Below are 61,848 nucleotides of genomic sequence, written 5' to 3' on the forward strand. Positions count from 1 at the left end.
AACATTCTTCTCATGTCTATAGCCTTGTCTAGTCCCATCAGAATTTTATATGTTCCTATGATATGCCATTCATTCTTCTAAACTCCAGCAAGTACAAGCCCAGTTGATCCTGTCTTTCCTCATATGTCAGTCCCGCTATCCTGGGAATTAGTCCGGTAAACCTTCGCTGGACTCCCCCAATAGCAAGAATGTCCTTCCTCAGACTAGGAGACCAAAACTGCACACAGTACTCAAAGTGTGGCCTCACCAAGGCCCTGTATGACTGCACCAAGACATTCTTACTCCAATAGACAACTCCTCTTATTCGAATCCCAGCTCTTCTAGTTCATATGCAAGTGTTTATGAAACTGTGCTGCTCCAGCAATGATAATATGGTAGATGTCTCCTCCTTTGAAGAAGATGTTAATGGTTTCAAAGTATAATTGGCAGTGGGCTGTCTGAAGTAAAAACAGAAAGTGCTGGAAAAACTCAGCAGGTCTGGCAGCATTTGTGGAGAGAAAAACAGATAATGTTTTGGGTACAATAATCCTTTGTTAGAACTCAGTTTTCAGCAAAACTCAGCAAAGCCCAAACTGAGATGAGCAACCTAATAGCAAGGTTGTATTGTATTGCATCACCTACTTTAACCACTTTAGGTGAGGAAATGGCTCTTGCATTTCTTTTCGAAGTTGATTCACGGAATGTGAGCATCTCTGCTGCACAATTCAAAATGCCTTGAACTGAATGGCCTGCAAGGACTTTTCAGAGGGCAGTTAAGAGTCAATCATATTGTCATCGGTCTCAAGTCACATGTAGGCCAGACCAGATAAGATTGGCAGATTTCCATCCTTAAAAGGACATTAATAAAACAGATAGGCATTGACAACAATGTTACCTTGTCACCATTAGGCTAGATTTTAATTCCATTCTTTTAAACATTGACATATGTCATAGTGGGGTTTGTACTTTAGTTTTAACTCATTGTTGTGGCATGTTCTGACATTCCATGAAGATCGCTTCAGACAATGGCTTGTAGACTTGTTCTTTGCATTTTACTGCTCATGTGCAGATCAATTTGTTGCAGTCAGTCAATCAGCAGGTAGAGGGAGAGTGGACAGTGTTTAGGCTTCCTGTCTTTCTTCTTCTCTGGTTGTAGGGAGCGGAGCTGTGCCTGAAAAGGTCTGCTCTGTAACCTCGGGAGAATATAAGTCTGTCCCTATCTGCGGAGAACAGCAGACATCCTCAGAATGCCTATTTAGAGCATTATGGCTGAAGACTGACAGCAGCATTACCTAGTGTCCCAATTGTCACTTGCTCATCATCACAGGGCTTGGTATATATGGTGTTTGCTTGATGTCTAGCTGAAAATCTGCATGCTGAGTATATTTAAATGGATGGAGTTTGTGGATAGCCTATGGGTTCACGAACGAGATCTAATCTGGTTCACTGTGGAAGAAAATAACAGATGCCAGTGGATTGAATGGTAATGTCAAGGAGAAATCTTATTAGAGTAAGAATAAAAAGATCCTGGATTTAACATTCTGACTTGACTGTAGGATCTGTGAATGAAAAACATTTTACATTTGGAGCTGCACCCAACCAGGCAAGTGGGGAGTATCCCATCATGTTCCTGATGTCTGCCTTATAAATGACAGACAGGATTTGGGGAGTCAGATGATGAGTTACTGCAGAACACTGCAGTATTCCTAGCCCTGACCTGTTCTTGTAACCAATGTGTTTATATGGCTAGTCCAGTACAGTTTCAGGACAATAGAAATCCCCAGGAGATGATGGTGAAGGATTCTGTAATGGTAATGCCATTGAATGCGAAAGGGTAGTAGTAGGTTGTCCCTTTTTTGAGATGGTCATTGCCTGGCATTTGTGAGGCACAAATATTACTTGCCACATTTCAGCAAAGTCAGAACAATGCCAGAATCTAGTTGCATTTGAACACGGACCGCTCAGTATCTGAGGAGTCACAAATTGTATTAACATTGTGCAATCATCAGCAAACATCCCCACTTATGACCTAATGATGAAGAGAAGGTATTGATGAAGCAGCTGAATATGGTTGGACTGAGGACACTACCCTGAGGAACTCCAGTGGAGATGTCCTGGAGCTGAGATGACTGACTTCCATTGTCAGCCCTAATGTTGTGATATGTTCCTTCTTTAAATTTCAGTTTAACTTTAATCCATGTTTCTCCAGTAATTCTATTTTCTGATGTGTTTCTTATTCAAATTACATTAATGTGCTGTTTGCACTTTATCCATCTCATGTTTGAACATTTCTCTTGACAGTCTATTAAATTACCTTTTAGTTGTGTTGCTATACAATTTGGGACAATCTCTTCTCCACCCATTGCAGGTGTCTTTTCCAATTTAGTACGCTCTTTGTCACTTCATGGTCATTTTCTATTTTTACAGTGAACTTGTTTTCACTATATTGCAATTCTCACAGCCGTTACTTACAGAACATGAATCTAGCAAAGCTTCTTTTAGTTTTGAATCAGAAGCTTGATGATTTTGGGTCAGTCCTGCATCCATTTAAAAACAAAGTCTTTTAACCACATACATTACTTGTATTTCCGTTTATCAAAAAATCAAATAACACCAAATAATTTAGGCTCAAGGGTCTTACATATCTCCCGGCAGTGTCTGCAGACCATCCCTTGTATCTCACCCACTCAGTTTAAAGGTCTGTGATGTATTATTTGATGGCTGTGGTGTAGGGAGTAGTACTACTGTTTCTCATTCGGAAGTTCAAATCCCACCCAGGACCACTGGCCAAGGAATTTGCAATCATGATATAATCATACAGGCTGATTCTTTATTTTATATATGCAGAAGTGCTCTTAAGCTGAAGTGAACATTTTCTTCCCTATCACCTCATCACCCATAGTATTTTCTTCTATCTAGTAACCAACATCAATTAGATTAGATTCCCTACAGTATGGAAACAAACCCTTTGGCCCAACAAGTCCACACCGACCCTCCGAAGAGTAACCCACCCAGACCCATTCTCCTACCCTGTATTTACCCCTGACTAATGCACCTATCACTATAGGCAATTTAGCATGGCCAATTCACCTGACCTGCACATCTTTGGACTGTGGGAGGAAACTGGAGCACACCCACACAGACATGGGGAGAATGTGCAAACTCCACACCTACAGTCAGCCAAGGCTGGAATCGAACTTAGGCTCCTGGTACTGCGAAGCAACAGTGCTAATCACTAAGCCACTGTGCTGCCTATACCAGTTAATTGTCATGTTTCCAATGGAATAATTTACATATAAAGCCCTTCAAGCACAGCGAGCTAACTTACATACTTATCATCAACCTGAGCTACAAATCTTCTCAAACATTGCTGACATATAAAGCCCATTAAAGGCAATGCAAACTATCAAAGGTGAGGGAGAGGTAGGGTGAAGGGCAGGAGGCTAAATCAAAATTGAGTTGAAAGAGGAAATAAAGCCCTGTACTCCGTGCGGTGTCCTCTCTCTAAAGCCATCAAGAGTATTAGTGGGCACTGCGTGCTCCCTCTCCACGGACACCTGGGCACGAATGTAGCCAAACAAGTTGATTAATAATCTGCTAATCCTGCCAAAACATGCTGATGGCAGGGCATGGGGAGAAAAACATGTGCTTGGAAAGAAATTCTAAATGAAAGGCTTCCTTTGGGACACCACAAGCAACCCTGACAAGGTTCACTTTTCAGGCCCGTCCACATACCAAACCAGCCTGTCTCCTGGTAGGTAAAGATACTTTCTAACTAACCTGTTCAGAGATGTTTTTACACACTTCTGGAGCAATTAGGACTTAAACCTGGGCCTCCTGATTCAGTGATAGGGACACCACAAGAGCCCCTACTACTGGTGAAGAAAAGATGAAGTCCTTAAGTGATAGTAAATTGTCCACATATTAATCAGCAGCAGGGTGAAAAGGCTGTTACAAGCCTTCCCATCACTGACACAACTGGGGCAGTGATAGGGTCCCTACTCATCACCATCTGACCTGATCAAATATCCCCTGCTGACAAAACAATTACTGTTTGTATCTCCTGAAATTATTGCATGCCTAAAGCATCTTTATATCATAATATGGTTTATGGATTCAAGTTAAAATCCAAACTTGTATGAAATGAATCTCTTTAGAAACATATCAGGTTGCCCACAAGTTACATTAAAATTAAATGTTAGGAAGGGTACATTTTAACTAGTAATGGAACTGCATTTTCATATTGTGAAGCTTTTACTTTAATTGTAAATACTGAAAGAGATATACTGATAGATTGCATATTGAAATGAACAATCAGCTAGTTTGTATGCAAATTCAGAAAAGAATACAATATAATTAAAACCCCTGTTAGTCTTCACAGGCGCACCCATCTATTCTGGATATCTTTATAATGATTTCAGCAAAATAAATGGCACAATTAATTTTTAAACTCCCAGTTACGCCATGGCAAAGAACACAGACAAGAGAATAGAGAAGCAAGGACTGCGCCAGGAAACTAATCTCCTAAGTTTTATCATCTCTACCAGGTTAATCTTTAGAAGTACGTTTATTAATGTTACCTAAACTTAGGGTGGCAGAATTTTCTGCATTTTGGACAACATTTTGTGTCAAAGGCTCTTTTTTTTAAACACTTCATAAACTTCTATAGCAATGTTTGGTTTTGTGTTCATTTTTACTGTGGCCCACAGCGATATGAAGAATACAATATTAAATATAGAAAGTATGAAATAAATTCTCATTTCACAGATATAGAATATTTTTTAATTTTCAAATTATATACCCCACAGAACCTATCTTAACCTTAAGCTTTTACTACATATTTTAAAACAGCCATGAAAACAGAAGAGTGCATTTACGCTACTGAGTTTAGCAAATATATCTTTTCCAAATTCTCAATGGAACTAAGGATAATTAATTACTCACTTAATTTCTTTCTAAAATTGAACTTAGGACGAATCAAGTGCAAACTGGAAAGCTGAACAGAATTTCAATTCCACATGCTAAAGAAAGAAATCTTCCTCCAAAGTGAAATATGGACTGTAAAGAAAACACATGTAAATACTATTCCTTCCAAATAATTCAAATCATTTGCACCAAATGCAGTAATGTCCAACATTCATTTCAACAGACATCATCCACGATTTAATCAAAGGTGAAATTAACAGACACGTTTAACAGTTGGCGCTCTCAAGAGATGACTGGGTCTCTTTTCTAGTATGTAGATTTGAATTACTTAAAAAAGGTCTGAAGGGAGGCTTATCCTTACAAGAGGGTCAGAGGGAAGAGACCATAAAGTTGTAGAGTTATACAGTACAGAAGTAGGACCTTCAGTCCAACTCATCCGCACTGACTAGACATCCACTCTGACCGAGCCCCATTTGCCAGCATTTGGCCCATATCCCTCTGAATCCTTTCTATTCATATACCCATCCAGATGCATTTTAAATGTTGTAACTATACCCATCCCCACCACTTCCTCTGGCAGCTTGATCCATACATGCACCACCCTCTGTGTGAAAAAGTTACCTCTCAGGTCCTTTCCCCTCTCTCCTGAAACCTATGCCCTCTAGTTTTGGACTCCCCCCACCCTAGGCTAGGTCTTCTTGCTTGGCGACACTCCCCAGGACCCTATCATTAAGTGTAGAAGTTGTGCCCTAATGTGCCTTAGCAAAATGCAGCACCTCACATTTATCTAAATTAAACTCCATCGGCCACTCCTTGGTTCATTGGCCCATCCTGATCAAGGTTCCATTGTAATCTGAGATAATCTTCTTCACTGTCCACTGCACCAACTATTTTGGTGTCACCTGCAAACTTATTAACAATACCATCCATATTTACATCCAAATCATTTACATAGATGACAAAAGCAGTCTTAAACCTTGCTCAGAAAAATAACCACCATCAGTAAAAAGTCGAAGATAACTTGTATTAAAGATGTATAGACTTCTTTAGATTCAAAGTGTCGTTTTAAAACTCTTTTCATGGGTTGTAGTGTGTTGTCCATAATTAGCCTTGAGAACGAAGGTTTTATCAGAACCTGAGCTTGTTTGTGAATTGTGGCTCGTTGTAAAACAGCATATTGTCAAATTTGAGCAAAAGTATTTTTTATGGCTGTAATTGTTATTAATTTAATTGAAATTATTAAATTATAATAGAATCTACTTAATCCTATCAGTTGTTAGTTGGGTGGAATCACTTTTATATCTAAATGTTTTTATAAAGGTTAATTTAGATGTGATAATCCTTAATGATAATTAGAAACTATTTAGCTAGCCAATTAGATTCCTCAGTTTCATTCAACCATAGACTAATGAGCAATGGAAATTTTATAGGATGGCTGATCTCTTGGAAGGTTAATAGTTTTAAATTTAGCTGAGAATGTGCAAGAATCTAGTATAAGTACACACATTGGTCATTTATCAAGATAGGATTTATGTCCAACTGAAAATTCATTATCCACTGCTAAGAAAACAAAACAACATCTCCAGTAATGTGCATCCTAACAAAAGGAAACCTGAGAGAAATGGATTAGTCAGTAAACATTAAATGACTCAGCCAAATTGAAAAGAAATATGGGATATTCCAAATGATTAAAGTCATATTTCTTAAACCCATCAGCTATTATGTTTGACATTCTGTTCAAAGCTTGGCTTGATTAAAATTATTACGCACTACAATTTTTTTTTATTGTCTTGCTCAGTATCTGGTACTTAGTGAGGAGTTTGGGAAGGAAATTATTTGCTTCCTACAGAGATATGAGGCAATTTTCCTCACTCCAGGAAATCCTGAATCAGTTGTTACACATTTTCTCACATAGGAGCTAAACATTTTGTTTGACAAATAAAGTGATCATCCTCAATTGCTTTGATGTCTTGCATGCACATTATAATTAAGGTTACTTAATATATAAAACTGCAGGAGAGCAACTGATTTGAACTTATTGAAAAATTACTTACATTCCTATTGGCATTATCTAGAGTATATTTAATAGTCTGATCTATGCTTCCATTTTGATTGTGTTTTATTGGTATGAATTCAGCCAATTGAAAACCAGTGTGGCAGATAAAGGTCAAATTTTCATTGTGGTCATAATATCCTTGAGGGTGGCCAGGCTATTTTCCAACAATTATTTAATCATTGTAATTCTCATTCTGGAATTTGTGCAGTTTAATTTAAATAGGCAAAGGAAACTTTGTGAATGCTAAAGTCAGGCTGAGTAGAGTTTGGTATGGATGAAAGCATTTTTTATTCAGAAATTATAACACAGTAATCTCTTATAGAATCTCAACAGTGTGTAAGGAGGCCATTCGCCCAACTAGTTCACACCAACTCTCCAATGCGTATCCCACCTAAACCCAACTCCCCACTCTATCCCCTTACTTACAATGGCTAATCCACCTAACCTGCACATCCCTGAACAATATGGGCCAATTTGCTCTGGCTAATTCACCTAGCCTGCACATCCCTAGACACTATAGGACAATTTAGCATTACCAATCTACCTGGCTTACACATCTTTGGACTATGGGAAGAAACACTGGATGAAAACCCATGCAGACATGGGCAAAAACATGTAAATTCCACAGAGACAGACATTCAGTCATAGATGTATAGAGTTCTTTGGTCCAAACCATGCACACCAACTACATTTTTCAAACTAAACCATTTCCATTTGCCCACCCTTGGCCCAGGTCCCTTTAAACCCTTCCTATTCATGTAATTCTCCAAATGTCTTTTAAACGTTGTAACTGTACCTGCATCTACCACTTCCTCTGGCAGTTCATTCCACGTACGGTCCACCCTTTGTGTGAAAAAGTTGTCCCTCGGGTGTCTTTTAAATCTTTCTCTTGTCAACTTAAAATTATGCCCCTCAGTTTTGAACTCCTCTACCCTCGGGAAAAAGACCTTTTCTGTTCACCTCATCTATGCCCCTCATGATTCAATAAACCTCTATGAAGATCACCTCACAAGCTTCTCAAGTTCCAGGGGAAAAACATCCCAGAGTATCCAACCTCTCCCTGCAACTCAAACCCTCGAGTCACTGTAACATCCTTGTAAATCTTTTCTGCACCCTTTCCAATTTAATAATATCCTACCTATAGCAAAGCAGCTAGAATGGCACACACTATTCCAAAAGTAGCCTCATGAACATCCTATACAACTGCAACATGACATCCCAACTCCTGTACTCAGCGCTCTGACTGATTAAGGCAAATGTGCCAAACTCCTTCTTCACCGCGCTGTCTACCTGTGATGTCACTTTCAAGAAACTATGTACCTGCACCCCAGGTCTCTCTGTTTGACAACATTCCCCAGGGCCCTAACATTAGCTGAGTAAGTCATGCCCTTATTTGTCACCCAAGATTGGAATCAAGCACAGATCCCTGGTGTTGTGAGGCACCAGTCCTCACCATTGAGCCACCATGCCACCCCAAAGTGTATAATCAGTGGTTCAGTTATATCAGTCTTGTCTCAGAGTCAGAATATTATGAGTTCAAGCAGCATTCCAGAACCCATTCACAAAAATCAAAATTGATATTCCAGTACAGCACTGAGCAAAATGTGTTATGAGCTCATGGTATAAACACTTGGCTTCTACTGTGTCTTTACTGAACTGGCTATAAAGTGTTTGCCTTATGGAAGAGGTCACCTGACTACAGCAAGCCAAGAAGCACATTTATATAGTATTGCATTCCTTTCTGGATAATGTGCCTTCGTCAGGTAGTGACACTGTTGTCACTGTCCCTGTTTATCCATCGTATTTATGTCTATAATTGCTGCTCCCTATCAGCCTGTAATGTCTGTCAGCATAATGCAAAGCCTAGTCTGTTCTGCAAGGATACTGCTTTCATTGGTCATTTACAGCCTGTGCACATGACGATTGCTTTCCTGGGAGTAAATTTGTTTTCTCTTTCTTCCTGTGGGATTTTAAACTGTTGAGATCCCGGCAACGATACAATGCCCCACCAGTTGTTATATCTTGCCAACCTGAAAAGGATTCATTTATGCCAACTTTTTTCTTCCTATTATCCAGCCATTTTTTTCTCGATGTAAATATTCTGACCCTCATACCGTGAGCTTTTGTTTTCCACAATAATCTTTGATGTGGAACTGATCAAATACCTACTGAAAATCAAAGTACAGTATGTCTCTCAGTTCCCCTTAATCCTTACTTCCTCAAATAATGTTTAAACATTTATTGAAATTAGTTGCCCTTCACAAAGCATTTGACTCTGCCTTGAACTTATTTAAGTGGCCTGCTGGGACTTCTTTCAGAACAGCTTGTAATTTTTCCCTATCCCAGATGTTGAGCTAACTGTCCCTCAGTTTCCTGCTTTGGCTTTTGTTTTGGTTGTTGTTTCAATAAAGTAGTCAAAATTCCTATCTTTTAATCTAATGTGACTTTCCCCAAATCAAGTGGGTTTTGGAAAATTAAAATCAATGCATCGACTACTTCATTAGCCTCTTCTTTTATGAAGAGTGTGCATGGAAATGTAGCCAGTTCTGTTTCATATCACCATAAGACCATAAGGCATAGGAGCAGAATTAGTCATTCAGCCTACTGAGTCTTCTCCACCGTTGGATCATGGCCATATGTTTCTTGATCCCATTGTCCAGTCTTTTCCCCAAAACCTTTAATCAAGAACCAATCACTGTCTTAAATACACTCAATGACTTGGCCTCCACAACATTCTGTGGAAGTGAGTTCCACAAATTACCATTGTCTGGCTGAAATAGCTCCTCCTCATCACAGTTCTAAAAGGCTGGCCCTTTACTTGCACATTGTGCACTCGGATCTAAATCTCTCCTACCAATGGAAATATTTTCCCAACATCTACTCTGTCCAGGCCATTCAGTATGTTTCAATTAGATCTTCCCTCATCTCTGGATCTATACTCCATAGAGTATAGATCCAGAGTCCTCAAACATTCCTTAAATGTTAAGCCTTTCATTCCTGGGACCACTCTTGTGAATCGCCTCTGAACACATGCCAGGACCAGTACATCCTTCCTGAGATATGGGGCCCATACTGTGCATAATACTTCAAATGTGGTCTCACCAGAGCCTTATAGAGCCTCACAAGTACATCCTGCTTTTACATTCAAGTCTTCTCAAAATAAATTCCATCATTGCATTTGCCTTCCTAGCTACTGTCTCAACCTGCAAGTTTACCTTGAGAGAATCCTGGACTAGAACTCTCAAGTCTCTTTGTATGTCAGACTTCTGAATTTTCTCCCTATTTAGCAAATACTCCATGCCTCTATTCTTCCTACCAAAGTGGATGACCTCATACCTTCCCACATTGAACTCCATCTGCCACTTCTTTGCCCACTCTCCTAACTTGTCCAAAACCTTCTGCAGCTTCCCTGCCTCTTCAATGCTACCTGTCTCTCTAGCTATCTTTGTATCATCTGCAAACGTAGCTAGAATGCCTTCAGATCCTTCTTCTGAATTGTTAATGTATAAAGTGAAAAGTTGTGGCCCCAACACGAAGTCTTGTGGCACACCACTTGTCACTAGGTGCCATCCTGAGAAGGACCCTTTCATCCTCACTCTCTGCCTTCTGTCAGACAGCCAAGCTCCTATTCATGCTAGCAGATTGCCTCTGACACCATGGGCCCTTATCTTACTCAGTAACCTCCTGTGCGGCACCTTGTCAAAGGCCTTCCTGAAGTCTAGGTAGATAACATTGATTGGCTGTCCTTGGTCTAACCTGCTTGTTACTTCCTCTACGAATTCTAGCAGATTTGTCAGGCATAACCGCCCCTTGATGAAACCATGCTGATTTTGCCCTATTTTACCATAGTCTTCCAAGTATTCAGAAATCTCATCCTTCACAATGGATTTCAGGATCTTACCCATGACCGAGGTTAGGCTAATCAGTCTGTAATTTTCCGTCTTTTGCCTTACTCCCTTTTTAAACCGAGGTGTCACAATAGGGATTATTCAGTCCTCTGGGACTCTCCCTAATTCTATCCACCTTCAGGCCATTCAGTTTTTCTAGCACTTTCCCCTTGGTAATGGCCACCGTACTCAGCTCTGCCCCCCAATTCCTTGAATTTTTAGGATATTACTCATGTATTCCATTATGAAGACTGACACAAAGTAATTATTCAGTTCAACAGCCATTTCCTTGCTCCCCACTATCTCCCCAGTGTTATTTTCCAGCAGCCTATTGTCCACTTTTGCCTCTCTTTTGCCCTTTTATATACTTTAAGAAGCTCTCAGTCTTCCTTTATATTACTCCCTAGCTTACCCTCATATTTAATCTTCTCCCTCCTTATTTCTCTTTTGTTGCCCTCTATTGGTCTTTTTAAGCTTCCCAATCCTCTGGTTTCCCACTGCCCTTCACCACATTATATGATTTCTCTTTTGTTTTTATGCGATCCCTGACTTTCCTAGTCAACCATGGTTGCCTCACCTTCCCCGTGCCTTGTTTCTTTTTCCTCAGGATGAATCTCCACAGTGTTTCCTGAATTACTCCCAGAAGCTCCTGCCATTGCTGTTCCAGTGTCTTTCCTGCTAAGCTCCTCTCCCAATCAATTCTACCCATCTCTTCCCTCATGCCTCTGTATTTGCCTTTATTCATCTGTAATACCATTACCTTTTAATTCTATCTTCTGCCTCTCAAATTGCAAAATAAATCCAATCATATTATGACCACTGCCTCCTAAGGGTTCCTTCACCTTCAATACCCTTTTCCAGTCTAACTCATCTCCACCTTTCTTTGTTTCATCTGCCAACTTAGCAACAATGCCCTCAGTTCCTTCATCCAGATTGTTACTGCATAATGTGAATAGTTGCAGTCCTAGCAGTGACCCCTGCAGAACACCATTAGTCACAGGCTACCTTCCTGAGAAAGACCCCTTTATTTCCACTTTCTACCTTCTGCTAGTCAGCTAATCCTTTAACTATGCCATTACCTTATCCCTAACACCATGGGCTCTTATCTATCACCTTTCATTTTAACTAGTTTTAAGAAGGGTAAAGTTGTGACTTATCCAGTATGTCACAAAGACAGCAATTTTTGCAAATTGCATTACCAACACAAAATCAAAAACGTAAAACACAAAATATTGAAAAGTGAAACTACTACCCATTCAAATGGAAATCTCCCTGGGCACTGATCATCCACAAAAATTGTCAACAACTTGTTTGGCTCCATATGTTTTCCCTTTTAAACCTGTTAATCTTTCTCAAAAAAATAAAAGCGTCTTGTAATGGATTGGTTTGAAAAATATTAGCTAGACATGCTTTCATTTTCCACTCACTCTGCTTCTGTCCCTCTTTTTCTCAGCTGCACCAAATATTAGTTACTGTATTTAAGTCAATAAATGAAATAACTGTGGAATATTGATTCTACCTCAAGTGGTTGTAAGTGTAAATGGTGCAAAAATTGGAAATTTATCAACACAAAGTCTTACACTGGCATTCCTTTCAGAAATATTCAATTACAATACAGTCCAGTGTCAAATATTTCCAATCAAACTTGAACACTGTTATATAACCTTATGACTTTGAGAGAGTACAGCCCAGAAAACTGAGGGAATTGATGTACTGAAGTGAATTGCAATAGAGTCAATATGAACAAATGTAAGGTGCTGAGGCTGGCATGCAACTTTCAAGACATTAAATAAAAATGAACAGCATTCTGCAAAGGAGGGAGGAAAGAAATAAGAGGGGAGGGCTCTCAGTGGACGCCAGACCCACCCAAGATATTCAGCAAGCAATTCCTTTACCTCAGCATATTTCAGCTAAATTGCATTTCCCCTGTATGTGGTACAGGCTTGATTTAAGTAGCAGAATGCAGCTGGAGTTCATGCTAGCCTCTCAGCACTGAGGGGTCCCTTTTCAGGCATGCAGCTATTCTCTAGCATGCATAGTGAAGGCTGCATGTTGCAATCAGGTTTTTTGGATCAGAACGAATGGCCATGTATTAACTATTCACATTTTTAGGTCTTATTCAACATCCCCTTAATTTATGCTTTGCTCTGTCCTATTTTGAAGTATGATGTCTTAAATACATATTCTCAAACATTTCTCAAAGATCCAAAACTCTTGTTCCTTATATATTGAGTTGTATTGGATCCACAGTACAGAACTTGTCCATGCAACTATTTATCCTCGACGTGAGCCTACCTTCACCAGCTCTTTCGGGTGACATGGTGGTTCAGTGGTTTGCACTGCTACCTCACAACAACAGGGACCTGGGTTTGATTCCACCCTCAGGTGACAGTCTGTGTGGAATTTACATATTCTCCCTGTGTCTGTGTGGGTTTCCTCTGGGTGCTCCGGTTTCCTCCCAAAGTTCAAAAATGTGCAGGTTAAGTGGATTGATCACGCTAAATTGCCCAGTGCGTCAAGAATGTGCAGACTAGGTGGATTAGCCATGAGGAATGCAGAGTTGCAGGAATGGGGTGGAATGTTCTTTGGAGGGTCAATTTGGACTTGATGGCCTGAACGGCCTGCATCCACACTGTAGGAATTCTATGATTCATCTAACTCTTTCAGTGTATCCTCCTGTTATGTCATCCCTCATGTGTTTATCTTACTTCTTTTTAAAAACATTATCATTGCACGGATTGGTATTTTACCAGCAGCAGGTAGACATGCCATGTGGCAAGTCTATGTCTGCGTTCAGTTTAGGCAACCTGTGCCCAGGAAAGCTTTGCTCCCACCAAGGTAATCTCCTGTAGCATCTTAGACATGCCTACCCAGACATGCCTGTAGCCTCCCTATTGTCAAGACAATTCCCTAGACTTACCACCATGTGTAGCAACATGAGTGCTCTTCAGGGAGGATTCCCTGCAATCCCAACAGTGGGCATTGCTCCCAGTGACATTGCTGGAAAGAAGCTATTTGCTTGGTTGGCAATTCTCAAAAGTGGGATTTCCTCCCAGATGAGGGCAGAAGTCCTGTCATGAGCCAATTAGCAAACCAATGGTCATTAATTTGCTGTCAGGGAAGTCAGTTAAGCAAAGGCAAACACACCGGCCAACTTTTCTGCCTAAAATTACCACCAGTATCTCAGATGCTCACCAATCTCCAGGCTACCAACCTGCTTGGAGTGTTTTACTGAACAGCAAATCCCTGCTTTGTTGGTTTGCCTCATACAGCATCAGGAGGTGCTGTCTGGCTTGCTGTGCTCTTCCAGCTTCCTGATTGTCTACCCAGGATTCCAGCACCTGCAGTATATTTGTCCCATACATTGCATAAGAAACCAACCTTTGTCTCACTGGATTTGTTGGGGTTTATCCCTGACATTCCAGTTAGCCTTATTGATCCAATTGGAGAAAGTTAAATCTCAAATAAAGAATGACACTTCCCACACTTAAAATGCTGACACAAAGGAGACTGATCACAGTGTATCAGATAAACTATAGCAGCCTTTTATTGACAGTGTGGAGAAAGTGAGGACTGCAGATGCTGGAGATCAAAGCTGAAAATGTGTTGCTGGAAAAGCGCAGCAGGTCAGGCAGCATCCAAGGAGCAGGAGAATCGACGTTTCAGGCATGAGGCCTTCTTCAGGAAGAAGCCCTCCTGAAGAGGGGCTCATGCCCAAAACGTCGATTCTCCTGCTCCTTGGATGCTGCCTGACCTGCTGCGCTTTTCCAGCAACACATTTTCAGCTTTTATTGACAATGTGACTTGCAAACATTGCACAGTTCCATTGCAACTCAAAATACATTCATTTTGAAATTTCAGTGAATGTGTTATTGCAGTTACTCGATATTACACACTTAATAGGAAGTCCTGAATGGAATGATAAAAGTAAATGTTTTTCAGCTTTAAGTTAAATACTCAATAATGAGGTGTTGCATCAAGTTGAATCATTGCAATCATGCTGGATCAATGTGACTGTGAATGTATTTTTTAATCTTTGAACTTCTACCACTTTATCTGATTAACCTGAATTCAACTGAAACAAATTTAATTCACCAAAAATGAAACAAACCCTCTGAAGTGTGACTGGTTTATTTGTTTTGATCTATTTTATGCTTAAACATCACATACTTCTCATTAATTTATCAGAGGAGCTGTTGTCACTTTTCCGTCAGTTTGGTTATATTTCATTTTAAATTCCTACCACTGGGAAGAGATAGCTTGGCTTTATGGGTGAAATTAGTCTTGTCAAGCAGCAGAAAATAGGAGGCAATGAATCAGCATCCTATTTTCATTGAAGTCAATGGAATAGAACACAAAGCAATGCAGTATAATTAGCTCCTAATTTCCTATTGCTCATTCCCTATTTTAACGCAGGAAGAAAGTTACTTCACTAGGTGATACGTTTCAACTCTCATATTGCCAGCATTCCAGGGGAGGACAAACAAAACCTTCCAAGGCACTCTGAATCTCTCCTTGAGCACCACAGCACTGGCAGTAATGGCTAGGGGGAGCCAATCATTTGGCATGGCAGCAACTTGTCCATTAGACTGCATCATAATTGAAATCCAAATGCCTTAATGGTGAGGTAGAGAAGGAAAGAAAAAGAGGCAAATTCTGCTCTCTGGATCCTATTGCCTAGTGGATATCCTGCCCAGTGTGTTCAAAGACCTGTTGGTTGAAATTCAGCATGTTCAGACACGTAAAGCTCCATAGCAGAAACCCAAACATTGAAAAGATATTCTTGCATCAAAGAACTCCCAATAAAAGTTAGTATCCAAGAACAATTTTACATCCAATATCCATCACATCACACCTTACAGAAGGAATCTCAGAATGAATGTCCTATGCATTAAAGGAGCTGCCCAAATCCTCTCAAATTCCAGCTTCTTCCCTATAAATGCAAATTCTTTTTTTTTTCCAAATTCATGTGCATTTATTAATTGGTACCTACTGAGGCAGTTTACTTTCATCAGCTTTTCAGGTAGTGCTTTCCAACTCTTTGCTCAATAATTCTGTACAGAAAACAAAAATCTCCTCAATTCCCATCCACTTTTAGCAATTATTCTAAAGCTATTGGTTTTTAGTTATCAATCCACTCCCAAAGGAAATGGTTTCTCCATATCTACTCTATCAAATCCCCTCCTAATTTGAAATAGTTATATTAGGTCACCCCTTGATTTTCTTTATTCCAAGGAAAGCAATATCAGCTTTTCCAATCTCTCTACATTATCAAAAGTTCTTCATTTCTGATAACATCCTGGTAAACTCTCCATGGTCAAACTGTATTTTGTAAAAAGTTTACTACAACGTACTTTTTTCTATCCTGGACCCTTTTGTGTATACACTCATGGGATGTGGCTCGACCAGCATTTATTGTCCATCCCTAATTGCTGAGTGGGCAGTTAAGAGTCAACCACATTGCTGTGGATCAGAAGTCAGATTTAGGCCAGACCAGGTAAGGATGGTAGTTTCCTTCCCTAAAGTACATTGGTGAATCAGATGGGTTTTTCCCAACAAGCAATAATGATTTCATAGTCATCATTAAACTCTTAATTCCACATTCATTATTGAATTCAAATTCCAACGTTGGCCATGGGTGGATTTGAATCAAGGTCTCCAGAACATTAACTGAATTTCTGGGTTAATAACCTAGCAATACCACCTTGCTTTCCCAACTTGCCCTTCATACATTTTGCTGGCTTTGCTTTTGCATTCACTCACTACCAACCTTGTCTTATGTTATTCCTCCTAAAGTGTATCATTTTATCCTTATAGTATTAGATTGTACCTATCATCTGCCTGCCCATTTCACTAGTTTGTCTATGTTCTGCTGAAATCTGCAACTATCTTCATCTCCAGTTGCTATAGTGCTAAGTTTTGGATTAAACATAATTGCCTATCTTTTCTATCCTGTAATTGCAAATTAGTCAAAGAATGAATCTGAAATGTACAGTGACATCAATAGTTCTGTATATACTTAAAATGAGGCAAATTCAACTGGAAGTCAAAGGTGAATTATTAATTATACATAAAGCACTTAACACATCATAACTTTAGCAACAGAAAACCAGTGTTGCAGAATAATTTTCAGTTGACTTCTTCCTCAATCAGTTCCTAAGCAATAGTTTTACAGTAACTATTCATCACTCAGGATCCTTTTATTACTAAACAATTACTTAATTGTCTTCTTCTTTCCAAGCTGACAGTTTCTCCTGTTGTCAAGTTCTCAGCAATATTACTTTTCCTATTTTCAAAATTATTTTGCGCTGTTTCCTCATCCAATAACTGGGAGGATATGAAGTGGAAGGACAGTAAAGCCCCTGAGAGTTTTATTTCAGTCTTTCTGAATTACCTAAAAAAATCACCTTTAGTTTTTAAAATCTGACCTGACCCAACGTGCCTACTGTGGGACAAGACCTAACATATCTGTCCCTTCTCCCTAAACATGAGATCAGACCTGACACCCAATCCACCCCCACTGTGAGAGTGGATAGACTGGGAGTACTCTTTTCAAGATACAGTGGAACTGATCATCCACAGAGAGAGGCTGATGGGCTGGCCCTCATTTTGTATAAACCCAAATGCTCAAAGCAAGTGCTGCATGCAATGGCTGTCGGCTTGGTGTTCACCACAGATAAACTGACACCAGCACTCTGTTGCTGTTTTCTTCTTTTGCTGGGAAAAGTGATTAGATGGCCAGTTCATTTACTGGGTTACATTAATGCTGTAGTTGTTGTGAATATCTAGTTCCCGGTAAATGTGTTTTAATAGATAATTTTAAGAAATAAAGTTTAACTGTGGAAAATTGGATACAAGAAATTGAAGCACATGAAAATCTATTAAACTTAAAAAAGATCATATTGCTTTAGGAGGTTTAAATGCCAGAAAGGTCGACTCAGAATAGAAAAGACAGTTTTGGAAAGTTAGAGTTAAGTTAACTTAAAAGCATTCAATGAACTCTGAAGGTGGTAAAACTAATTTACTTAAGCAGATTAAAGTTTAAATACAAATGATTGATAGTTAACTTGGAAACATAGAAAAAAGGAGCAGGAGTAAATCATTCATCCCTTCGAGTTTGTTCTGTTATTCAAAATGATCATGGCTGATTATGCAATTCAATAGCCTGTTCCTGTTTCTTCCCCTCCAATCCTTTGATCCCTTTAGTCCCAAGTGCTATACCTAACTCCTTCTTGAATGAAACACCTACGTTCCATCTGCAAAATGACCCAGAGCTTCAACACACCAATGCATTCCTGGCCAACATTTCTGTCTTGGGTTTGCTCCTGTGCTCCAGTAAAACTCAGCATATGCTGGAAGAACGACATCTCGTGTTTCACTGCAGCCTTCAGGACTCAGTATTGAGTTCAGTAATTTTTAGGGCCTGAGCACTTTCTCCCATATCCTTACCCCAACTTCCACATGCCAGGCCTTGTTAAGTCAATGGGCAGCTTCCACAACCAACCCATTGTCAGCTGCTAATTGTCCATGTCAGCAGCTATTCATTCCCCAAGCTGACCTTAATCTATTCCTTTGCCTGTCCAACTGCTATTTTCGCTCACTGTGGTCTATCTTCCCCTATTGTTCACTCCCCCCTCCCCTCCCCTTTACCTCTGATTCCTTTCATAGGTTCCCATTCCGCTGCCATGTCAGTTTAAAGTGTCACCAACCACTGTGGCAAATAGTCTCCCGAAGATATCAGTCCCAGTCCTTATACAGTTTGTACTGGCCTCACCTCCCCAGACCAGTCTCAAAGCTCCAAGAATCTGAAACCCTTCCCCTCACACCATCTCTTCAGCCATATATTCATCTGATAGATTCTACTATTTCTACACTGACTAGCACATGCCACTGGTAGAAATCCTGAAATCACTACCTTTGAGGTCCTACATTTCAATTTACTTCTTAACTCTCTAGTCTGTACCTGAGGACCTCATTTCCTATTTTTAAAACCGCTGCAATTTGTGCAGATGTGTACCATGAACATTGGCTGCTCATCCTTCCCCTTCTAGATGTCATGTAGTCATGTTGAAACATCCTTTACCCTAGCACCAGCGAGGCAACAATTCAACCCAGAATCTTGTTTGCAGCCACAGAAACCCCTAACTATTCTCCTTATTCCTCAATAACTATTCCATTCCCATACTTTGTACTCCTCCCCTGCACAGCAGAGCCAACCATCATGCAATGAATTTGGCTGTTGCTGTTTTCTCCGAAGAAGCCATTCCCCTCAACAGTATCCAAAGTGGTATATTTGTCTTTCAGGAGAATAGCCCTAGGAGATGCCTGTTCTGCTTGATCTGACTGGTAGTTACCCATTCCCTTCCTGTCTGTGGAGTCTTTGCCTGCAGCATGACCACTTCTCAATAAGTGTTATCCATGACACGGTCCACCTAGTGGATGCTTCCTCGCCCTCGCTCCTGCAGCAAAACCTAGGCGTTCAGGAGCAGCAGCTGGAAACACATGCTGTGCACACACTGGTGCCGAGCTGTGGAAATGTCTCTGATGTCCCATGTGGAGCAGGATGTACACACCATAGTTTTGTACTCTCCTGAAATGACTTACCTGTTTCCAATTAAAACTTTTGTGAGATGCTTAATATCAAATAACATCAATTACTACAGGGCCATTATTTCCTGGTCCTCGTTTTTGTAGAATATAATCCTTATAAACTAGAATCCACAAAAAATAGCAAAGAGCTCCTCTTCCTCTTTGCACCAAATTCCCATTGTGCTCCAAATTTCCAGAAAGACACTTTCACTCTTGTTGTGTCTCATTGAGGAGTTGCCCTCCCCAACTGCTCATATGAAGCTTACTAATTGTGCACTATCAACACTCCCAGTCTTAGATAGAGCTGACTTAAAATTGAAAGGTCAAGTTAAGGCACTCAGAGCAGCCCTGGATATAGTGGAGATAGGTGGAGCTTAAGAAAATTGGTTAGTTTCAATTTATCTGTGGGTTTGCTGGGAGCAATTAGTTGTCATTTGAAGCTGGGCGATTGCAGAACAAAGTGGCTTCAAGCCAAATGAATGCTGATGTTCGGACACTAGTTAGTTAGACAGGAGAATACACTTAAAGCCATTGACAGATCAATACAGCTGAGAATGCAGTTGAAGGAAATCCACAAGTGTACTAGATTAGATTAGGTTACTTACAGTGTGGAAACAGGCCCTTCGGCCCAACAAGTCCACACCGACCAGCCAAAGCGCACCCACCACTTCCTTGGTGCAGTTGAAAATTACTGAGCGTGGAGAAAGCCCAGGGGGAGTCTTGTTGGCTGTCCACAAAATAACTGAAATTGAGCCAGTATATTGATATTGCAAGGCAGTCTTGAGAATCCAGTGGAACACAATCTCCTCAGGAAGAGATTGAACTACTCGGATGTAAGCAGTTATTCAGGCAGTCTGTGACAAAGCAGCTTTTCAGAGAGTTTCAAGACTCAATCATTAACGTGATTAATTGGAATCTGTTGTAAAAGAGTCAAAAATTTAACAAGATTTGGGTGACTCAGTGCCATTAACATCTAGAGGTTGCTGAGAAGTCTGTGCATTGACTATTTAATGTGTTCCATGGGGTGTTTGACTATTAATTCTGGATATTGAGTAGTTGCATTTGTGCATATGACAGATTATTTTATTCTTTTAACTTTGAATAGTAAAGTTTATTTTGTTTGTTCAAAAGCATTAAATGCTGAGTGTTTATTTTCTTGCTAACCAGCTGGAATCTTAAACTTTTCACTACTTTAAACAAAACAAAAAAGGTACCAGTCACTAGCCAGACCTCAACATAAATTTGGTTATCTCTTCAGGGATCATAATCCATTTACTTTTGATTTAAATACCACTTTTGGGCACTTGTGAGCAAATTTAAGCTATCGTATTTGAGGGAGTGAAGGAAAGATTAGATTAGATTACTTACAGTGTGGAAACAGGCCATTTGGCCCAACAAGTCCACACCAATCCGCCAAAGCGCTATCCACCCAAACCTATTCCCCTACATTTACCCCTTCACCTAACACTACGGGCAACTTAGCGTGGCCAATTCACTTAACCTGCACGTTTTTTTTAGACTGTGGGAGGAAACAGGAGCACCCGGAGGAAACCCACGCAGACACAGGGAGAATGTGCAAACTCCATACAGTCAGTCGCCTGAGGCGGGAATTGAACCCGGGTCTCTGCCGCTGTGAGGTAGCTGTGCTAACCACTGTGCCACCCGCTGTCTGCAACTGCAAGGTAAATGAGTGCAGCTTTTCGGAACAGCTATATTTAACAGACGTGTTCCATTCTCCACCTTCAGCAACTGGCTCGAACTAGCATCTCGAAATTGCACAGTCACAGGATTTGTGGCTATCAAGAGCAGTGACGAATGAACAGTTCAGTAACCTGGGTCAGCAGTGAGATGGGGAAAAAAACACACCAGAATTTTGCCAGAACAGAGGTCTTGCCAGCCTTACATTAGAGGAATTGAAACTTATCTTTAATCAGCAACATTCTGAGTACATGACTCACAGGCTAGAAAAATGCTCGCTTCCAAAATTAAAATCCATTGAGGTGCTCAAAGGTCCATTGTTCCAATTTTTAAGTGTTGATTTTGCACAAAACAAAATGATACAGACATCACAGATAAAATGTGGAACATGACCTCAGTGAAACAAAGATGCAGTTAACCTAAAGGACAGCTAACCTCAGTGGTTCCTGATCGTGTGAACCTCATTGGCTCACTTTTATTACAGTGTCCATCCTAACCCAACAGCCCAGTTTGGCTCTGTTGTGTGCTGATTGACTTGTATTCACTGGAACTGAAAGCTGATAGTGGGAATATTACTTTGTGAAAGGCACTCAGCATGGTCAGTTCGTTTGAATTAGGCCTGAGAAAAGCTCTCCATGAGTCCAACAACTAACTATCTACAGTGTTCTGGAAGTATGTAATCACTGGACAGTCATAGAATCCTAACAGTGTGGAAGCAGGCCAATCCCAACCTTCTGAAAAGCATCCCACCCAGACCCACCCCATCCCTACAACCCTAAATATTCCAAAAATGCCTGCACATTCCTGTGCACTATGGGAAATCCAGCATGGCCAATCCACCTAATCTGCCCATTTTAGGGCTGTGGGAGAAAACTGGAGCACCTGGAGGAAACCCACGCAGCTACAGGAACAATGTGTAACCTACACACAGTGAGAGTGTGTGTGTTACTCCACACAGGCAGGCTCAAGGATAGAATCGAACCCAGGTCTGTGAGGCAGCAATGCTAGGTCAGTTCGTTTGAATTAGGCCTGAGAAAAGCTCTCCATGAGTCCAACAACTAACTATCTACAGTGTTCTGGAAGTATGTAATCACTGGACAGTCATAGAATCCTAACAGTGTGGAAGCAGGCCAATCCCAACCTTCTGAAAAGCATCTCACCCAGACCCACCCCAACCCTACAACCAAAAATTATTCCAAAAATGCCTGCACATTCCTGTGCACTATGGGAAATCCAGCATGGCCAATCCATCTAATCTGCCCATTTTAGGGCTGTGGGAGAAAACTGGAGCACCTGGAGGAAACCCATGCAGCTACAGGAACAATGTGCAACCTACACACAGTGAGAGTGTGTTACTCCACACAGGCAGGCTCAAGGATAGAATCGAACCCAGGTCCGTGAGGCAGCAATGCTAACCACTAAGTCTTGGTAAGATTTGAACCCTTGACTGCAGAGTGTTAATCCTGTATTAAATTGATTAATTATTCCAATAATATTACCATTATTTTTCACCAAGTCCTCCACCTGAATACAATGAAAAGCTAAGGCCCCAGTTGAACTCCACTGATTTACCAGGATGTTGCTGGGAATGGAATGTTTCAGTCTTAAGGAGAGGCTGGATAGACTGGGATCTTTTTTCACTGCAGCTTAGGAGATTGAGGGGTGACCTTCGAGGTTTATAAAATCATGAGAGGATCGTTAAGGTGAATGGCAGATATTTTCTCCCTCGGGTGGAGGATTTTAGGACGAGGGGACATGTTTTTAAAGTGAGAGGAGAAAAACTTTATTAAACAGGTACAATTTTTTTGAAAAATCACGAAGTGATTTGTGTGTAGAATGAACTTTGACGAAGTGGTGAATGGAGGTACAGTTACAATGTTTAAAAGATATTTAGATAAGTCCATGAATAATAGATGTTTGGATGGATTTAGGTGGGACTAGTTTAGTTTGGAAATGGACGAGTTGGACCGAAGAGTCTATTTCCATGCTGTTTGACTCTATGATCCTACTCAATTCCATATCCATACACAATTCGGCATGCAGTCATTTTTGTTAGCAGTCTCTGAGGAAATTTGCTGAGTGCCTTCGCTAAGTCCATAAAAGTCACAAAGATTTTACTCCTTATAATCCACCATGGTGGTTACCTGCTCCAAAACAAAAACAGGTAGAGAGACATAATCTACCTTTGGCAAAGGTATGCTGACTGCCTTTAATCATTTTAATGTTTGTCCCAAGTCCTCAGTGAAGTGATATGTATTTACCACTGGATAACAAGGAAATGGTATGTGATGATGCACTATTCAAAACTTTTGTGGAAATAAAGCATTAACATAACTACAAAAGTTCTTTTAGGAATATGACAAGCACAAGTCGTGTTTTTACCATAAATTAAGATATGTTTGACATATTTGTGGTTGGGCACCAAAAAAACAAACTCAATTTGTTTGATGATGTTGTTTTAGCTGTTCTTTAGATTTATGATGAAAGGTCAGAAGCATTTGATCAGTTTTCTTTTTCCCAACTGATTGATTACTTATGCAAACATGTCTAAAAAAATTGTCATTCTTTTCTGTCCAACACGAAAATTGAGCAATTAATTATTCTCATGTTAATTAATCATTAAAAAAATTAGGTGGCATCAATAGATTAAGCAGCTGTTGTGAATAAATGTCAAGAGTTGAACTTTATTTAAATTGAAATTGGTCAGCCATTGACAGGACTTAATTTCACTAATTAACTAATATTTATGGCACCGTCACTGGGTTTAGCATCAAAAATGATTAACATTTTAATGAGTGTTCAAAAGTTATTGCACTCTCTTAGAATGTTAAAATACCACCACTGCAGACTCTATTGAATTAAAACAAATATTCTTTTAAAATAATTAGCTAGTGAGTGAGTGTAAATATAAGGGGTTAGCCCAGTTGAATACACGTCTGGAGAGATGGTGCAGGAGGGATGGCTTTAGATTTCTAGGATATTGGGACAGGTTCTGGTGTAGGTGGGATATGTCAAAGGTGGATGGGTTGCACCTGGACCAGAATAGGGCAACATCCTTGTGGGGAGGTTTCCTATTGCAGAGGGTTTGAACTAACTTAGCAGAGGGTAGGATCCAGAGGAAAGATACAGAAGGGGAAATGCACAACCAAGCATGGAAGAGAAGGCAAGGAAGTCAAGGAGGCACAAAAGTTATAGGCCAGTTAAGGCACAAGGGAGTTTAGGAAGATTGAATGGTATTTCTTTTAATGCAAGAAATCTGACAAACAAGACAGAGGAGTTGAGGGTACAAATTAAAATCATAGGATATGATGTAATTATTATCACTGAGACACAGTTGAGAGAAATTAGATTAGATTCCCTTCAGTATGGAAACAGGACTTTCAGCCCAACAAGTCCACACCGACCCACCGCAGAGTAACCCAAAAAGACCTAAACCCCATATTTACACCTGACTAATGCACCTTTCACTATGGACAATTTAGCATAGCCAATGCATCTAACCCGCACATCTTTGGATTGAGAGAGGAAACCAGAGCAAGCGGAGAAAACCCACGCAGACATGGGGAGAATGTGCAAACTCCACACAGACAGTCACCCGAGGCAGGAATCCAACCTGTGTCCCTGGCGCTATGAGGCAGTAGTGCTAACCACTGAGCCATCGTGCTGCCCACAGCAAGAGGGGCAAGACGGGGAAGATGGAGGAGTGTCACAATATTGATCAGGAAATCAATTACAGCAGTAAGGAGGGATGATTTCTTAGAAGGGTCCTCAAATTAAGACATATGTGTGGTACTTAAAAACCAAAAGGAGGACCAATCACATTGCTGGGAGTGCATTCTAGGCCCCCTAATAGTCTGACAGAAAAGGTATAGCAGATGTGTACGCCAATCCCAGTGAAAAGATATTACAGGGGCAGAATTCTTAAATTGTATCACGGAGAGCTTTTTCAGCCATGTAGAAGGTTCCAGAAGAGAGATGGGTGGTCTTGAACTTAATTTTAGGTAATAAAGCTGGGCAAGTGGTTGAAATATCAGCATGGGAGCATTTGGCAGACAGTGATCATAAGATTCACAATTGTTATGGAAAAGGACAAAGGATGGTTTCTATACTGAGGGGAGGGCTGATTTTAACAAGAGCAGGTATGATTTGGCCAGAATGGAACTAGTTAGTTACTTTTAAGTAAATCTGTGTCAGAACAGTGGGGCACATTGAAGAAGGAAACTGGAAGAATACAGGGTCAACATGTTTCAATAAAGAACAAGGATATATAGAGATAGCAAGGGACATAGAGGATTGGATAAAGAGAAAATGGGAAGCTTATGGCAGATGCTGAAAACACGAAACAGAAGTCAGAGAGGGAATATAGAACATGCAAGGGGGAAATTTTCAAAAGAAATTAGGAGAGCAAAAAGAGGGCAAGAAAGAGCAATGGCAGGTAAAATAAATGAAAATCCTATGTTATTTTACAAGTACATTAATGATAAAAGGAAAACTAGGGGAAAGGTCAGTTCCAAATACATACCACAGTGGTTCTTGTGAGAGGAGCTGGAGGACATGGATAAGGTTCTAAATGAATACTTTGAGTGTTGACCAGCGAGAAGGATGATGTAGGTATAGAAATTGGTAGGGAGGGTTGGAAGAACTGTGATATAATTAAAGCAATTAGCACAGACAGAGGAGGAGATTCTGCATAGACCGACAGGCTTAAAAGTAGATAAATCTCCAGGACCAGATGAAATGTGTTGCAGACTGTTATGTGAGACAAGGGAGGAAATTACAGGGCTGCTTGCAATAATTCTGGCTATAAGAAAGGTACCAGAACACTGAAGGCTGACCATATGGCACCCTATTCAAGTAAAGGAGTAAGAGATAAATCAGAAAACTATATGCCAGTCAGTCTAATGCCAGTGGCAGGGAAAATATTCTCAGAGACACTTGGCAAGACACGGAATAATCAAGAACAATCAGCATGGTTTTGTTAAGGTCATGTCTGACCAACTTTATTAAATATTTTGAAGAGGTAACTGTGCATACAGAGGAGGGCAATGCATTCGATATAGTCTACTTGGACTTCAGCACGGCTTTTGATGTTCCCACATGGGAAACTGATAGCAAAAGGTAAAAACCCATGGAATCCAAGGAAAATAGGTCAGTTGGAAGCAGAGGGTGATAGTCAAGGGTTGTTTGTGTGACTGGAAGCCTGTGTCCAGTAGGATTTCACAGGAATCAGTGTTGAGGCACTTGCTGTCTGTGTTATGTGTAGAAATGATTTAGAATATAGGAGGATTGATCAATTGGTTTGTGGATAATATGAAAATTAGTGGGGTGGCAAACAGTGGGGAGGTTAGTCTTAGATTATGGAAGGATTTGGTCAGGCTAATCTGTTGGACTGATTGATGGCAAATGAAATTCAGTCCAGGTATGTGTGAGATGATGCACTTGGGCAGAGTGACGATACTATGGTTAAGAGGTTTATTTTGTCCTGTTTTTTAAAAAAAATGAAGAAGGAAGATTGAAATAGAGGTGCCAAACAGCCTGCTCCAAAGCCAAAAAACAAACAGCTTATGAGGCCTTGGGATTTTTTTTTAAATCGGAACAATAGAAGTAGCCTGCATGACTGGGGTCAAGCTCCCACAGAACCAAGATTTTTAGTTTTACCTTTCAGCAGTTGCTGGAGTCTTGAAGCTGGATGTGGAATTCCTATTCCTCTGTTACACCTAAAAGCTGGGATTCTTATCCTGTTGCTAGAATTACATGTGAGACAATCTATTTTGCTTTGCCAAGGATATGTTTATGGAATGTTGCCATACTAGAACAGTTAATTCGTAGTAGTTAATATCTATTTTGTTAAGAATTTTGAGAGTTACACAGTTAAGCCAAATTTTCTATTTTGTCTGTATGTTAACTGTAGTGTAAAAATAAAAAGTGTTTTGACTGAAGTCAATAGTTTGACCATTCAAAATGCATCTGAACCACAATGCCTTACACTTACCTTTAAAATAAGAAAAAGTTAGGGTGCAAACTATCTTCTTAAGATATTTTCAGGGCATTTGGTCTGGTCCATAATGCAAGACAAACAAGGTAAGGGAATAGATGATGAATGATAGGACCCCGGGAAGCAACGAGGATCTGAGGAACCTTTGTGTTCTTGTCCACCATTCCCTTAAAAGTAGCAGGACAGGTGAAGTGGCTAAGAAGGTACATGGAATATTTGCCTTTATTAGACGAGATATTGACTTTGACAGCCGGGAGGTTATGCTGGAACTGTATTAAAATTGGTTAGGCCACAGCTAGAATAGTATGTGCACCTCTGGAATACACATTATAGAAGGGATTTAATTGCACTGAAGGGGATGCAGAGGAGATTTACCAGTATGTTGCCTGAGCTGAAGAGTTTTAGGGTGATATTTTCTTGGAACAGTGGAAACTCAGGGGAGACATGGTGGAAATCTATAAAATTATGAAGGTCACAGATAGCGGAGACATGAAGAAATGTTTCCTCTACATGGAAGAATCAGTGATCGAGGGCATAGATTTAAATGTAAGGGGCAGGAGGTTTAGAGGGGATCTGAGGAAAGACCTTTTTATCTCTGAGGGTTATGGGAATCTGGAACTCACTGCCTGCAAGAGTTGTAGAGGCAGTAACCCTTAAAACATGTGAACTTGTGATATCAAGACATACCAGGGTATGGGCCTAGTGCTGGAAAATGGAATTAGAATAGTTAGCTGATTGTTTTTGACTGGCCAAGACTTGATGGACCAAAATAATCTTTTTCTTTGCTGTATACCTCAATGAATCTAACTTGGATTGCTTAATCCTTATAAGAAAAAGTGAGAGTCAAGAGTGTAGTGCTGGAAAAGCACAGCAGGTCAGGCAACAGCTGAGGAGCAGGAGAATCGAAGTTTCGGGCATGAGCCCTTCATCAGGAATGAGGCTTGTGGGCTAGGGCTGAGACATAAAGACAGGTGTGGAGGGTGGTGCCGAGTTGGAGGCTTGGGACTGGAATAATGTGGGGGGTGGGGGGGAGGAAAAATGAGGAAGCTGTTGAAATCCACATTTATCTCATGTAGTTGCAGTGTCCCAGGGCAGGATATGAGCTGTTTTTCCTCCAGGTGTCAGGTAGTAATGGTTTGGCAGTGGAGGAGGCCCAGGAGCTGCATGTCCTTGATGGAGTGGGAGGGGGAGTTGAAGTGTACAGGTGGGGGTGGAGGGGTGGGGGGGGTGTTGTTAGGTGCGGGTGTCCCAGAGATGGTCTCTGAAATGATCCGCAAGAAGGCATCCTGTCTCCCCAATGTAGAAAAGACCACACCGGGTGCAACAGATGCAATACGTGACATTGATAGAGGTACATGTAAATTTCTGACATATATGGAAGGATCCCTTGGGACCTTGGCAGGAGGTGAGGGGAGTGGTGTGGGCGCAGGTTTTGTGCAGGGAAAGGTGCCAGGAGAGGGGTATGGTTTGGTGGGGGGGAGGGGCAGTGTGGATTTGATGAGGGAGTTGCAGAGGGAATGGTGTTTTCGGAACGCTGATTGGGGTGGGAAGGGAGATATCTCTCTGGTGGTGAGGTCCATTTAGAGGTGGCAGAACATGATGCAATGTATGCGGAGGTTATTGGCGTGGAAGTTGAGGACCACAGGGCTATTGTCCTTGTTGCGTCAAGAGGTGGGGTTCAAGGGCGATGGTGCATGAAGTGGAGGTTATGTGCTGGAGGGCATAGTCAACCACGTGGGAAGGGAAGTTGAGATCGTGGAAGGAGGAGGCCTTCTGGTACTCTGAGGTGGAATTGGTCATCCTGGGAACAAATGAGGCAGAGGAATTGTGAATAAGGGATGGGGTTTTTACAGGAGGTAGGGTGGGAGGAGTTGTAGTCCAGGTAGCTGTGGGAGTTGGTGGGCTTCTGGTCTGTGGTAAGTCGGTCGCCAGAGATGGTGATGGAGAGGATCAGGAAGGGGAGGGAGGTTGCCAAAATGGTCCAGGTAAATTTGTGGTCGGGGTGGAAGGTGTTGGTAAAGTTGATGAACTGTTCAACCTCCTCGTGAGAGCACGAGGCGGCGCCGATACAGTCATCGATGCAATGGAGGAACAGGTGGGGGATGGTGTCAATGTAACTGCAGAAGATGGACTATTCCACATAGCCAACAAACAGGCAGGCATAGCTGGGTTCCATCCGGGTGCCCATGGCTACCCCTTTGATTTAGAGGAAGTGGGAGGATTGGAAGGAGAAATTGTTGAGGGTGAGAACCATTTCAGCCAGGCGGATGAGGGTGTCAGTGGAAGGGTACTAGTTGGGACGGCGTGAGAGGAAGAAACAGACCTTTGTCATGGCAGATCGGTGTGTACAGGGACTGGATATCCATGGTGAAAATGAGGTGTTGGGAGCCAGGGAAATGAAAATCTTGGAGGAGGTGAAGGGCGTGGGTGGTGTCTCGAACATAGGTGGGGAGTTTCCACATTAACAGGGACAGGATGGTGTCAAGGTGGGAAGATAGGAGTTCAGATGGGACAGGTGCAGGCTGAGACAATGCCACAGTCGACCCAGTCAGGTTTGTGAATCTTAGGAAGGAGGTAGAATCAGGCAGTGCAGGGTTCAGGGACAATAAGGTTGGAGGCTGTGGTGGGAGATCCTCAGAGGTGATGAGGTTATGGCTGGTCTGGGAGATGATGAATGGGTGATGGGATGTGAGGTCATGATCACAAGGGTAGTAGGAGGAGGGGTGTGTGAGTTGGCACATAGCTTCACCAGTGTCAAGGTCGGTGCGCCACACTACTACTGCACTCCCCAGCTCTTGTCTGCAGGTTTGATGGTGAGGTTGGGGTTGGAACAGAGGTCTGTGCGTTGAGAGGGAGAGAGTGGGAGTGGGTGATGCGGTTGGACTGGTTGAGGCAGTTGATGTCATGGCAACAGTTTAAAATGAAGAGGCCAAGGGCAGGTAACAGACCAGCACAGGGTGTCCAGGTGGATGGGGTGTGTTGGAGGCAGGAGAAGGGGTCCTAAGTGGGTGGGGGGGGGGTTGAGTTCAAGGTCTACCTCAACTACGAAATTAGATGCCAGCTTCTGTTTAAGGTAAAATTAATTCCAGTTTACTCTAAGATGGAGCTCTGCTGGTTTCTCAGTGGTAAAAGTTCTCTCAAAACTATGATTTGGAGATGCCTGTATTGGATTGGGGTGTACAAAATTAAAAGTCACATAACACCAGGTTATAGTCCAACAGGTTTAATTGGAAACTCTAGCTTTCAGAGCACTGCTCTGGAGTGGTTGTGGAGAATAAGATCATAAGACAGACTTTTTAGCAGAAGATTACAGCAACTTGATTTAAACTTCTCGAACATTTTTAAGTGATGACATAATTATTTTCTTACTATTTTCCTTTTAACTTGTAATATAGCTAGTATTGTGAATGTCTTTCTTTTTACTTCTTATAAACCTTTAATGACGTTACGTAATAATTCTGTCCATTTTTTTCTCTTTGATTCTGAGTAAATGAGTGTCACTGAGGTAGATAAGCAGCTGGGTAGATGGTGAGGGGAGTAGGATTGTAGGCTTGCAGGTGGATAAGGTGGTAGCTAAGTAGGATAGCAGGTAGATAGGGTGGTAGATGTGTAGAATGGTAGATTGATTAGGGTACAAGACTGGAAGGGTGGTAGTTGCATAGGTTGAGATTAGCATATGTTTAGGGTGGACAAGAGGCAAAGGTGGAATGTTAGTGGGTGAGGATGGTAGTGTGGCAGGTGGGTGAGGGGTTGAGGTTGGTCATTCAGAGTCAGGTGGTGAGGTTTGGTTCTGGAGATGGACATAACCTGAAAATTTAAAATGGGGGAGCCAACTGAGAGGAGGCAGGATCATTGCAAAAATCTATACTGAAGTGTGGGAAGCCACGATCAGCACATTATCCACCCAAAGTATCCGCACAACTTGTTTGCATGTGCATATTTGTTCATAGCAGAGATTCAGCTTTCAGATCATCTTTTATTAATGACCCTGATTCTATTTTTGCTGGCAATAATTTTTGCAATAAGAAAGACGTTAACAATAATAACAATAATATTACAAGTTAAGGATAATGGAAAAAGAAAAAACAACTGTAATCACTTAAATATCCTTGAAGTTTAAATCAATTTGCTTTGCAGTTTAAACCCCGATAGTGTCCGCTGCACCACTTAGGAGACATTCCCAGTTCTACTGGCATCATGCAGTGTATGGCATTGCTTTACCTGCACTGAGTGGAGGGCCACCAACTTACTGCAATAGATAATCCAGCAGGTAGGTGGGTACAAGAAGATTGCGCATATTGACGCAGACATCAGGTTTATCTAGAATAATTTATCCCTCTATGACACTGTAATCTTCTGCTATAAATTCTGTGTCTTATGATCTTATACTCCACAACCACCTGATGAAGGAGCAGTGCTCCGAAAGCTAGTGCTTCCAAATAGACCTATTGGACTATAACCTGGTGTTGTGTGAATTTTAACTCTCAAAAATAATTTGTCTAGAGAACAGTATGCAGTTGATCTCCTTGGCAAAGTTAGGATATATTTGCCTTGAGAGAATGTAGCAAGGGTTCCCTTGATTTGCTGAGTAGACTGGTTCTTGGGATGAGTAAGTCATCCTATGTGGAGACATTGAGATTGGAGCTGTGTTCCCTGGAGTTTAAAAGAATGAGAGATGAACTAATTGAAACATAACATTAAGAGGCCTGTGATATAGATGTTGAGCAAAAACTTCCCTTGGGGATGGAGAACCTAGACCACAAAGTGAGAGTTGCAGAATATGGGGGAAGTTATTTGGACTGAAATAAAAGGAAAATTTCTTCATTAAGAGGATTAACTCATTGAAATTCACTGCTACAGTGAATTGTCAGAATGGTCATTGAATATATTCAAGATGGAGGATAATTGGTTTTGAGTTTGAGAAAGGTATAGCAAAACTACAATAAGACAGAGTTTAAGTAGAAGATCAGCCACAATCCTGTTAAATGATGGGGCATTTATGTTTTTATATTCCTAAAAACATTTAGTAAGACCAAACTGTTTCACTGATGTTATTTAATGTTATTTCCCATTTTGGAGCAATGGTTACAAATGTCTTAAATGTTTTAGCAGCAAGACTGAAATAAAACAAATCAGTGTGTTTGCACTTTAGTCCCAGCTGAGTCACCACCAAAATAAAATGCTGACTGGCATTGTTCAAATTTCTAAAAGAGCCATATAACTGTAATTTCTGACAATGGTGCCATTGTTCACATAGCTCTGAGTCACAACTAATTATAACAGGATGACTTTTAACTTTGTGTCATGTAGACATTCCCCATACAATTAGTGTACACAGCTCTGTATTACCACTATTGTTCCTGCATTGTTATACATCCTTTGACAATGTGTCCATGTGACATCCAGCCATTGTTGTTACCATCAGCCAGATATCCACCAGGTTCATCATGCATATGCTGACACTGAAGGGGGTGCAAATTTTTGATGATGTTGCATATTTTAAAAGAATCAGAACATTTAATAAGTGGGTAAGGATGGACAATTGTACTTGTCCAGAACATGTATTATCAGACACTGTCAAACACAAGTAAATTGAAATATAGGATTTTTTTTTCTTTAGGACAAACACAAGCTTTCTTTCTTTAAACAGGGAGGAGATGGCACCAAGTAAAAAGTTCGAACTGAAGGCATGCAACATCCGAAATAAAGAGTCTACTTGTAATCTGTTGATTGTAAAATCATTTTAAGATATTAAATGTAGCTGTCTGATCATCTGTAATGGCAGGTTTTCATATAAACATGGAACCATCATTGAGTACAGCAGCATTTTGTTAATGCAATTGTGGGGTGTTTTTTTTAGTATGACTACTTCAGTCCCTTTGTCAGATTTATATTGGCGTTTGCCTTGAGATTATGCAACGCTACCAGTCATTTGTGTTGCAGAAGAAAAATCTGTCAAATCAGTAGGTGCTTCACGATGTGAATGTGCCAGGTCCAATAGGTGTGCTTTAAGGGTCTCAGTAGACTTGTCGCATGTTGGTTTGTGATGAGTTAACTAGTATTGAAGGAGTTAAAACTCAGTGAACACGTCTTTCCATTTAATAGAAGATGAGGGCTCACAACGTTGAGGGGGGAAAAAGAGGATATTCTCTCTGAAAATGTGAAGTTAAGAATTCCACCAGACATAAGAGGTTATCAGTTGGGCTCACAGGTTTGTTTTATGCAGGTGAAAGAAATTTGTACATACATGTTTTGCAAGAAAATATTAGGGGGCATGGGGACTACCAATATCTGCTGTATTGCCTTGGGCATGCCTTGACCAGTGCCTACCTGTCTGGTCTGAGAACCAAAGCTGATAGTTAACTGCTTTTGCAGCATCACCAAGTCAGTGATGGTGCGACCAATCAGCATCCTCTTCTCATGCTGTAGAAATTGGTATCCTTTTCTCTAAGTCTGTTTCATGCAATCGAGTTCTGTTGAGTGCAAGATAAAAATCTTAGTCTTCTTGGCTCATTTTAGCAAAGTTTATGTTCTGTACTACCAACAATTACTTCTTTATTGCTCAGTTACATTTGTGTGTCAGTACAGAGTAATTTGTTGGATTTCTTTTAATGCCTGAAATCTACTTGAAATTGAGAACTATGTAGAGACACATTATAATATGCTAATGATCCATCAGATTTGGAGCTGGCACTCAATTCGACATGCCTTTTCCACACAAATGGCAAAAATAGTGATTGATATTATACTAGTGACACTGAAAGAGAGAAAGCTAAAGCATTGACTGAAATGCTACCTATTAAACAAATTGCTCTAAAATGTGTCCAGTCAGAAATGTAATGATTATTTCTTAGAACTTGCTTATTGTCTAAAATAAAGATGAGAACTAATATTATGTGAGAACAAAAAGCTGAATTTACCATGAGCTGAAGGCCGAAGACAGCTAATAGAACTAAAATATGCACACCATTTTCCAATAAGATTTTACCGAATTAACAATGTAACTGCTAATGAACAGTGACAGTAAAATCTGTTTAACTTTCTTCAGCTTAAGAATGATATACCATCCTATTTGGAAAATTTTAAGCATTTATTTTAAAATTTCCATATCTCATACTTTATTAATACAAATGTACCTGCGTGAAAATGTATCTGCTTTCCAAATTTAATTATTTCTGGAAATTAACTCCTATGCAGAATATACAGTTCCTGAAACCAGAAAGCATTGTACCACCATAGCAGAAATACAAAACTGATTTAAAAATTCTAAAAGAACGTACTTTAGTGACCTGCTCTTTATTGGTCACTTGGGTTTGTCCCATCTTGCACCATTTTTAAAAAGTAGAAGGATTCTCTATAACTTGTGAATTATCATTCTGTCACATTTCAAACGCAGTGATGTGTAAAGAAGAATGGAAAGCTGGTGGGAATTATTCAACCACAACATAGTCAAGAGATTCACCTGCTATCAAACTGTGAGACCATAGCTTGATACGTTTATCTGTCAATTTGAACCCCAAATGGTACAACAGCATTTAGCTCCCTTGGAACTATTTTGAAGCTTGTTGTATTTTTATGAACGTTGAACTGACATAGCTGCCTTTCATTCTCACACAGTACTGACCATGAGCTTGAGTGATGAAAATGAGTCAATAATACATTACATGTGAACTATTGAAGGTCGTTACATTATTCAATGTATATGCTTGTTCAAAGTGCTGGGCAACTGAGTTAGAATTTTCATTTGTGCGATGTGGGTGTCACTGGATGAGTCCGCATTTATTGCCCATCCCAGTTGCCATTGAAGAGATGGTGGTGATCTGTTTCTTGAACCACTGCAGACCATGTTATCTAAGTTAATCTATAATGCCATTCGGGAGTGATTTCCAGGATTTTGAGCGAGTACCACTGAAGGAACTGTGATATTTTTTCCAAGTCAGGATGTGTGTGGCTTCAAGGGCACCTTGCAGGTGGTCGTGGTCTCATGTACTATCTCCTGCCCATGTCCTTAGACTTGAAAGTGGCCATGGTTTTGAAAGGTGCTGAATTTTTATAGGGCATAGTGTAGAACAAAAACACCACTGATGCAAAGCGTCAGTGGTAGAGTGACTAGCTTTTTATGGATGTAATGCCAAGCAAGTGGATTGCTTTGTCCTGGATGGTGCCAGTCTCCTTGAGTGTTGTTTGGAGAAGCAATCATCCAGGCAAGTGGGGGGTACAGCTCTGACCTGTATCTTGTAGATGGTGGACAAGCTTTGCAGAGTCAGTAGGTGGGTTACCGACTGCAAAATTCTTAGCCTCTGACCTGCTCTTGTCGCCATTATGTTTATGTGGAGATTCCAGTTGAGTTTCTGATCAATGGTAACTCAAAGGATGTTGACAGTGGGGAAGTCAGTAACAAAAACATCATTGAATGTCAAAGGTTAGTAGTTGGACTGTCTCTTGTTGGAGATGGCCATTGTTTGGCACAATTGTTACTTGTCACTTTTCAGACCAATCCTGGACATTGTCCAGGTCTTGTTGCCTTTGGACATGGACTGCTTTGAAATCTGAGGGAGTCATGAATAGTGATGAACATGTGCAAACCTTGGTGAACATCCCCACTTGTGATTTTATGATAGAGAGAAGGAAGGATATTGAAGTTGCTGAAGATGGTAAAACAGAGTTAGCTAAGATAAATGCAAAATAATCCAGAAACTAGAGATTCAAAATAAAGACGTGCAAATTTTAAAATCATGCCCTGGATCCCAAGTCCATGTTATTAAAGTATATCAAAGGTAGCAGTAATCCTCATGTTGAACTTTAGAGAACTCCTCCATCTACTTCCCTTCAGTATGAAAACAGCCATTCACACCAACTCTATTTTTTAATCTCTCAACCAATTTTGAATGCGTGCTGCTGCTGCCCCTTTTATCCAATGCTTTCAATTTTTTTAACAAGTGTAATCCATAGTTTTAGAAACATTTTGAAAGTTAATGCACACATCCATTGTAAAGCCCTTATCCATCTACTGTTACCTCATCAAGAAAACCTCAATTAAGTTAGTCAAACAATGCTTGCCTTTAACAAGATCATGTCTGCTTTCTTATATTAGCCCATTGTGGTCAAAATGGATTTTCCCGGACGTTATTTGTTCTAAGTTCACAAGGCAGTAGATTGGTCTGTACTTTATCAAAGTATTTCTAAAATGGTTGTTTCCAGAGAGTGTCAATTGTGGTGATTGGAGACAGATTATTAGCAATGCAGAGGAAACAATGATTGTTACTAGTGGAACTCAACATTTAAAAAGGATGCGTAGGGATAATGTGTGGGTTACTGTAATGGAAAATTATCCATTTACTGTGAAATTTAAAGAGAATAAGTCCATTTTAAATCAATGTTGTACTGAGATTTATAAACAATGCTTTGATGAAGGTTTGCAGTTAGTTTATCTCTGTTTGAATTCTGAAAACATTCAACTTGACCTTACAATAGTCGAACTCAGCGAACGCTAAATAACTGTTATGTCTAGGACCAGGGGATGAGAGGATAACAACTTGAGTTTCCCCAGTCTCTGCCCTTGAGAGTGTGATAAGGAACGCTATATGGCAGGCGTCTGTGTAATTTTTCGTTATTCATTGCATTGAGGCATCTGACAGTGTAATGAGTCAATCTTGTAAGACTTTTAATAAAGACCCTTGCTTTGCCCTTGCTAATTATTGAGTTAAGTCAATTTAATTTCCACGACTTGTCCGGGGGCTTGTCCGGGATCCCGCGACTGGGTAAGATTCTGAAGATTCTAAGGAGGCGCACGCGCGAGCACCTTGAAGGTATTTCACTTCATCTCGAGCACTGAATTGGCCCTTTTGCGTGAGAGGACTGGGAATCTGTGGATCACCCTAGCGCCGGGGTTTTGAATCAAATAAGATCGGGGTAAGAGTCGTGGGTAAGGTAATCCTGTAAAGAGACTCATTCTAAGAGAATAAATACAGCAGGAAAAGTGTTCAGTGAACTCTCGCGTGGTGTTAGAGTAAAACCCCAAGGGAAGGGGCTTGCAGTCTCAAGAGTGTTTAGGAGACAGCAAGGTTAAGGGTGGTTTTAGACTTGGAACCACCACTGGCTGAGGTGCACTCGCCTAAGACGTACTGGGTACATGGTTTCTTGGTTTATGAAAACCAAGGTATTGAGGCGGATGCGCCCAATGTGAGATGGGACCTCCGGAGGTAAAAAGCAAGTCAAAAAAGAAAAGGTAATGGTACCGCAAGAGAGAGAAAGAACTGAACACTTTTCCAGTGACACTAAAAATGGGCTGCAGCAAGAGCAAACAAAGGGAGTGTCCACACAGGACTTGGAATGGCCAACCAAAAATACAATACATGCTCAATAATTATGGCCCAGAGTCTGTGAAGCAGTTAGAATTATGGATCAAGGAATGTGGTTTTCCGGAGGGAGGAAGTTTTAGTAAGAGACAGCTGGAAATATTGAAGTCGAGGTTGGAGGAGAGAGAAAAGGAGAAAAGGAAGGGAAAAATAGAACCTGTGAATTGGAGTGCTTATAACATGTGGAAGGCTGAGGCTGATATCAGAGAAAGGAAATCTCAAGTGAAAGATAGATCAAATATACGTGCAAACACCAGCACACATGCAGATGCGCGGCAAACAACCTAATGAACCTGTACAGTGTCTTAAGTCTGTTTCAGATCCTGACCTTGATGACTGCCCTCCGAGACCTGCAGCCCCCCGATGATGTCCGCCTGGTGAAGGTTCCACGTCAGCGACCGCCGCCTCAGGGCTTGCTGGATCACCGATAGCACACCACACCAGCAACCAACTGAAGCAAGAAGCCCAAAAGAAAGATGGCCACTTCATGATGCAAAGGCATCCAAGGCCTGTTCGTAATTACCCCCCGACGGATGATGAGTCAGACAGCGAGGATACTAGAGCACGATCATCTAACCAGGCAGTTCTGCAAGCCCTGATGGTTGAAGTTGCAGGTCCAGAAGGGCGCCCAGTGTTGGTCCACCGGCCATGGACCATGAGGGATCTGGAAGGTGCCTATGGGCAGTTGCCTGACCCACTCGAAGTTGGAGGTAATAAGTTTGTCAAAGAAGTGACAAAGTTCTGTACTGAATTTCATCCCATGTCACATGAGATGAGATGTCTCCTGGGATGAAAACTAGGTGCTGATGTCACCAAAATCAAGTATACCTGGCCATCTGCAAATGTCCATGCCAGAGTAGCCAACCTGCAAGCGGAGCAGAACGGAAACTTTAATGCTTTTGTTGCAGTGCTGGCAACCGCCTGTAGGGAGGCATTCCCAGTGAGAATGGACATGACCAAAATAGCAATGTGCAAACAACGGGAAGTCATAATGGCAGCAGAAATCACGCCGTATGAGGCACACCTGAGGAAAAGCTTCATCAATGGAATGAAGGATGATAGTGAAAAAGGTAAAAGATACATATATTACCTGGGACACAGGAAAGCTGAATTTGATAGAACAACATGCAATCCATGCTGAAAAATTACTTACCCAAGAGAAGGATAAGCGGAAACTAAAGATGGAATAGCAAGCACATAAAGCTCAGCTTACTCTGATGCAAATGGTCACCCAGCCGTTGGAGGGAGGTGCTGCAGGTAGAGAGAGAGGCAGAAGTGGAGATCGCGGAAGAGGAAGAGTCATGGAAGTGGTCTCGGAAGAGGCGCGGGCAGAGGTAGATCCGGCGGGTGCTTTGTTTGCGGAGCAATGGACCACTGGGCGAGACAGTGCCCACACAGACAGCCTCAATCGGCCCTGGAGGCTAGTCAGCAGGGTGACTGACAGGGGAAGGCTGAGGTGGAGGTGGGCAGCCCACAAGGTAGAGGTAAGCCTCTTTCCCTTATGCTTGGCAACAAAGACTCGTTTATGCTAATCTCTTCTACTAACCTTACGGGCACTGAGACATGTCACACCTCTACGTTGAGGACTGAGATTGCGAAGTGTGGACAGTATGTCCAATATCACAATGAGGTGTATAAGTCAATGCCCATCTCTATGTTATATGTGGAAAGTACATCAGTTACCTTTTTGGTAGATACAGGGGCAACATATTCAGTCCTTACATTAAGCCAGTTTAGACAATCGACACAAATAAAGATGAGTGAAAGGTTCCTGAATACAATGGGTGCATCAGGAGTTGTGGTGCGGGAGAGATTTTCTGTGCCCCTATTGTGCAAAACGGGGAAACATTCCAATTCTCCTTCTTGTTATCGGAATTTTGTCCTTTAAATCTGATGGCTCGGGATGTCATAGTGAGACTGGGGTTGGACTTGGTCAGTACTCCGACGGGCTTGCAGGTAATTCAAAGGGAAGATTTACCAGTGCAGGCTGTAAAATATGACCCACGACCCCTGATGTATGTCTATGAGTGGCGATTAGGCCAGAGAGCGATAAGTTCAGTGAGCGATTCACTCACCCTGGAAGCAAGCAACAATGTTAATCCGATTACCACAGATTTTCTTGCTGGAGATATGCTGCACTGCACAGCACACATACACCATGATGGCCCTGACGAACTATATGAGAAGGAGTGGTTCAGGAGATTGGTTAGATCAGATTAGTTGTTATTGTGCAAATTTTATTGAAGTGATCACAGATGTGATCACTTCAATAAAAGTGATCATAAGTCAGTGTGAACTTATCTAAGGTATCTGTAACAGCAAGCAGACCCTATCTATTTGATGTGGAAGGCTCTGCTCCTCACGTGTCACTGGCAAAGGTGCCTGGTGACAGGTAGCAGGTTGGGTCTTCAGGGATGATGTGGGTATTTGGTTCAATGCAGATATGTGAACATATAAGAAGAAACTAAATTGGCTAACCCAGACAGATAGGACAGTCCAGGTAACCCCGCTAGCCCTGAAAAGCCTAGGAGAGTAGCCTAGCATTTCCCTGAGATAGAAGTCTCGGACTCAAAATTAAAAATGGTCCCTACTGAGTTGTGGGCAAAGGGCAAACATGATGTAGGGCTCATACGGGGCTGTGAGCCCATAAGGATAACCCCGAAGTCTGAGTATCGTCCTTGCAGAGCACAATGCCTGTTAAAACCCGAAGCCATAGAAGGAATTACTCCAGTCTTTGAATCTCTCCTAAAGGCTGGAGTGATAATTCCCTGTGAAAACTCACCGGTGAGAACCCCTATTTTTCCGGTCAAAAAGGCAAACATTCTCGGTGAACCGGAGGAATGGAGGTTTGTTCAAGACCTGCAGGCAGTCAATAGCGCTGTTGTTACGCGCGCCCCAAATGTTCCTAACTCCTATACTATATCCGAACAAGGGAAAGCTATTGGTCAAGACAGAGTTCAAGCAATCCAGCAAATTCCAAAGCCTCACACGAAGAAACAATTGCTGTCCTTTTTGGGCATGTGCTCCTACTGTAGAATATTTATCCCACATTACGCAACCCATGAGGCGCCCCTAAGTGACATAGCCCATGGCAAAGGTTTGCAGAACCAGGGTCCGTTGCAGTGGATCCCAGAGGCCGAGAGTGCCTTTGTTGAATTAAAAAAGGTGCTCCAAACTACACCTACACTGGGGATTCCGAACCCAAACAAGCCTTTTGTACAAACGGTGGATGAGAAGCGTGGCTGCATGACATCAGTGCTGCTGCAGGATCATGGGGGATGATTGAGGCCAGTAGCTTATTTTTCAGCTAAACTAGACCCCATAGTGGCAGGATTGCCTAAATGCCTGCGTGCCGTGGCTGCAGCTGAAAAAGCTGTTGTAGCGTCCAAGGATATAGTCGACTATGGTGAATTAACCCTACTGGTCCCACATGCAGTATCCTTACTGCTGTCCGAGGAAAGGACCGCACACATGTCAGCAGCACGTTGGCTCAGCTATAATACTGTGTTCTTGGAAATGCCTAACATTACAATAAAGCAATGTAACATCCTTAACCCTGCTAGCCTTCTCCCCACAGGAGACAGAGACCCACATGATTGTGTCACTGTAACTAATGCAATTTGCAGCCCTAGACCAGATTTGCAGGATTCACCACTTCAGAATCCGAATATGGAGTTTTTTTGTGGACGAGTCAGCATTCATGGGTATGCTGTAGTGACTACCTACGAGATAGTCAAAGCGGGATCACTCCCTTCTCATCTGTCAGCACAAGCAGCGAAGCTGATTGCCTTGACTGAGGCCTGTAAATTGGCTGAGAGAAATACAGTGAATATTTACACTGATAACAGATATGCATTCGGGGTTGTACATGATTTTGGAACCCTGTGGAAACATAGGGACTTCTTGACCTCCACCGGAAAGCCCATCACACACCGTGGCCTGATTTCTGACCTCCTGGAAGTGGTCCTGTTGCCTAAATCAATCACTGTGTGTAAGTGTGAAGCCCACACAAAAAATAATGATTTTATTTCTTAAGGCAATGCAAGGGCAGACTCGGCAGTGAAAACAGCAGCCCAGCAGCCAATAGGTGAGCAGACTGACATGCGTATGACAAAAATTTGTACCCCAACAGCAGACGTACGGGAGTTACAGTCACAGGCCAAACCGGGAGAAAAGCGTGAGTGTACGAAAGCAGGATGCAGTATGTGAGGGAAGGAGTATGGTGTGGCCCCAATGGTAAACCCTGTCTACCACCATCATTATTTCCATTCTATGCCAAACTGACACACGGTAAGGACCATGCATCAAAAGGGGGGATGTACGACAGTATTTCAGCACACTGGTACACTAAGGGATTTACTCATTACTCCCAGAAATATTGTGAGCGTTGTTTTATCTGTGCCTAATAATGTGGGATGGGGAATACAGATAAGTCAGGCAGCACACCCCCAACCCCCAAAACCTTTTGAACATTTACAGATGGATTTCATTGAACTAACGCCCAGTGAAGGGAAAAGGTATTGTCTGGTAATAGTTGATATGGTTTCCAAATGGGTGGAAGCGTTCCCCACAACTAAACAGGATGCCAGTGCAGTCACCAAAGCTTTGCTAACTGAGATAATTCTGAGATGGGGCATCCCAGAAAGGCTTAGTAGTGACAATGGGCCACCATTTGTCAATAATGCCTAACAGCAGATCAGTGATTACTTGAGAATAAATATGACACAACACTGTGCCTACCACCCAGCGAGTGGTGGGGCAGTGGAAAGAGAAAATGCTACCCTAAAAAATAAATTGACAAAACATTGTAAGGACCTAGGGGTGACATGGACAAAGGCACTTCCGATTGTGCTAATGTATATGAGATCTAGGAGGAGAGGAAGAGCTAATCTTAGCCCATTTGAGATTTTGTTTGGTATGCCGCCCAACACAGGAATTGGCCCAACACCTAAGGTAAGACAGATAACAGGCCACTGTGAGGATGAGATGTTGTGTTACTGTATACACTTTTATCTCAAATACAGAATCAAGTGAAAGCAGCACTATCCCAACCAGCCAAAGGGAAGCTGCACGATCTAGAACCGGGAGACTGGGTAGTGGTGAAAGACTTCAGGAGGAAAAACTGGAAGGCGAAGAGGTGGCTGGGACCGTTTCAAATGCTCCTCACAACACAGACAGCAGTTAAGATTGCAGAAAGAGCCACGTGGATACACGCCATCCATTGCAAGCGTGTAGCTGGGCCTGAGGAGACATCGGACAGCACCGGAACCAATTAAGTGCAAGTAGTGATTAGAAGCCTCATACGAATATGGGACTGCCCCAGCTCACACTTTTAGCAAGCGCCCTGGTAAGACTATTCGTAAGGGCAGGGGCATTGCGTAGACCCCACCCTACCATGGCTTTGATGAGTATGACATGTGAACATGGACTACGTACAGGGCACACCAGAGCAAGTGACGATACCACCACAAAGCTGTGTTTCATGGAGATGGTATCTGAGGAAAGGCCTGGTGTTTCCTAAACATTTTCTGATGTATAGCTAATCTGGCTCTGTATTTTTTTTAATTGTTGCTGTAGTTGTCCTTGTTGTCATAAAATGACAAAAAGGGGGAAAATGTAATGGAAAATTATCCATTTACTGTGAAATTAATTATCCATTTACTGTGAAATTTAAAGAGAATGAGTCAATTTTAAATCAATGCTGTACTGAGATTTGTAAACGATGCTTTGATGAAGGTTTGATGTTAACTTATCTCTGTTTGAATTCTGTAAATATTCAACTCGACCTTGCGATAGTCGAACTCAGCGAAAGCTGAATAATTGTTATGTCTAGGACCAGGGGATGAGATGATAACAACTTGAGTTTCCCTAGGCATTTTCCAATTCTATTGCACCTTTTTGTAATTTGGATGAGAGTAGGTCCCACTTTGCAGATTGTTCAGTTAGTTTTTCTTGTACTCCTTATCATCTCCATTTTGAGCTTCCACATGTTTCCATCTAACTCTTCCACAGAGATCTTCATTTCCCACCATTATCCCTGAACTCCAACTGACCCATGCCAACCATCATGAGACACTGACTGACCCCTGTTAAAAGAAGGGTGATGATGACTGTCAGGATGGCATGGTGGCTCAGTGGTTAGCAATGCTGCCTCACAGCACCAGGTTCGATTCCAGCCTTGGGTGGCTGCGCATATTCCACACAAGCAGAGTAAGTGTTTTTCCTCTGAGGATGTAGTCTCTATTTGTGTGTCATTTCAAGCTTTTCCAACATGTGATGCTCCCATATTGAATGTTACTAAGAGTCACAGTCCCTTAGACAGGGTTGTAACATGGTATGGTATTAATTTTAGGTGGCCTATGTAGCTTCAGTTACAATTAAAGTCAATCAGACAGCTGATGTTTAATAGCAAAACATTCCCAAAAGTGAGCTTCAATATCCAATTAAGTATCACTTGTGCCACCTATGTGCCCACAGAAGTTTAACTTCATTTTTTCCCTATTAGGTGTACTAGAAAGTGTTAATGCTGGCTGGCAGCAATAGATCTGGTGCACAGCTGCAATTCAAAAATTGTGCTGATAGTGGAAATCCAGGAAGGTCCTGACCGTGAGGAGTACAACTATTGGTGAACATGAGATAGCTTGCCACCATTGCAATGTAGTGCCTAAATAATGAGGTGAGACACAAAAAAAACCTGCTGATGCAGGAATCCAAGGTAGACAAGCTGAAGGCTTGAAGAACAGAGATGGAGAAAAACAACTTGTCCTGAAGAAGGGTTATGCCTGAAATGTTGACTTCCCCACCTCCTGATACTGCCTGGCTTGCTGTGTCTTCCAGTCTCGTGCTTGTCTACCCTAAATAATGAGATGAGCAGCAAAGAATTGAGAGAGATTACTTGCTAGAGCTCATGGAGAGCAGCATGTTATGAAACTCCCTAAAATTGTCACGTAGCCAATTTCTGGTAAAACTCAGTTCATAGTCTTTAAATCATGTTGGTCTTTTAAGTGCGATCCATGCACATTGTTTTTGGCCATTAATCTGGGCAACGTTCCTTCCCCTTGGCATATCCTTTCTATCACGTGTTGTTTTTATATTATTACTTCCCAGGATGTGGGTGTTGCTGGTGGTTCAATATTTATTACCCATTCCTAATTGCCCAGAGGGCCATTAAAAGTCAACCAGCTTTGGTGTAGAACTAGAGTCATATCTAGCCAGACCAAGGCCGATGTTTTCTTTTGCAGGACATTAGCAAGCCTTTTAAAAATAATGGTAACATGACTAATCTTAGGCTAGTGTTTAATTTCAGGGTTTTTTTGTTGAATTCAAATTTCACATGTCTTGGTGGGATTCCCAACATTCATTTGGGGTCTGAATTACCAGTCTAATGACGTTCCCACTATGCCAAAGCTCCTCTCCTGTTGCTGTGATACCTTGTGTTGGTCCATTTCTGTTGTTGGGTTATTGTGGACATCTGCTCTGCTGTTTGATCTGTGCAAATGGTAAGTTTACAATTTCATGACCGACTCTCCAATGCTTAACTCTGGCAAAGCTTTGGCAGTCTTGGCAAAAGTGAAATTTGGCTCTGTTGTTCTAATTTGATATTATTCCAACCTGTTATGACATTGGGTTTTAGTATATTTTTCACTATTGAAAACATATTCAGTGGAGCATGGCTTAATCTTTGGACTGGCTACGTTCCATCCCTTCAGTAAGTTTCTCTCTCTACTTGATGATTACCTTATATACATCTGGGCTGGTTTTGCTTAATTTCTTGAAGATTTTCACTGCCACCTCAGCCTTTCTATTTGACTGGAGATAGAGTGGCAATGTGTGGGGTTGAATTCCCCAAACCTGGATGAAGCGGCTGCATTTTTCACTTGTGACTGCTAGGAAGAGCATGCTAGAAGAATTTGAAGCTGAACAAGAAAATAAATTGCAAATTAAAATGCCCAAAACCAAGTGTGTAAGCCATGTATTGACAGGATTAGCACTCTACCTGATCAAGAGTAAGAACTGTAAAAGTAATGTGGCGACCAGAGTTAAAAGCAGTGCAAACATTTGACGGATTCATCAACATGTCTTGCCAGGTTTGTGTCAATTATTGTGCCAACTCACAGCCAAGGACATGCAGTGACATTGGGGCACAGTTCAACTAGCATGTTCCCAAAAAACAACTGGTGATAACAATTTTTGGATTACTCTTTTCTTTTTCAGCTCTTCTCTGGTCTTTCAGGACAGCTGGACATTTCCTCAGCAGACATCAAATTGGTCTTGCACTCATTTACGTCAAGCGGATATTCTCCAGAATGACAGTAAGCCTGTAAACACATAATTGTATTCCTCTATCAGTGGTTTAGTGTGCAGAGATACATTGCAAATCTGTTTTGGCACATAGAAGGTTACAAGTCCAAGCATTTAACTTGCTTCAGCTAAGATGACAGACTTTTGCTATATATGATCTGGAACTCCAGACCTTTATTAATGTCATTGCAGTGGGCTCAAATAAAATAATCTGTTCTTCAGCATGAGAATGGTACCATCACCTACTCTCAACCTCACTTTAAAGGGCTTCATTTTTGGATTGCAAGTTGAGCCACTTTGCTCAAGTTCGAATGTTACATGACTTATCAGTGTCTATCAGACATGACGTTCTCCTTTGGAAGTCATCATTCCAATACTTATCGATAGGACTGAACCAACCTGTTATTAAATGTAGAATGGTTGACAGAATCTCCAACAGTTTAGATTACTTACAGTGTGGAAACAGGCCCTTCGGCCCAACAAGTCCACACCGACCCGCAACCCACCCATTCCCCTACATTTACCCAACACTACGGGCAATTTTACATGGCCAATTCACCTAACTTGCATATTTTTGGACTGTGAGAGAAAATCAGAGCACCCGGAGGAAACCCATGCAGACACAGGGAGGATGTGCAAACTCCACACAGAGAGTCGCCTGAGGCGGGAATTGAAGCCGGGTCTCTAGCACGGTGAGGCAGCAGTGCTAACCACTGAGCCACCGTGCTGCCCTCTTGCACTTGCTTCTAGTTAAACATTTGTACAACCAGAAGGTTGATTCCCCACACTAGACATGTATTCTATTCTTTTGCTTGTTGTTCTGTGTAAAATTACATCCTGTCTTTTGACCCTGTCCATTCTGCCCTGGAGTATCTATCAGCACATTGCAACGCCAGTCTGCTCTGCCATGAATATGGTCTTGCTGCTAAATCATAACCACAGCACCTGTCAAATGTTTTCCTCAGAATAAGTTTCTCCTGAGTACACTTGCTCTCATTGCAGGATCTCTTATGTCTAACGTAATCCTTCTTTAATTGTATCACTTTTTCATCATGCAAATTCATAGAATTTCATGAGCTGAATTAATGAATTTACATGCTGTTCAGTGGATTTTTTTTTAAAACCTAGGAGCCCTAATATTGAACATTTGTCATTCGTAATTTACATTCAAAGAGTGTAAAGCATGCCTTCAAAACTTTCAACATTTCTGTAGTCTATTTTCTCTATTCTTAAAGAGATATTTAGGGTGGACTACACTTTGAAACACACAGTCTCTTCCCAACAGTGACAAGTGTGGCTATTCTGAGCTGCTCTGGCTTGGTCAAACAAACTGCTATTTTGTAACTTTGCCATTATGTTTGGAAGAACAGCTAGTTTTGCTTCATGTCACCTTTCATTTTGACTGGACCCAGGAGAGAAAAAGTTACATTCTTTGGTTCTTACCAGTGTTTCAGCTGTGGACTGTTTCTTAAACTTTTCATAGTTCTGAATATTCTTGTGTCTCACTGTCTGTAGATGTACATTTTCTTTTTTTTAAAAAATAGCTCTTCAACACTTAATTTCAACCCCACTTCTGGCACCATGTTCTATGTACACAAAGCAGCAGACTGGTCTGTACTAAATTGCAAGTGCTTCAAAGATGGCTGTCCTCAGTGTGTGCACCTCAGTGCAGATCACATAACTGTAACAGAGCAGAGAGAAGATTTGTACATGATTGCACTTCAATCCAATCATAATTATTATTTCCTCACCATTGACACTAAATAGACTAACATCTAATTACCAGCCTTCTGTTTCTCCCTTTTCTGAAGGGTATAACATTTATAATCCCCCAAGCCTGGTACCATGTATTCAAATGATTCTGGACATATCCACAGAGAAGCAAACAGGAAGATAATTGGCAAAAGGATCATAGATTACCTAACTGAGAAAAGAACAATGCAATTTTAAAAGACGATTTTAAAAAATCCTTCAGTTTTGAGCCTGTCTAAAGTATTTTGATATGTAATCACTATACTGCCATTTTTATATATTTGTATCTGTGAGCTTTGTAAAGATGAAACAAGTCCCTGTGTGTGTGTGACAGGCTTTAATTTGTAATGATTTTGAAATGTTTTCTGTGTTTCAGCTGTGATGGCCAGCTCTTCTTGCAACTCCTCTGGTTTGCTTACTTTTCTGAGTCTACAACCAGGCTTAAATAATCAAACAGATTGCCCCAGATCAGTTGCCACACTTACATTATCAAACCCAGAAAAAGTGAAAACTACAGAGACAAACTGGGTAGCAATGATATTCATCAGGATGTTGTATTTAGCCACATGCACAACATTCTACTCACTAGTATTTCATTGTGCAATGAAAACTACGGAAATAGCATTTTTGTTTAGTTTAATTAGTTGGTCTCATTGATTATTAATTATAAAATCAGACTTGTGTGTTTGAGTTGTTCACCTTTGCTTTGTATGACACCACAAGCAGTACAAAGTTGGAGTGGTGTCAAATCTGGTTTGATTAGTAGGCTCTCAAAGGTTCACCATAGACTTGATTTCTGATGCATTAACTTCTCTTAAACTCATAACTTGAAGAGGGATTCTCTCCTCACTTTTGTAACAAATCTGTTATCAATGCGAACACTGCTTACACGATATTCCAGCATGGTTCCATTTCTCAAAATCATTAAAGTTCCTGTCAGGCAGCAGCCAGGCCGGTTAATTGTGATCTTGCCTCACTGACTATTGAATTACAGCTACTGGACTGCATTTGTTAACCATATTGCCAACACTTTCTTTCACTCATTTCTCCAAGCAGTTTCAAATCCACTTCCAAAGATAATTTTACTTTTAATGTAACACTATGTTTGATTGAATTCTGGAACTTTATTTTAATAAGCTCACTATCATGAATAAAATGATGCTGGGTTCATTAGATATAATGCTAATAGTTAACAACTAATGCTGTCACTTAGGAAAATGGATGCGACTTACTCTGAATTAAAAGGAAGAGCATATGAATCTGCTCTGCATGTTTTATGTTGGGGCAGAATTCTGGTCTCCTGCACGTCACAGGCTTGGAGATAAAAAAGGACACTTGAGTAGGTGGGGAAGTGATGTAACCAAAACTCCTGTCTTCCTACTTCCACTAGAAATAAAACTGAGGCAGGAAGATCCATGTTTGACCAATTACTCTCAGAACCTCAAGAGGCCAATTGACTATTTAAAGGCCTTAGTACACCACCAGCAATCAACAAGTAAGCCTGTTGCCATGCAGCCTGTCCAACTGGTCAAACTGTGCAGGCAGGTTGTTGGGGTGGAGTGGAGCCTTGATTAAAGACAAGAAATACTTGATTTAGGGACTGGATCTAGGGCAGAGATTGTCTGCTGGGATCCACACTGTTGTCCTATTTCCAAACCCTGTAGCCCATACCTCCAGGACCATCAACCACAGAAACCCCCTTCCCTAGAAATTACTTACCTTGCTCCACTGTGAACCTCATTGCTCTTCTCCCAGCAGCTATGGCTCCCTCAGTGATACTCCCTGGTGTGATTGTAACTAGATCAGCCAAGTGGACCTCAGACTATAAGTTCCCTGATTGGGGCTGTTCTCCTGGTCCAATGAGGGAGCCCTGGCTAACAGGTCTGTCAGCCATTCTTCTTTATATCTGTCAGCGCCAGCAGAAATGCTAATGGGGGAAAAGACTGCACCAGGTTAAATCTGATCTTCCTGGACTTTGGGGTAGGGGGGGGTGTAATGGCATCAGAATGCCAATGCTGGACACAAGATTCCTCTTAGCATGAGAGTTTATTTCAGGGGGTAAAGGTTCGTTCCAAAACCACAGGAATGGACTGGCATGGGCAAGAGGTGTGGTCGGCACAAGGTCTGGTTCCATGATGTACAAAATTTGGGTAGGTGCAGCCATTCTGAATAAGCACGTGAATCACATGAAGACTGCAAACAGGGCAGAAGCAAAACATATCCGAACCCTGAGAACTGCCGGAAGAGCTGTCAAAACCAGTGAATTCTCCCCCTCTGTCTAACATCGAAGAAGCTCGGAGTCGGAGATGGACATGGTGGGTGTCGTAGCCTCGACACTTTCACTGCCTGAAAAAGAAGATGAATTTCTTTCGAGATGCTCTAGCTGGAAGAGGCAGGCTACAGTCTGGTATGTGTTCCCATATCCGAGGCTGAGTCAGAGGAACTGGACCCATTGCAAAAATGCTACAAGAGAAAGAACAGGCCTACATTCCTGGACTTAGATGGGAAGATGTAGTGATTGTAGCGAGGTCAGCCAGGAGGACTGCATGAGTTCCCTGATTGGGGCTGTTAACCTGGGCCAATCAGGGAGCCTTGGCTGACAGATATAAACATGAGTGTTAGAGGTTCTGTTCACTCAGAGCTATCTGTAGAACCTGGACCAGTGTCAAGTATTGTGCCCGCGTAAATAAAATGGGCGACTTGGTGACAGGATACTGGTTTCTGTGGAACTGTTTCACTCCTGTGTGTAAGATCGAGGCAGTACCCCTGTTAAAGGGTCTTGGTTCCAGTCAAAGGCACAGCAATGGCGTTGTTAATATCTGATTGATATTAGGTTTATGACACACAGTGAAAAACCTATTTTTTCCAGGGTATCTCAAGGCAGTTGAAAAGACCTCACTGCCTCAATAATATTCCACAATAGAATGCTATTATTTAGAATTTTGCATGAATACAGTTTGAGAAAATTATGGACTGCCAGCATCTGAAAAGAAAGACATAATGATTAGGAGACAAAATGCTTACTTACCTTTTATATTGTCAGGAGCTGATGTTTTTTCCAAGAAAATGTAAAAGACACATGTATAATTTCCTGAATACCTTTATATTTGAAGGTCTGTAAAGAAGCTTAGGACTGCTTTTGTGTAATTAACACCTACGTCTAGCTTTCAAGCTGTTCCATTGCCTAAATATTGATGTCCAGATTATTAATATTGTTAGTCAGTTAAGTGAGATTCCTAACCCTGTGTCCTGGTATTTCTTTATTCACAATTGTTTATCCCAAGTCATAGTACAGCAGATGCAAGCAACTTATGCTATTCATTACACCTGCTCATTTCAGTTCACAGCAAAATCTGTATTCTGAAGCCATGGACTCAGATCCCACAGGAATTCTAAATTAAGAGCAGTCTGTTTTGGAACAAACCACAGGCAGAGTAATTATTATTGAAATGTTGAAGGATTATATTCAGGAGGTGTGCAACAGAAGAGGCAGATCTGTTCCACACAGTTAGAACAAACAGAAATAACTTTATTGTATAACGACCAGGTCAAATGCAAAGCAATTTCAATCTTAAGACTTCCAGCTACTCTAACTGCCAGACTGCCTCTATCCCCCAGAGCTCATTACATTATGTTTGACAAGGACATGGTACAGCAGTCCCAGCATAAACAGAGGTTAGCTGCAGAGATACTCCTGTATTTAGTCACAAAAACACGAAGAATAAGGAAACCATAACTATGCCTTGAAAGTATAATTAATAACTAAATGGCCACTTCACAACACATTAATAAGTCATAACAACTTTTCATCCCATTTACAATAAATGCCACAACACACAGGGTAATCTTAATAGAATAATTCTCTTTTAAGGAATTCAGAGGACCGATCTTAAGCTAGCTTGTTGCCAACAGTCTTCTGTCCCTGTGTGCTTTGTTACTTGTGGTAACCTTAACATTGCTTAATTAATATTTTATCAGAAACCTTGATTCCCACAAATAGATAATTCTTTGGAAATATCTATGTGTATAAATCACAACTGCTAGATCATAAAGGATTACTCTTTACCTCCAGTTCAACCAAGTTATTTATCCACATTATTTTACTATCATCTCAATTCATTCCAGGCTTGCTGTTATTTTCATGCTTCAATAAAAAATTATTTAATATGAGACATACTTGTCTGTCCATGCACCATATTTAAAGTAGTTTTATCTATTTGATCAGGAGAGAGTGAGGATTGCAGATGCTGGTGAGTCAGATTCGAAAAGTGTGGTGCTGGAAGAAGCACAACAGGTCAGGCAGCATCTGAGGAGCAGGAGAGCTGATGTTTCAGGTATAACCGCTTCCTGAGTAAAACATTCTAGATGAAGAGCTTATGCCCGAACGGTTAACTCTCCTACTCCTCAGATGCTGCCTCACCTGTTTATCTATTTGATCAGCATAACGAAATAGTAAAAAATCTTTGAGAGAGGTGTTCTGAGATAAACAAAAATCATCAAGATCTTGTCAGGTAAATAAAATGCTTGATCCAGAGGGTAAGTGAGTTACTAACTCCTGACAGAACATATTTGACTCCTTAAAAAAGTTTCACCCTGTTTGTGAATAAAGAAAGTTTACAACAACAGCATGTCCTTCCCCTGCCTTTTACCACAGAGATACAGATTTGCAATACCATAGGAACATGATCACCTCCAGGCTCCCCTTCAACTCATGGTTTGGACATATATAAAATATTCTTTCATTGTCAGTGCATTTTTATTTGCAATTCCCTACTTAGTAACATCGTCATCACAAAAACTTTAATAGTTCAAGGAGAAAGCTCATCACCACCTTCTCAGCATAACTGAGATGTACAATAAACGCAGCTGTGCCAGCATCACCACATTCTGAGGACAAAAATATATTGCAATAGCATCCACAGAATGTCCCAAAGCACTTTAGAGCCAATTAATTATTTGAAGTGCAGTCACTGTTATTTTCAAAATGTAGCAGCCAGTCTCTGCAGAACAAGAGTATACAAAAAGCAATGAGACAACTGACAGGTTAACCCATTTTTATCAATGATTGTGGAGAAGTAAACATTGCACAGGACACTGCACCAAGTTCACGCTTCTCTTCAAATAGTGACACTGCAAAATCAGCAGTTCTGACAAAACAGCACACATCATTTAGTGTCACACTGACAACTTCATTACATATTTGAGTCTGGAGCAGACTTTAAGTTGCATATAAGCAATGTACAAGCATTAAAATATCTAAATCATTTTTTTTTTGACTGATAACTTTATAATGTCATTCATATTGTTTCAAAGATTCACATTACATCAGCAGGAGACATAAACAATAATGTTTAATGTGTACGATGACACTATTCACACCACAATGCCATTCCTATCATGATAGGGACTAATCTTTTCTCCATCTTCAATTTTGAGGATGGTTTTACATTTTTGAACAGCCTTGGTATTAATGAATTTAGCGTTGTGAACAAAGTGCTAAATTTAGTAAACACTACAGTGAGAAGCTACCTTCATAACCAATAGTTTTGGGATTAGTTTTTTTTTAATTGTATTTCTGGAAAGAGAATCTTGGTTTGCTCAGTGACAAAGTTACCCCAGACACCACAACTTCAGTAGTTCAGGTACAAGTGTAAGGTCTTTAAAACAATGCAGAAGTAAGTATTCAAATTTTCTTTGTGAGAAAAGGGAAGTAACACATTCAAAATGGGTTACCAATGACTATATTAACATTTAAAAAAAAAAACAACATACAGAGATATCTAAACTGTTTCAGTTCTGAGCCTTCCTCCTCTTTCATTGCTATGATTTAGGACAATACAAGAAAAGCCATAACAGAAACCTAGTACAGTTGACTAATAAATTATAACAACAACTTCTAATTATATAACACCTTTAATGGTTCCTCCATCTCCAGGATCCAGCAACACTTGGTGTTCAGTGGGTTCACCCACAGCATAAGATCCACACTTTGAGTCACAAAATGGAAGAAAACAAAAATTCAGAATAGGGTTCCTATGAAGTACTCGAAATATCTTAAAGGATAAAGCACATGTACTCCATTCCTTGGCCTGGAAATCCTGATAGTATAATTGCTAATACACTGCATATTGATCAAACTAATTGGATGGAATTTAAAGCCTTTTTTCAAGGCACATTTGAAGTCAGGAGCCAGTCCAGGGTGGAAACCCCACTCACTTCCATCTCTGTCTTGATTAAGTCCAGGGCATGATAGTTCTCCATCCATCACCTCAACACCAACTGAGTAGGCAGTGCTACTTAAAGAGCAAATCCCAATGCCACTGCTGTTTAACCAGCAGTGGGCAGGGGACTCAGAAATCAAAACCCAATTGGATTTACTTGTAGATATACTTGGGCAGCACAGTGGTTAGCACTGCTGCCTCACAGTGCCTGAGACCCAGGTTCAATTCCCACCTCAGGCGACTGACTGTGTGGAATTTGCACGTTCTCCCCGTGTCTGCGTGGGTTTCCTCCGGGTGCTCCGGTTTCCTCCCAGTCCAAAGATGTGCAGGTAAGGTGAATTGGCCATGCTAAATTGCCCGTAGTGTTAGGTAAGGGGTAAATGTAGGGGTATGGGTGGGTTGCACTTCAGCGGGTTGGTGTGGACTTTGGGCCGAAGGGCCTGTTTCCACACTGTAATGTAATCTAATCTAATATCCAATGAAGGGATCCTTTGTTCAAAACCACATGGTGCCTGATTCCATGACATCAAGAAAGGCTGTGCCACAGAAAACTACTGCTTTCCCTTTGCTGCTGGACCACTGCACTCCTTTCCTATGGCCTCCATCATGCCTTCACTCACCTGTAACCTGGATTCAGTGCTGGTAGTGCCTATAATAAATTATCAGCTTCTGACTGGCCAGCAGCACCTTGCATCCTGGGGAAGGCCTGCCACTGGTTAAATAAGTATCTAAATTGCACTTAATACTGAATTGCAATTAAGTATCTAAATTGCATCTGAAATGTGATGCTGCACCACCTCTCTTGTAGGATTAAGTTCCACCCAGTAATATAAGCCTAAATGTAATATCTGTCATGAATCGAAGCAATCAAGCAGCGTTATTGATCACAAATCAACTGGAACCTGACATAGGAGGTTCAAGATAACGAAACTTAAATTATTTAAGCTGAAAAAGTGTTCAAATAATTGGTACAGCTGAAGAAACATGCCAATCAATCAATCATCCTGACAACTGACAACATGTCTCGTATACCAAGGACAGATCAAGTAAATAATTCTGAACTAACTTTAACTGAATTTGAAGTAAGTCTAGCATCAGAATGAGAAACAGACCTGGGCAAGACTTCAGTTGACTGCTGGTGACTGAAGCTATAGGAAAATAAATTTGGAAAATAGCCAATAACCAAGAACTCAAACATATTTAAGATTTCACTACTGCTGAGGAAATCATTCAATAATTAAGCAAATATGTTCACAGATAATAATACTTCAAGGATTCTTAAGGACTTTTAAACAATGTAACCTTAGTTATAACCTTGTCTGTACCAAATCATTCTACATTTACTTCTTACATTTAAATGCATGTTTGAAGTTCTACTTTATAATTTCTTCAGGGTTAGTAGGAAATAAAATTCCTCTTTCTTTCACTGAAGAAAATCTTGGTAATTGATGCTTCAATTGTGATGGATACATTGTATTCCAAGATGAATAGGCAGGGCAAGATAGAGTCTCCAGGATCTTGCTTACTAATCTGCTTTCCTTTCACTGCTCAAATGCAGCTGTTGAAAAATAGTTTATTGTATAATTTTGAGTGAAGCTGTACTGTCTTTCCAAGCAGGCAAACAGATATGTGAGCCTTTCATCTTCTGATATGTGAAATTATCATACCAGTGTGAATTAAAATGTGAGAATTGTGTGTTTCCTGATACTGACACAGTTGTTTGTCTTTTTTTGATGAAAATGATAATTTCAGAGCAGACGGCTTGGATTATTCTATGGATCACCCAAATATTGCCTCAATCAGTGGTCAGGTGGCCACTGTAACTGTTTTGTGTCCATGTTGCTTTGTCCTTGTACTCCATTGACAGTCTCAGGTTTAACAATCAAATGGGAGAAGCTAAAATTCAATAGCCCATATTTATCATTGTTGTAACACCATTTGAATTTCAATACTGAATGCAAATCAAATGGATTTCTAAGTGAATTATTCCAAGGAATGTAATCTCTTTTGCTTTTCGGATATTCAGTCCACAGACAATAAGAGATTCCCTCAATTTCTTAATCCCATTAAGGGTTTAAGGGTTAGACAGATTCATCTTTCTGATCCACGCCAAATAGTACAAGGCAACGACACAGTAACAATATTGTTTCCTTTTTATCTTCCTTAAAGCAACAAAATAATGTTTCCTACAATCAACACCTTATCTACCCTTTGAAAAAAATGATTAGAAACTCACAGATTGGAGTAGCTAAAATCAAATTTGCATTCTCCCACTTTCCAACTCTGCACTAGCATTTGTACTTCACCTTCAATACTTTTTTCACATAATTATAAACCTAAAATATTATGTGAGCATTTCACAATGATGTTTCTTATTGATACTTAGCTTGGCTGACTTGCAGTGTGTGTTTAATGGGCAATTAAATGTAGCAATGATTTTGAATCTGTGGAGTGAGGGGTAATTTTATGACTTTGCATGGGCCACATCTTTCAGCTGACATATGCATGCCAACTAAGTGATTTCAATATAGAATAAAAAGATGTAACCACTAAAGTTGCCTGGTGCATGTAAAGACATAGTTAACAAGCTGATAGGTCAGGCTAGGCTCAATATCCATGCAAGACATAAAAACAGAGAGAATACTATTTCATACCAGCTGTGAAAATGTCCACTTGCTGCTAACATTAATAACATTTTAAAGAGACAGTAAACTTCTGCATATGCCATTTGCTAATATTTTCCTAAACTGTATTAGTAGCACTTATCTATATTAATGTTTCTTTTTGCGAATAAAGCATCATCAGGATGGGAAGAAATTTTTGACAGAATGCAAAATAAAGCTGGGGTAAGAGTAGTGCTGGAAAAGCACAGCAGGTCAGGGACCATCCGAGGAGCAGGAAAATTGATGTTTCAGGCAAAACCCTTCATCAGGAATAGAGTCTATTCCTGATGAAGGGCTTTTGCCCGAAAGGTCGATTTTCCTGCTCCTCAGATGCTGCCTGACCTGCTGTGCTTTTCCAGCACCACTCTGATCTAAACTCTGGTTTCCAGCATCTGCTGTTCTCACTTTCGCCTAGCACCAAAAAGCTGTTCCACGAATTCTCCGCAAGTGAAGTCTCTAGTGCTTTGGTCTGTCAAACATGAATGTACATTACTCTGGAGTTGTTACAGTTTCTGAGCTATCAATAGTGCTAAACACACAATCAATAGGGGAAAACATGTACTAAATTGGTAATGTTCTGTTTTGTTCTCACCGAAAAATAACAATTCCTGTTTACAAAGGTTAACAACAGTTTGATTTGAGATGAGAATATTTTACTTTATAGTGTGTTCATTATGGTTCAAATATGTTATCAATTGGCTTGTTACCTTTAATCAAATTGGAGCCATTTATGCCAAGTTAGAAATAAAACTGGTCCTTGATTGTGATACTGGTCCATGACATGACATTACAGCAGGTCTGGAGCTCCAGACACGGTGATGGCAGATTTTCTTCCTAAAATGACAGTAAAACTTGAACAGTCAATGATAATTTCAAGGTAACTAGGACTAGATTATCATTCAACAGAATTATTTATGGAACTTAAATTCCAGCAATTACCAACAAACCCAAGAACATTAGCCAATTTGCCAGCCAGTCATACAAGGGGCAGTGCTTTTTGGACAGCAGGGTTTCATGTCCCAGAGCTCACAGCAGCCCCACAGCCATGTTTCATCAAAAGAATGAGAATTGGATGAAGATGGAACTTCTGCCTCTTCCTCTGACAGCTGCCTATCAGATTGGCTGTCTATCCTATTGTCTCAGCAGCACCAGTGACAGCAATGTCCCAGACTGTGACTTCAAGCAAGTCCTAAGAACTGCATTTAATGCTCTCCTGCTGGCAGGTTTGAGGGCAGCAAGGTGCCTTTAATCCATCAGGCAGTGTGCCTTTCCCAAAACCCTTGCTCCATGCTTCCTCTTCAATTAAGGTGTATTTAAGAATCTCATCCAGCTGCCATTAGGATTAAACTGGCAGCAGACCTGACCTACGACAAGTGACCACCTGTTAGCAAAGGTACAAGTAGGGAAATGGTGGTGTAGTGGTAATGTCACTGCACCAGTAATCCAAAATCTCAGTTTAATGCTCTGAGGTCATGAGTTCAAATCCCAGTTTAAGTTCCATAAATAATTATTTTTGAAAACTGACCTTAGTACTAGTTAGCATGAAATTATCACTGATTGTTGCAAATGTAGCTCCAGGTTTATTAGATTAGATTAGATTACAGTGTGGAAACAGGCCCTTCGGCCCAACAAGTCCACACCGACCCGCCGAAGCGAAACCCACCCATACCCCTACATTTACCCCTTACCTAACACTACGGGCAATTTAGCGTGGCCAATTCACCTGACCCTGCACATCTTTTGGACTGTGGGAGGAAACCGGAGCACCCGGAGGAAACCCACGCAGACACGGGGAGAACGTGCAAACTCCACACAGTCAGTCGCCTGAGGCGGGAATTGAACCCGGGTCTCTGGCACTGTGAGGCAGCAGTGCTAACCACTGTGCCACCGTGCCGTAAGGTGATTGTCTTTAACTACTCTCTGAAATGGCTGAGCAAATGATTCAATTCAAAGGCAACTAGGAATGGACAACAAATGTTGGCCTTGCCAGTGATACCCGCATCTCATTGAAGAATGGAAAAACAGTTACATAATCTACTTTCCTTCACTAGTAATCTTTTACTGGTACAAGAATAAATAACCCTCAGTGTGCACATTGTGCTGCTAAACCACAAATTCAAGAAGCAATATAATCTTCAACAGATATGTTTTTTATGAATATTGTTATGAATAATATTATAAAAATTCTGATTACTAAGGCTGGGGCTCAGTGCTCTCAAATTTTGGGTAACAGGTCAGCAAAATCATGAGTATTTTGTAATTTTAGCTTTTGTTTCAGGTATATTAGGAACTATGTATTTGCATTTTTTTTTTAAGTAAATACGTGTTTATTCAAATGCCTTATCTATGTGAGACACACGAAAAATGATTATGAACTGCTCTATAGCCAGTGCAGAGTGTCCTGCTGTCATACATCTGCTCTTCTGTTTTTGTGACCACAGAGCCGTACCCAGTTTACAGCCGCGTTAACCACAAGTGGAAGATAACACATTCGCATGCCATGAAGCATCAGACGACATTGAATTAATAGCTTCTACCCAGAAAACGTTGTCTGTTACTTCTTGCCCTAATTGTTGATAAACATAATTTCATCAGTACAAAAGAAAACCAAATGTTGCCTTTACAACCTAACGATATAAAATCTGAGTCAATAAAAATCTGATGTGTTCATAAACAGATACTAATTCCCAGTGTTGCTTTAATTCTAATAACACTATTTTTTCAGAGTAATATATAGAAATACGATGCAATGCAACGGTAATCAAAATGAGCAATTTTTAATAAGAATACAGAAAGTACTAAGGTAAAATTTTCACCAGCAAATAAATCAGTAACAGGAGCACATATATTTAGGATCAATATGACAAGAACAGAGAAGCTCGGATAACGTTTTTAGGCACAAGATTGTTAGGGCACTAGGAAGTGATAGAAGCAGAAGCTTTCAAAACAAAATGTAAATATCTAAAAGGGAAAATAAGTAACAGAATATAGGGAAAAGACAAACAATGACTCTTTCAGAGAACAAGCATAAGCCAGATGGACTGACCAGCTTCTTCCTGTACTGAACTGCTTCTTCCGAACTGAAATATTTCATGAACAAGATTTGTTAAGGAGTGCATCCATCCTGATGGCAGATTAGATTTCAGCTCTGCTAATGTTGTTTGTTGGCAACCTATAATTTAAGTTAAAATGTGAAGGCCTGGCTGTGGATACGGGAGACGTGTGATTATGTTGTAGTGATGGGTATTCACTGGTGGATCCTATCATCTGATCACAATGCCAGCACTGAACAGAACTGAAGACTCTACCTCTAGGGACAATGCCCCAGTCTAAAGAATGTTCTATCAATTGTAATTCTCCACCTGCAGAATTACATTTGCATAGGTTGGAGAGGGTCTGCAGCTTTAGAACTGGGAAGCACATTACAGACACCTCCTTGTGGATGGAGGAGACTGTAACAGCCAAGGTCTCTGACACTGGAAGAATTTGTGGGGTTCAGGGCCCCTGCTCAGCCCTGTGCTCTGATTGCTTTGGATGACGTTGGGGAATTAAAAACAATTTTATTTTGTAGGCTCTGATACTCATGCCCAATGTTTCATTGCCATGAGGAATATTTCTCAGTTGTTTAGTAGTTCCCATAGCTTTTTATGAAAACAACACAGTAAGACACTTTTGTGACAACCACATTGAACATCTCAGAACTGCAGCAAATTGTTTATATCCCCAAAAGGTTATAACTGCACAGTATTTAAAATGGCCTTTTTTCATATGCAAATAAATATTATCAATGTTTTTGAAGAATCACTTCTTTATAAATCCTACTTTTTTGTCCTTGCAAACAAATTTGTTTTGTATCAGTTGAATGAGGCCTGAATAGTGGTAAAACAATATTGTTTGAATACCTATTCCTTATCAAGTCCCTCAGAGAGAATTATATCTCTGCATGTAAAAATAGAATTAAAATCACATTTCTAAATGCTGGAAGAAATTTATTCCAGACTTTAACATAAATACACACTTAAAATGATTTTATATTCCACACCATGAGAAGTCATTGATCTAATCACAGTCGTCCATCTAAGAATGAAAACTGGCTCACATACAGAAATATACAGGCAGATTTATAATTTTATTAATGAGTGTTCTCATGCTAATACAAATATCAAAATGGTAGCACCTAAATAATACAACAAAAGGTAGTTATGAATACGAAATGCAGTACAGTAACCTAATGAATAAAACATGAAAATAATAGAAGGAAGCTCATAGAAAAATAATAAATAACTAGTACCTGATGAAAGCCAGTGCAATCAAGAGACTGCAACAGCTGGTGTGCATACATTGTGACAATAATTATCATACACTTCATTCATTACAAGAGAAAATTCCTTTTCAAATGAAGAGCTTTGTTGCAAATCTATAAATCAGATACATAGGTCTGAGAATCCTCAAGTTAATACATTTTCTATTCAACTGTGTAGGAGACGTGCATCACTTGTCACATTGTGAAATGTATCTTATTTGAATTCCACTAGGTACATAAAGTTAATGAAAGTACTAGCATCCTTACTTAGCAAAATTATGCTTTTTTTTACATATTTGTGGGCTGTGGACAAAGCTTGGATTTATTGCCCATCCCCTAATTGCCATTGAGAAGGTGGTGTTTGAATATATATCACCAGTCTTTCATCATTATTCAAAATCCTGAAACGTTGTCCTTTATATGAACCATAACAGTTTGAGAAGGTGATAGTCAATCACCTTATTTCACTGTCACTGGTCAAAATCTATCATTCTCTACATTACAACAGTTCAGGAAAGTGGTCAGAAAAGAATGGTGAATTTATGGTATATGTCCAACACCAGGATAATGGGTGATTTGGAAGGAAATGGTGTTTTTAGTTACCTGTTGCCATGATCCTTCGATTTGGTAGAAGTTGTGGGTTTGTTGATGAAGAAACCTTGATGAATTACTGAATATTTCACATGTAGAGCTGTCTTCTCTCCTCTGCCTCACTATTTCATAATCTTAGAGACTTTGAATAGATCACTGTTTCATGCCTTTTGGAGAATTCACCTCTAACGTTTCCATGTTCTGTGTGTAAATATTTTCTAATCAACCTGTTCAGGGATTTTATTACACACCTCTGGAGCAGGTGAGACTTGAACTCAAGCCTCCTGGTTCAGAGGTAAGTACACTACCAGCATAAGTGCCGTATGTGCTGTGTCATAGAGTCATAGAGATGTACAGCATGGAAACAGACCCTTCGGTCCAACCCGTCCATGCCAACCAGATATCCCAACCCAATCTAGTCCCACCTGCCAGCACCCAGCCCTTATCCCTCCAAACCCTTCCTATTCATATACCCAACCAAATGCCTCTTAAATGTTGCAATTGTACCAGCCTCCACCACTTCCTCTGG

At 40.7% G+C, this 61,848-nt stretch overlaps 1 long non-coding RNA gene across 1 annotated transcript; it reads right to left on the reverse strand.

The window, feature by feature from the left end:
• Positions 1-44,310: 44,310 nt before the first annotated feature.
• On the reverse strand, positions 44,311-54,436 carry LOC122559386. Its single transcript, XR_006314415.1, has 3 exons — positions 54,383-54,436; positions 47,233-47,470; positions 44,311-45,806 (listed from the first exon to the last, which is right to left on the reverse strand). It is a non-coding gene; the product is annotated as an uncharacterized LOC122559386 (long non-coding RNA).
• Positions 54,437-61,848: the final 7,412 nt, after the last annotated feature.

This window comes from Chiloscyllium plagiosum, chromosome 19 (genome assembly GCF_004010195.1).
Source record: "Chiloscyllium plagiosum isolate BGI_BamShark_2017 chromosome 19, ASM401019v2, whole genome shotgun sequence".
NCBI classification, from domain to species: domain Eukaryota; kingdom Metazoa; phylum Chordata; class Chondrichthyes; order Orectolobiformes; family Hemiscylliidae; genus Chiloscyllium; species Chiloscyllium plagiosum.